Source organism: Parasteatoda tepidariorum, chromosome 8, assembly GCF_982258835.1.
Source record: "Parasteatoda tepidariorum strain Cologne lab strain chromosome 8, Ptep-v5.0, whole genome shotgun sequence".
Lineage (NCBI taxonomy): Eukaryota > Metazoa > Arthropoda > Arachnida > Araneae > Theridiidae > Parasteatoda > Parasteatoda tepidariorum.
In genome coordinates this window covers 7,634,122-7,706,210 of record NC_141762.1, presented here as the reverse complement: position 1 = coordinate 7,706,210, position 72,089 = coordinate 7,634,122, and the positions used below count along the sequence as shown (strand labels likewise).

Here is a 72,089-nt window from a genome sequence, read left to right as displayed (position 1 = left end):
GGTGGTTCTCTGACGGAACATCCTCTTTTATTTCATATTTCCTCTCTCTACTTCTTCAGATTCTAAACCAGTAAGACAAGCTATCTTCATTGAAGAATTTTTCCATTTTAAGACCTGACCGAGAGAAAAAAAAATGCTTTGCATTACACATCAATGTTAAATGATTTAACATACATTGAATGCAAGCAATATAAATGAAATTTATATTACCTGAAAGAAAAATTTGCGTTATACTCAGAATACTCTTCCTATTCCTTCCTTTCATGGTGGTTCTCTGACGGAGCATCCTCTTTTACTTCATATTTCCTCTCTCTACTTCTTCAGATTATAAACCAGTAAGACAAGCTATCTTCATTGAAGAATTTTTCCATTTTAAGACCTGACCGAGAGAAAAAAATGCTTTGCATTACACATGAATGTTAAATGATTTAACATACATTGAGTGCAAGCAATATAAATGAAATTTACATTACCTGAAAAAAAAATTTGTGTTATACTCAGAATACTCTTCCTATTCCTTCCTTTCATGGTGGTTCTCTGACGGAGCATCCTCTTTTATTTCATATTTCCTCACTCTACTTCTTCAGATTATAAACCAGTAAGACAATCTATCTTCATTGAAGAATTTTTCCATTTTAAGACCTGACAGAGAAAAAAATGATTTGCATTATACATCAATGTTAAATGATTTAACATACATTGAGTGCAAGCAATATAAATGAAATTTATACACCTGAAAAAAAAAATTGTGTTATACTCAGAATACTTTTCTTATTCCTTCCTTTCATGGTGGTTCTCTGACGGAGCATCCTCTTTTATTTCATATTTCCTCTCTCTACTTTTTCAGATTATAAACCAGTAAGACAAGCTATCTTCATTGAAAATTTTTTCCATTTTAAGACCTGACCGAGAGAAAAAGAAATGCTTTGCATTACACATCAATGCTAAATGGTTTAACATACATTGAATGCAAGCAATATAAAAGAAATTTATATTACCTGGAAAAAAAATTTTGCGTTATACTCAGAATACTCTTCCTATTCCTTCCTTTCATGGTGGTTCTCTGACGGAGCATCCTCTTTTATTTCATATTTCCTCTCTCTACTTCTTCAGATTATAAACCAGTAAGACAAGCTATCTTCATTGAAGAATTTTTCCATTTTTAGACCTGACCGAGAGAAAAAAAAATGCTTTGCATTACACATCAATGTTAAATGATTTAACATACATTGAATGCAAGCAATATAAATGAAATTTATATTACCTGAAAAAAAAATTTGCGTTATACTCAGAATACTCTTCCTATTCCTTCCTTTCATGGTGGTTCTCTGACGGAGCATCCTCTTTTATTTCATATATCCTCTCTATACTTCTTCAGATTCTAAACCAGTAAGACAAGCTATCTTCATTGAAAAATTTTTCCATCTTAAGACCTGACCGAGAGAAAAAAAAATGCTTTGCATTACACATCAATGTTAAATGATTTAACATACATTGAATGCAAGCAATATAAATGAAATTTATATTACCTGAAAAAAAAATTTGCGTTATACTCAGAATACTCTTCCTATTCCTTCCTTTCATGGTGGTTCTCTGACGGAGCATCCTCTTTTATTTCATATTTCCTCTCTCTACTTCTTCAGATTATAAACCAGTAAGACAAGCTATCTTCATTGAAGAATTTTTCCATTTTTAGACCTGACCGAGAGAAAAAAAAATGCTTTGCATTACACATCAATGTTAAATGATTTAACATACATTGAATGCAAGCAATATAAATGAAATTTATATTACCTGAAAAAAAAATTTGCGTTATACTCAGAATACTCTTCCTATTCCTTCCTTTCATGGTGGTTCTCTGACGGAGCATCCTCTTTTATTTCATATTTCCTCTCTCTACTTCTTCAGATTATAAACCAGTAAGACAAGCTATCTTCATTGAAGAATTTTTCCATTTTTAGACCTGACCGAGAGAAAAAAAAATGCTTTGCATTACACATCAATGTTAAATGATTTAACATACATTGAATGCAAGCAATATAAATGAAATTTATATTACCTGAAAAAAAAATTTGCGTTATACTCAGAATACTCTTCCTATTCCTTCCTTTCATGGTGGTTCTCTGACGGAGCATCCTCTTTTATTTCATATTTCCTCTCTCTACTTCTTCAGATTATAAACCAGTAAGACAAGCTATCTTCATTGAAGAATTTTTCCATTTTTAGACCTGACCGAGAGAAAAAAAAATGCTTTGCATTACACATCAATGTTAAATGATTTAACATACATTGAATGCAAGCAATATAAATGAAATTTATATTACCTGAAAAAAAAATTTGCGTTATACTCAGAATACTCTTCCTATTCCTTCCTTTCATGGTGGTTCTCTGACGGAGCATCCTCTTTTATTTCATATTTCCTCTCTCTACTTCTTCAGATTCTAAACCAGTAAGACAAGCTATCTTCATTGAAGAATTTTTCCATCTTAAGACCTGACCGAGAGAAAAAAAAATGCTTTGCATTACACATCAATGTTAAATGATTTAACATACATTGATTGCAAGCAATATAAATGAAATTTATATTACCTGAAAAAAAAATTTGCGTTATACTCAGAATACTCTTCCTATTCCTTCCTTTCATGGTGGTTCTCTGACGGAGCATCCTCTTTTATTTCATATTTCCTCTCTCTTATTCTTCAGATTCTAAACCAGTAAGACAAGCTATCTTCATTGAAGAATTTTTCCATCTTAAGACCTGACCGAGAGAAAAAAAATGCTTTGCATTACACATCAATGTTAAATGATTTAACATACATTGAATGCAAGCAATATAAATGAAATTTATATTACCTGGAAAAAAAAATTGCGTTATACTCAGAATACTCTTCCTATTACTTCCTTTCATGGTGGTTCTCTGACGGAGCATCCTCTTTTATTTCATATTTCCTCTCTCTACTTCTTCAGATTCTAAACCAGTAAGACAAGCTATCTTCATTTAAGAATTTTTCGATTTTAAGACCTGACCGAGAGAAAAAAAAATGCTTTGCACTACACATCAATGTTAAATGATTTAACATACATTGAATGCAAGCAATATAAATGAAATTTATATTACCTGAAAAAAAAATTTGCGTTATGCTCAGAATACTCTTCCTATTCCTTCCTTTCATGGTGGTTCTCTGACGGAGCATCCTCTTTTATTTCATATTTCCTCTCTCTTATTCTTCAGATTCTAAACCAGTAAGACAAGCTATCTTCATTGAAGAATTTTTCCATCTTAAGACCTGACCGAGAGAAAAAAAAATGCTTTGCACTACACATCAATGTTAAATGATTTAACATACATTGAATGCAAGCAATATAAATGAAATTTATATTACCTGAAAAAAAAATTTGCGTTATGCTCAGAATACTCTTCCTATTCCTTCCTTTCATGGTGGTTCTCTGACGGAGCATCCTCTTTTATTTCATATTTCCTCTCTCTACTTCTTCAGATTCTAAACCAGTAAGACAAGATATCTTCATTGAAGAATTTTTCCATCTTAAGACCTGACCGAGAGAAAAAAAATGCTTTGCATTACACATCAATGTTAAATGATTTAACATACATTGAATGCAAGCAATATAAATGAAATTTATATTACCTGGAAGAAAAATTTGCGTTATACTCAGAATACTCTTCCTATTACTTCCTTTCATGGTGGTTCTCTGACGGAGCATCCTCTTTTATTTCATATTTCCTCTCTCTACTTCTTCAGATTCTAAACCAGTAAGACAAGCTATCTTCATTGAAGAATTTTTCCATCTTAAGACCTGACCGAGAGAAAAAAAAATGCTTTGCACTACACATCAATGTTAAATGATTTAACATACATTGAATGCAAGCAATATAAATGAAATTTATATTACCTGAAAAAAAAATTTGCGTTATGCTCAGAATACTCTTCCTATTCCTTCCTTTCATGGTGGTTCTCTGACGGAGCATCCTCTTTTATTTCATATTTCCTCTCTCTACTTCTTCAGATTCTAAACCAGTAAGACAAGATATCTTCATTGAAGAATTTTTCCATCTTAAGACCTGACCGAGAGAAAAAAAATGCTTTGCATTACACATCAATGTTAAATGATTTAACATACATTGAATGCAAGCAATATAAATGAAATTTATATTACCTGGAAAAAAAATTTGCGTTATACTCAGAATACTCTTCCTATTACTTCCTTTCATGGTGGTTCTCTGACGGAGCATCCTCTTTTATTTCATATTTCCTCTCTCTACTTCTTCAGATTCTAAACCAGTAAGACAAGCTATCTTCATTGAAGAATTTTTCCATCTTAAGACCTGACCGAGAGAAAAAAAAATGCTTTGCACTACACATCAATGTTAAATGATTTAACATACATTGAATGCAAGCAATATAAATGAAATTTATATTACCTGAAAAAAAAATTTGCGTTATGCTCAGAATACTCTTCCTATTCCTTCCTTTCATGGTGGTTCTCTGACGGAGCATCCTCTTTTATTTCATATTTCCTCTCTCTACTTCTTCAGATTCTAAACCAGTAAGACAAGATATCTTCATTGAAGAATTTTTCCATCTTAAGACCTGACCGAGAGAAAAAAAATGCTTTGCATTTCACATCAATGTTAAATGATTTAACATACATTGAATGCAAGCAATATAAATGAAATTTATATTACCTGGAAAAAAAATTTGCGTTATACTCAGAATACTCTTCCTATTACTTCCTTTCATGGTGGTTCTCTGACGGAGCATCCTCTTTTATTTCATATTTCCTCTCTCTACTTCTTCAGATTCTAAACCAGTAAGACAAGCTATCTTCATTTAAGAATTTTTCGATTTTAAGACCTGACCGAGAGAAAAAAAAATGCTTTGCACTACACATCAATGTTAAATGATTTAACATACATTGAATGCAAGCAATATAAATGAAATTTATATTACCTGAAAAAAAAATTTGCGTTATACTTAGAATACTCTTCCTATTCCTTCCTTTCATGGTGGTTCTCTGACGGAGCATCCTCTTTTATTTCATATTTCCTCTCTCTACTTCTTCAGATTCTAAACCAGTAAGACAAGCTATCTTCATTGAAGAATTTTTCCATTTTAAGACCTGACCGAGAGAAAAAAAAATGCTTTGCACTACACATCAATGTTAAATGATTTAACATACATTGAATGCAAGCAATATAAATGAAATTTATATTACCTGAAAAAAAAATTTGCGTTATACTTAGAATACTCTTCCTATTCCTTCCTTTCATGGTGGTTCTCTGACGGAGCATCCTCTTTTATTTCATATTTCCTCTCTCTACTTCTTCAGATTCTAAACCAGTAAGACAATCTATCTTCATTGAAGAATTTTTCCATTTTAAGACCTGACCGAGAGAAAAAAAAATGCTTTGCATTACACATCAATGTTAAATGATTTAACATACATTGAATGCAAGCAATATAAATGAAATTTATATTACCTGAAAAAAAAATTTGCGTTATGCTCAGAATACTCTTCCTATTCCTTCCTTTCATGGTGGTTCTCTGACGGAGCATCCTCTTTTACTTCATATTTCCTCTCTGTACTTAATCAAAGTATTCTACTAAATATACGACTAAATTCACGTATATCTTTCTACTAAATATTCTACTAAATATACGTATATCTTTCTACTAAATATTCGACTAAATATACGCTTATTTTTAGAGACTAACTTTTAGAAAAACGATAAGCATAATGAATCATGATTTCCATAGATTTGCTATTTACCTCTGCACAATTAATACTTTATCAGAGTATTCTACTAAATATTTATTTTTGGAATCTAAGTTAACATATATACATAAACTAGGAATTCCAAATTAATATGCATAAAAATCTGTAAGAGTTGAAGCAAGGAAATTGTTTTTTATCCCCTAAATTTTAATTTGAGTTAATCTTTCGTTATAATTTATTTTTTATAAGGGTTCTAAAATATATGTTAATGATTTGTTCCAGAAATATATATTTCTATTTTGTATTTCATCATTACATGTTAGAGCATTTATATGATTAGCTGAAGTTTTTCTTTAGCTCTAAAATTATGTTCTAATGATAACTATAATTTTAAAATCCCGCATTTCCCGTTATCCGTTGCTTAAAATTCTATCAAATGAATATTTTAAATACCACTTAATTTTTTTTATTATCAGAATTATTTATTTTTTTAAAGATTAACATTATTATAGATTATGAAAATTTTACCAGAATATTTTTCTTTGTGTAGTTGCCGATTAAATATTTTTTCGACTGATGAAAATAAATAGTGACCCTATTTTTTAGTTGAATATCTAAAATTACACTGATATAAAACATTTAATATCCCGAAAACCTTTTTGCGTTTCAACTGATTGTTTCCTCCCGTAATCAAACATGTTTGCATTGTACATATAATTAGTTCATTGAATGTCGAGGCCATTTTATGGAAAATCTTGTGAATTTTCTTTGGCAAACTAAGAAATATAAATTTAAGATTTTGTTCCATTTTGTTCATAACAGGGGGGGATTTGTATCACGTCATTACCATTTTTAATTTTGAGGAACACATCTTTTGAATGAATATTTTTCCGTCTTGTGTATAAACAAACAGCAATAATAACACAAAATAACCGTAACAGATGATTAAGAACATTATACCGCCAAATTGAGACTGAAAATTTTTATAACGTTTAATTTTAATATTATGTTCTATATTAGGTTATGTTTAACAACAAAAAGAAAATGTAATCCATTGAAATTAAAATGTTCACCCATTTGAACAAAAAGAAAATTTTCAAATTTTTTACATGGCTATAAATACCTAAAGAATTATTGCATTTTTCTCCTATTTTGAAGACTGAAAGATTTAAAAGAAAGAGAAGTGAAATGAGGCAGTATACGGAAAAATGTGACGATGTGATTTTTTTCTTTATTGCTTGAACAATACAGAATGTCCAAATCCAAACGGTTCGGTAGTCGAAGCCGAATGTAAATATAAGTCCGTTTTGATTATGTCGATTACAGATAAAATAAATGTAAGCATTAATGGTAAGTACCAAGACAAAATAAAGTGGTAAAAGAGTATATGTGTATAACAACGATTCTCGTTGTAAGTATAAAACTGGTGATTTAGGTAAAATAAAATGGCTCTGGAATAACTGGTGAAATGTGTAAAGAAAATAATTTAAAATTTAAAAATAGTAAATTGAAAGAAAAGAGTTATTCAACCTATTTTAGAAAATAGTTAAATAGAAATTGAAAAATAATGGATGTAATGAGTCATAAAATCAGTAGCTACTGCAACTGCTGGCACTAATGCAGACTGGTACTAATAAAGATAATCGTTTAAGAAACATTAGTGAAGTCTAAATTGTCGACAATTTTATCAATTTTCTAAATAATGTGTTAGAGCTAAATTGCTACTGCAACTGCTGGCACTAATGCAGACTGGTACTAATAAAGATAATCGTTTAAGAAACATTAGTGAAGTCTAAATTGTCGACAATTTTATCAATTTTCTAAATAATGTGTTAGAGCTAAATTGCTACTGCAACTGCTGGCAATAATGCAGACTGGTACTAATGAAGATAATACTTTGAGAAACATTAGTGAAGTCTAAATTGTCGACAATTTTATCAATTTTCTAAATAATGTGTTAGAGCTAAATTGCTACTGCAACTGCTGGCAATAATGCAGACTGGTACTAATGAAGATAATACTTTGAGAAACATTAGTGAAGTCTTTTGTTTTTCTCTTATATTTAATGTAATAAATATTTAATGAAATACTTACAATTTTAAGTCACCTTTCGTATCTTCATCTTCGGACAACTGCTTCTTTTACTTCATCAGTTAGTCTTTAACAACTTTTACTCAACTTCAAAAAATTACCTTCACACACGAAGTCCAAGCTCAAAATGAACTCAATAATGATTTTTTATTATTCAAATTAGCTTTCAACAATGGATGCTTTTAAAGCAAACATTATTTTCTTCTTTCAACTTTAATTGTTTAACTACATCTATTAGCTCTGTTGAAAGCGTGGTTTACGCAAAAAGATAATTAAAAGAAATATCTTAATAGCCATTGTTAGAAAGTGAACTTATATAATTTTTAGAAAACATAAAGAATCATGATTTACACAGTTTTCCTATTTAATTCTGCGCAATTAGTTCTTTATCAGAAATTTTCACTAAATCCACCTTAGAAATATATTTTTAAAATCCTTGTCAAAACTTAAACAATTTACGGATTCTATATTAACATAAATAATGTTCTATAAAATGTGAAATAAGACAATCATTTTATTTTATCCTTTAAATGTTAATTTGAGTTATTTTTTTGTTTTACTTTAGGTATGGTTTTTTGAAATAAATATTTATACTATAATATGTATTCTCCTCAGTAATAAAAAAATTAGAAAAGTGAGTCAACGGATTGCCAAACTAAAGAAAACAGGGACAGAGGACAAGTGCTATCTGAGTAGGAGAAATCAAAATATTTCTACTACTAGTTTCTACTTGCCAATTTTCTTTTCAAATTAAAGGAAATAAATACAGCCATTGCAACTTCTTAGTTAAAGTTTTAAAATGAAAGGAATGTTAAAACATTTAAAATTTCCAAAAGTCTTATGTTTTTAATATTTGCCATTGACCAGACTCGATTTCCTTCAGCTATCAAATATGTTTGTTTAGCATGTATAGTAGTTGATTGCATATCGATAGCATTTTATGGAACATTTTGTATATTTTATTTATTAGCCAATGAAGGTAGTATAAAATTTACATCTGTCGTGAAGCTATTTTATTCATAACATAGGATAATTATGTCACATGGTTATCATTTTTCTTTTCACGGAACACATTTTTCTGAATCAATTTTATCAGTCTTACATCTCAGGATTACTGCGTCTATAATCCAAACTAACCGTACCAGATGATTAAGATCAGAGAAACCGAAACAAAACCATAATAACCATCATAAACCATAACAGATGATTAAAATTGTACATTATCTGCCTAATGGAAAACGAAAATTTCAAATAATTTGTAGTTATGATTAACTTTTTAAATTTCAACAAACAAATTCCGAAACTCTTGAAATGCGAAATTTTCTCCCACTGGAGCAATAGAAGAAAAATTCTGTTTTAAAGATGGTTTTAAATAATTAAAGAAATTCTTTTTCGCTAGTAATCATGTGTTTTTGTTGTTGTCTCCAATCCCAGCTGGGATTAGAAGCAACAAAAGTACATAGCGGAGCTATACGAGATCCATGAGGCCGTGAATCTTCAAAAAATCGAGGAAAAGGAGAGGTCTCTCAAGAACCTCTTCCATGGTGAAATCCAGGCAATCAAGTAGATAGTGAGGACTAGCCTCGCTGGAGTTGCACTTTTTGCAAGTTGGAAAAAGTTTAATTCGTAATCATGTATTTTATACATATTGTGAGATTAAAAAAATGGATGTGAAGTAAGTTAGTATAATTAAAAAAGTGATGGTGAAATAGTAATAATGGTTTGATTTTAATACAGAACTATTCATAACTCTGTCAGATATTTCAAAACGTTAAATTTGAAAATAAAAAACTGAGATGTTACGGATTTATTTAATGTTGCTTTTGATATTATTGTCTTAATTCTATTCTAAAAGAAACGGGTGCTGGCAGTGATTTATTTTGTAAGGATAAACTAACTTCAAACACGTTTACTGGTGAAAGGCCTTTGTTAAATCGCCATCTAAAATAAGTGCAAGTGGTTACCTCTTTACGAAAGTTGTAGCCGAATGTAAATATGAGCAGGTTTTGACTATATAAATTGCTAATTAAGTGAACAAAGATAAATGTCTGACAGTTAAGAAAAGTAAATCGTGAATGAAATGTGCCAGTGCAAGTCGAGAAGTAAAAGAATAAATGGTGCATGCTGTACAAAGACGATCGCAAAGAAGAAGTTTTCCCTGTTTAAATACAAAACTGGCGAATTAAATAAAAAATGGCACTGAAACAACGTGTGAATTATGAAAAGAAAAAAATTCTTTTATTTCGAAAAATAGTAAAAGAAATATTCGACCCAGATTAGAAAAATGTTACATGACTTTTAAAAAATATTATAGTTAATCATGAAATCCGAAGCATCTTGTACTAATAGGAGAATGGAATAATCACTTTAAAAACATTAATGAAGTCAAAATTGTCGAAGGCAGGAAACTACAGATTTTGAATAAAATCGATTGAAGAAAGTATTTGGGAAAGTAGTCTAAAATGAAAAGTGTTTTGATAGATAATTAATTCAGAACAAACATTTAAATGTGCTAACTTTACAAATGAAAAGAAGGAAACCAATATCATTGACTTTTTAGGTAAAGAATTTGAAGAAAAGACTCGCCAAATAGCCCGAAGTCTCAAAAGTACATAAAAAAATGAAAATACTGGAATTCAAAAGTTGATAGGCTTTGAAATTATATGCTAATAAAATCAAAATTTGAATATTATATTTAAATAAAAAAGTGTTTTTTTTTAAGTTGAAAGGTCTAACAGATGTAAATCACTGAAAAAAATGTTTTTTTTTTTGTTTTAAGAAAAATATTTTTAAAACATCATTGCTGATTTAATGGCCAAAGAAAAATACTATTTCCTTCATTCGATAAATCAGCTTTGTTAAGTAATTAAAAGAACAATAAAAAGATAGGTCATTATGTCATTTGATTAAAAAAATATTATGTTATGTAAAACATGTCATAAAAAATTATTATTGCTATGTAATTAAAATAGCATGAAAAGAATACCTTATAATTTATGAAATAACGTTAGGAATATCTGGCTATAAAAATTCACACATTAGGGTAATAATCCCATTTAATTAAAAATTATTTGTCATAGTTGGAGAACTCGTACTTTATTTAATTGTCAGAATTAAAAATGATGGAATTAAAAATATTAAAATTAAATAACTTACAGTTCTTCATCAAGATTCAACATTTTAGTATCTTGTGATTTATGTCAAACCTCTTCACGCAACAGCGACTTAAAGAATGGCTTTAACATTAGATTTAACCATTATTTAAAATAATTTACAACAATGAATACTTATATACAAACATAAAATTCTTATTTTTTTTTAAAGTTTTACAATAACTATTGTTGCTTTTTATCTGTTGCTGTCAGAGAAGTGAACGCAACAATACAATGTATGGAAACAAATAATTTCTTTATTTTTAAATACTTTAATGTGGTACTCATATCAGACGTCAACAGATTTTTGTTAATTAAATAATCTGCAGAGAAAAATCGACCGAACTAGAATAGCTTTGATATTTTTATGATAACTTGCAATGCATATACAATATGTAAAAAAATAAGAAAGCTCATGTAATATTTAAAAAAAATTACATTCAAAAACTTTTCAATGGTCTCAAAAATCATAAATAAAAATAGAAATAAGATATTTTAGTATATAAACTAAAATGTGAATTTATAAATCTTGAATGTAAATACTTTTTCAAAAGTTTTAAAAAAGGAAATTGAAATTCAGTTTTTTTTTTCTCTAGCATATGCTTTGAAATTTTATCATAAATGTATTCGAACCATTTTTAAGTTTATCAAAGACAATTTAAACAAAAATATCTACTACACTGCTTAACAATTGTTAGGAACAATTGATCTATGAAAATAGCGTTGATTTACGCAAAAAGCGTTCGCTAAAATATTAAGTCAAAATTCAGTTCTTTTTTCTTTCTAGCGTATACTTCGAAATTTTATCATAAATGTATTAGAAACATTTTTAAGTTTGTTGAAGACAATTTAAACAAAAATATCTACTGCATTGCTTAACAGTTGCTAAGAGACACCTGATTTATGCAGATATCGTTCCTGAAAGCCGACCAATATCAGTAAAATCAAGTGCAAAGAGTGTAGTAGAGCAGTTAAAAGACAGGGCCCACAAGCTCTTCATTTGTTCAAAAATATTTGCTGTTAAGTGCTTGACCAAAATAGTTGGGTATGTTGGGCAATTCAGTGTAATGTTGCAATAATTGAGTACAAAATGTCAAAAAGACATCATTTGAGGGCTTACAGTCACGGACGACTATAGTTCGTTCGCCAGGAGTTGACACTTGACTCCACCTCCTTGGACGAAGAGTTTATTTCAGCGAGGGAGTAAGCGGAGAAACGTCTCCGTGCTTGAAATTAAGACAGCCTTTAATGCGAGCCAAACGCAAACAGTGAATTCTTTTTCAGTCATTTACTTCGCTTTATCACCTGTTATTATACCTTTCCTTACTCTAGCTAATTAAATATATTTTAAATTTAAAAACTACTGTTTTCCCAGCAAAATGTCTCGAAAAGGATAAACTATTCACTCAAAAGAGACAAATTTATGAAATATTTAATGTTAAAAAAATGCACATAAAGATAGTGAAATAAAATTTTTTGTCATACTATCCCCAAACAGCAAGATCATTCAGGATTGTTCACATCCTTCTCCCAAAAAGAGCGGAATAGTATCGTCGGATACGATGTGCTGAAGGCGGAGCCAAGTGCCAACTGTTGGTGAACGAACTATAGTTAGACGACTGGAAACAGGTCAAAGTGTAACCATTGTGGTCACTGTGATGGTTGTGTCAAAAAGTGTCACCTCACGATTAAAAAAGGTCGCTGAAGGTAGAATTGCTATGGAAAAGCATAACAGTAGTAATGGTAGGAATATTACACCTCAAGGTAATCGATATGTATCCCAAGTGGCGAAAAGAAACAAAAATGTCCCTTTTAGGCTGATAGCTGCAGACCTTGCAACTATCAGCCTAATTGGTACACATGTTTCTGTCATAGCCTTCTGAAGAGGATTAAATCAAGTAGGTTCGTATGCAAGGAAGCCTGAACGACACCATCGTCGAGAAAGTTACAGTTAGGAACATATTGCTTGGTGTCACCATCTGTGTCCCTGTGTGATGCTCTTCGATGTGACAAGGGATTCTGGCCACTAGTTATAGTGGAGAGAGAGGGGGAGGGAACACGCTATATGCAACTGTATGTTTAGGAAAGTGATCAGTATGGCCCAGGCTTGCGGACGTGGACAGGGACCATACAGAATAGCGGAAAACCGCTCCACATCTTAGAGCGATGTGGCATTACATCGCAAAGGTATTTCAGGGAGATTATTCTGCATACTCTGTGATATGTGTCCCTGTGTTCACCTTTTTAGATCATGTTCACCTTTTTAGGGGTGAGGTAGCACCAGAATTTTCGCTCATGGACGACAATGCGCAGCCACACAGAAGAGCTCAGGTATCGGAGATACTAAAAGGTGATGATATTGTCCGTATGCAATGACCTGCGTATTCCCCGGATTTAAATTGACCCTTTAAGGGTCTGGTTCATTTCCTCGACAATCACTTCATCGACAGGCCATTTCATCGACACCACTTCATCGACAGGCCGTTTCATCGACTAGGTCATTTCGTCGACAGGCCGTTTCCTCGACAGGGTTGTTTCGTCGACAGGCCATTTCGTCGACAGGGTCATTTCGTCGACAAGTCATTTCGTCGACAGGCTCATTTCGTCGACAAGTCATTTCGTCGACAAGTCATTTCGTCGACAGGGTCATTTCGTCGACAGGGTCATTTCGTCGACAGGGTCATTTCGTCGACAAGTCATTTCGTCGACAAGTCATTTCGTCGACAAGTCATTTCGTCGACAGGGTCATTTCGTCGACAAGTCGTTTCGTTGACAAGTCGTTTCGTAGACATGGTCTTTTCATTGACAGGATCATTTCGTCGACAGCATCTTTTCATTGACAGGATCATTTCGTCGACAGGGTCATTTCGTCGACAGGGTCATTTCGTCGACAAGTCATTTCGTCGACAGGGTCTTTTCATTGACAGGGTCGTTTCGTCGACAAGGTCATTTCGTCGACAGGGTCATTTCGTCGACAGGGTCATTTCGTTGACAGGGTCTTTTCATTGACAGGGTCATTTCGTCGACAGGGTCATTTCGTTGATAGTGTCATGCGTAATTCTGAAACTATTTTAGAGATTTAATCTAAATATTTCTATTATTGATTAGAAAATTTTACTAAACTTATTTAATTTTATACTAAAGTAAAATTCTTTATGGCGGTTTATTGTTCCAATTGCACTAAAAGAAGTTCGCTTTTTAAATTAATTAATAAGTAGTTGAGAAGCGTTTAAACGGTTGATGTATCGAAATCTACTTTTCTATATCTAAATCGTAATAGCTCGACACTTATTTTTAGGATAGGTAAGGATTGTCTTCAGAACATTACCAAGCAAATATCCGGACCGTGGTTACAGTTAATATAGTGTGACGTTAACAATCAAATTGTTTTTAATATCAAATCAAATTAATAAAATATATTTTTAGAATTAAAAGTAATAAAAATATATTACAATGAAAATTTAGACACTATTTCAAGGAGAGGAAAGCTAAATTTATTGCTCTAAAAATTTTCAACATTTTTACATAAATTTTAACAAAAACATAGACATCAGTCGAATTCTCACAGAAATGAAAATAATCATAGACCTAATTATTATATCTGCGTAAGTAGAAAAAAAATTCTAGGTTTTTTATGATGGAAAAGTAATTTCTTAATGTTCACTTTAATTGCAATTTAAACTTTTTGTTCAGCATCTTTAACATTAGGACAGGAATATGCGTATTCGAACAATCGAATTGAGTCTTAGTTTCGTTACTACTATCAGAGATTTCGAAGAACAATAGGAGCACAAACTTGATGTTTAGGTATTTACCGAGGCGGTTGTAGATTCCCACAATATTTAAAGTGCTACTCACCTTACCAAAATTGTTTAGAAGCACGGGCGTAACGTTGCAAGCCTGTTAGTGTTTGGTCTTCACAAAATATGTTTTTCTATGAATAGTGAACTTAATAATAGTATTAATTATTCAATTCTAATCTAATACTATCAAATTATACTATTTTTGAATTATACTATTATTATAATTAAATAATAATAGTATAATTTAATAAGAGTAATAATAGTAGTAAGTAAATGATGAATTAATTCATTTTTTATTTGCAGGATTTAAATTAGAACATTTTGCTTAAAAGAAAATTAACAAAAAGTCAAGCTTGGAATTTAAACGTAAGAATAAATAACTCCTACTCTACAAAAAAGAAAAAAAATCTTGCAATTAAAATTTGACCAATTTTTTACTAGTATAATTGCTGAAATTTTTAACTGATTTTCTACACAGGATGAAAACACAATTTTCAAACGCTTACTGACCATTATTAGCACGACTTATCGCCAATCAAAATTTTGATTATTTTCTGCCTGAACAAGCCAGGAGACTGAAAACTAAAATGCAGAAAAAATGAAAATAAAAAATGCATATGTATTTAAAATATCAAGTTTGTTCAATAGACTACAAATGAGAAAAACAATTTATAAAAATTTTCACGCATAGCAAAAACCACAAGGGCAAAATTTCACAAAATATTCTATCAACATTCAAAATTCCACTCTTTTCGTTTTGGTAACAAAAATTCACATTTCTTTGTCAGGACACATATCAAACATGATATTTAAAAACATTTCCATTTACACTTTTTAAAGGACTTATTGCTCGCCTTTAAAATATATACTCTCACTGCAAATTTTATTAATTTAAATAAATTTTTATTCTCTTGCAAATCGAAAAGAAAAACATTTTAATATTTGAGTAAAAAAACAAGTTTGCTATACTTATTTTAATAAAACATTAATGAGAATAAAATCAGATGAAATCAGATAGATAACTCTCCTCAATTATAAACTCAAAAGTAAATTTATTTGTTATATCGTAGTAAATTGCGTTTTTTCCCCAAATGTTTTAAATCATAAAAACCAATTAGACAGGTTTCCTCCCCTCCTCTGATTTAGAAGCATTTTTTATATCATTTCGATTGCATCGCATACCGGGGATGTGGAATCATTGTGAGTTTTTTTTTTTTTTTTTTTACATTAACGAAGTTTATTTTATAAGGTAAAAAAACTTATAAATGTTTAGGGAACATATAGGATAAAATACATATTAAACTATTAAACGCCAAAACGTTATAAATAATTAATTAAATAAGAAATAAAATAAACTGGAAATGCGAGAACAAGATTTTTGTTTCAAATAATATTTCATTTAAATTTCACAAGAATTGTCAGAAACTTCCCTCTTCAGCAGAATAGCTGACAAAGACATGAGGAAGAGGATTAGAACAAAAATTTTTATCAACATTATTTCCCAATATGTTTTCTTAGTTGGATTTTCATTTTATTTTTCCCCTCATGCATTTTTTTCCCAAGATTTTTATAATTCTAGGAAGTTCAGCACGTTGCTCACTTCGCTCGCCAACCTTCGTAATAGCCACTCATACAACTTAGTTTGTTTTTTTCCTATATCGATCTTTCTTTTAAAGAGAAAATATATAAATATTGAAATTTCATGTAAGAAAATTTTATTAATATGTCAATAGTAACAAAATTAACGATTACTTGCATGTGAAAAAAAAATCAACTGAGCTTGAAAAAAATAAATATCTAAACACAGGGAATATATAAATTTTTGATAAAACAATAAGTAATCTTACTAGCTAACTATCTAAAAGGTTTGTGTTTTTCGGATTAAATTCTTTGCAAACGTCACCATTGTTATCATTGCAAAAGTTAGTTCCTTTTCCCCTGTCGACAAAATGACCCTGTCGACAAAACTACCCTGTCGACGAAATGACTTGTCAAAGAAATGACCCTGTCGACAAAATAACCCTGTCGACGAAATTATTTGTCGATGAAATGACCCTGTCGAGGAATAGATCATGTCGACGAAATGACCCTGTCGGCGAAATGACTTGTCAACGAAATGACCCTGTCGACAAAATAACCCAGTCGACGAAATGATTTGTCGATAAAATGACCCTGTCGATGAAACGATCACGTCGACGAAATGACCCTGTCGACGAAATGACTTGTCGACGAAATGACCCTGTCTACGAAATAATCCTGTCAATGAAAAGACCCTGTCGACGAAACGACTTGTCGACGAAATGACCCTGTCGACGAAATGACCCTGTCGACGATTTGACTTGTCGACGAAATGGCCCTGTCGACGAAATGACTTGTCGACGAAATGACCCTGTCGACGAAATGACCCTGTCGACGATATGACTTGTCGACGAAATGACCCTGTCGACGAAATGACCCTGTCGACGAAATGACTTGTCGACGAAATGACCCTGTCGGCGAAATGGCCTGTCGACGAAATGACCCTGTCGGGGAAACGGCCAGTCGACGAAATGACCTAGTTGATGAAACGGCCTGTCGATGAAGTGTCGATGAAATGGTGTGTCGATGAAGTGATTGTCGATGAAATGAATGCGACCCTTTAAATTCTATAGGGCATGCCTAAGATGTTCACAAGGAACACGCCTTCCTAAAACCAGGCAAGAACTGAAAACTGCCTTAAGAAAAAGTGGGGCAATATCCCCCAAAGGACTCCTAGATAGTTTTGTAGACAGGGTGAATGACAGATGCAAAACGCGCTTTAATGACCGAGGGTAATCATGCATCTTGCTGAATTACTCATAACTGTTTCATTCTGGCAAAAAGATCCATTTTTCGTGACTGCTCAGAAATTGTTCTAAAGCATTTTGTTTTTCTTAATTTTTTAATTTTCTCATTTTTTAATTTTCTTATTTTTTTGATTGCGTGATATCTAAACTATTTTGCATTCACACATTGCACTAATTCGTTTCTACTATTCAAATTTCCTATTTCAAATTATATAATAACTCTCCCATTTCAATCTTTGGCTAAAAACACTAGGCTTCCAGTAGAAATCTTGTTAAAATATAAAATAATTCTCCTACTTCAATCTTTGGCAAAAAATGCTAGGTATTCAGTATAACTCTTGATAAAGTATACAATAATTTTCCTATTTCATGATATGCATTCCGCAGACTGATGGTAAAACATATAATAGTTTTTCTATTTCAATCTTTGCCAAGTCACTTCCCCGACTTAATAAACCTATTAATTTTTTTTATTTCAATCTTAATAGAGTATATAATAAATCTTCTATTTCATACATTACCTAAAAATCCTAAACATTCGGTCTTGCTAAAGTGAAGAATAATTCTCCTTTTTCAATATTTGCCGTTTTTACTATTCAAATTTCCTATTTCAGATTATATAATAACTCTCCGATTTCAATCTTTGGCTGAAAACACATCCAGTAGAAATCTTGTTAAAATAACTCTCCTACTTCAATCTTAGCCAAAAAAATTCTATTCATTCAATAGAAGTTTTAGTAAAATATTGGCTAAGCTAAGTATATAACAATTATCCTATTTCAATCTAAGTATTCTTCATATTCAATAAAAAGCTAGCGTTTCATACATGGACTATGCCAGATTCTCTATATATTTTGGCAACTGTAAAAATCTAATTATTTTTTTATTACTGAGATAAGTTCATTTTGGTGTTTTTTTGAAGCAGAATGAAGTAGATATTTCTTAAACAAAATAAACTGAAAAAAAATTCAGGATTTTAAAATCCCGATTCCCTTTATTAACTTATTTAGTGCAATAATGAAAAAATAAGAATTTAAGCAATTTATTATTTTTGCCCTCTTTAAGCAGGATTTTCTAAGTCTGTAAGCTGGTAATGATTCTGGCTACTATACTATGAGGCTACTATACTAATTCAGGGGCTCTAGTAATGACATTTTTATACTTTACCGCATTATCAAAAGGCTAACGTTCAAATAAAATTAAAAGAGCTGAAATTTATGCTCAGAAATTTGCTTAAAATATAGACAATATACTTTAGAGCTGACATCTATGGTTTTTTATTTACTTATAGCAAATTCATTTCATTAAAAAGAAAATAAATGTTGTTACAATGGGAAATTATAATTTTAAGTGACAAAGTTTGAAAGAAATTGGTTCAGTAGTTCTTAAGTTTTTAAATTTCAAAATTTTCGCATTATAATTTTAATTTCTCGAGAAACGTTGGACCTTTTTGATCAAGTTACTGAAAGAATTTTACGTTAAAATTAAATGAACAAAATAAAGCACTCGAAATCATTTAAATTCAAAAATGAAATATATAAATAAAAATAATAATTTTTCGTTTGAATGATAAAATATTTTTTGTTTTCAATTTCTCTAAGTTTATTCAAATATACATAAAAAAAACTCAATCTTAATTATTCAGCATTTTCGAAGCACTGACTAAAATATTGAAATCACATTTTCCAAATTATTGCTACTCACATTTTTTTCGAAATAAAAACTATACCAACAGAAAAAAAGATATTTTATTAAGATGTTCATGGTGGTTTTTTTGAACTAAAATTTTCATACTCGAACTATTAAACAATCTAATCTATTACCGATTATTTGTTTACTTAGACTTAAAAACCTTTTCTAATTGGCTGAGAGAGGATATGAAATATAATAAACGTCATAAAATTTCTGGTGAACGTCATTTATTATATTACATTCGGATACTACGACGATCATTCATTTTATAATGGTTTTCTCAAATCATATCATTCTTTACTCATATAGTGATTTTTGGTCTAGAGTTCTTAATATCCTTTAATGTAACCTCTGTTTCTATCTTGTTTTATTTTCCAAATGATATCTTATAATGATCCTTGATATACAATGAATGAATGAACATGAATGAATGAATGAATGAATGAATGCCTCGAATAGGGAAGGAAGGGTGTGAATCATTCTGAGCCAGTGAAGTGGGCACACGGTACTTGGATAATCAGTGAAAGAGTGAATCAGTAAATCAGTGAATGCTTGAATAAAATCTGAAGTAAATAAAGAATCTTTTAAATCCACAATTTTTAGTGAGCCAATCAATAATTTCTTTTTGTACTTTTTGATATACTCGCTCCCAAATGTGAACGGATAAAGTATATATTATGATACCATACATGAACTTAATGCGGAAAAACTTAAAATGTAACGAATTTAACATTAACATTTTACAAATTTATCAATAATATTTTTAAAAAATGTAGTTTGAAATTTAATAAAAAAACATTTGATGATTTTAAAAATTTTATAAACAGCGAGTAGTTGCGCAAGACTTAGCAGTCAAAACTAGGCAAACTGTTAGGCGATTGTGGGAGTTTAATGGAAAGTTTCCAAATGAGACTTTCGCCATTTAACAAAGGCTCATTTAAGAGAGTTTTTAACAAGCTTAACTCTAAAATTATGTTTTAAAAACAGTACAACGAGGGAGAATTTTGGAAGTAGAATGGGGATCTACGTCTGCAGTACCCGAAACTGAGTAAAAATATTGAAATTGTTACTACATAAAAAAATATTACAGTAAAGTAAAATCCTTATGATGAAAATTTTGAAATCTGAAAGTTGGCAAGTTAGAAAAAATGGGTTAACTGTAACTGCAGATATTATTTTGATTATGCTGACAAAGTTTTTATTGGAAATAATTCGTGGACTTAACTATTAATTTCCGTGGTAAACATATCCGAAAATGTATAGTTGTATTAAATGAATTACGGTGACAAACCCACTTTAAAAGTTAAGATCCTTAATTCTGTGTAAATTAATTGATTATAAATATATATATCAGTGGCGTAGCGAGGGGGGGCATCACGCCCCGGGCGCTACTCACAAAGGGGCGCCAAATGGTCAACAAAACAAAATTGTTGGATAATTTTTATTTTTATTATAATTTATTTCTGGAAAATAAATTTTAAATTTAGTGGCAGTGAAATATAATAAATGTTAATTCGTAAATAAAAAGGAACACTAATCAAACTGTAATAATATATTAATAATAGAAATGACACGCCCTTTCTAATGGCAGGGCTGACTCGACCTGTGTCTGTCAGCACTTCCTTATGGCATCTACGCTGTGTGGTTACATATATTATCTCCAAATATTTGCAGGGTGCTCCAATTCTGTTTCAAAGTATGCTAACTTTTAGTTTCATAACTTTATTTCATTTCTGATATGAAATCTTAAGGAGGAATGATCGTGTGCAGCTCAGATTACAAGATTCTAGAATGACTTTTAGAGAAGCGTTCCATGATCTTGAATCATTAGCAACTGAACTAGCCGAAATTCGAGGCAAGCTCTGTGAAGAGGCAATAGAAAAAGCGAAGCCTCTTTGTGAAAAATGAGATATTGATGCAACAATACGTGTAAGAAGACGCCGCAAAATGCCCGGAGAATTGGCTAGAGATGTCAGTCTTTCCACAGAAAGTGAAATTTCTCGCGTTATGAAAAGTGTTCTTGATCGTCTCCAACAAGAAATATATAATATATACACGATTTACGCGATTAAGTGACCTTAATTTCAAATTTGGATTTCTACTAGACGTTGAAAATTTATTAGGATAATGTTGATAACGACCTTGAAATTTCTTTTTAAAAATTTGGGGGAATTTTATAATACAGATTTCAATGGAATAGAACTCTTTATCGAAGTATGTGACTGCAAAATGTTACTCCGCAGTAGAAAAGAAATTGAACTTAAAACTCCATTAGAATCTCTTACTTTTTTATAATCCCGTATGGAGAAGATGTTTTTCCATACCTGAGAGTGGCACTTCAAATATTCCTGACTATCTCAGTATGAATTGCTGGCTGCGAATGGTCATTTAGCAAATTAAAATTAATTTTGACATATCTACGATCAATGATGGGACAAGATCGCCTAAGTGACCTAGAATTTTTAAGTGTGGAAAGAGAAAAATTTGAAATGATCAACTTTGATGATAGTATTATTGATAAATTTGCTTCATCAAAAGCGGAAAATTTATACATAGTAATTAGTTATATTAATGTATAGTCATATTATTAAATATATGTATCTCCTAAGAGATAATAAATATTTACTTTTTTATTGTTTTAAAACTGCGTGTTTTTAAAATATTTCTTCATAAATATGTAAAATAAATAATGGGTATCTTTTGAACTAATTCTAGATGATCATATACATTTCAAAATCTAGTCTTGTTTTCTCAACTACATTTTTTGTCTCAAATTTAATGCCTAGCTTGAGCCTATGACTTTATTTATTTTACTTAATTTATTTATTACTTTGCGAGTATATTTTACTTATAATATTAGATGGTTTTCGAGTGAGGGGGGAGGGCGCTAAAAAGGTATTGTGCCCCGTGCGCATTATATATATATATATATATATATATATATATATATATATATATATATATATATATATATATATATATATATATATAATTTTTAAGTTCAAGATGAAGAATAAAACAAAGAAAAATTAAAGACATATGAAAAAAGGGGGAAATAATAAGTAAAAAAATAACAAACAACAGTTTGAAAAAATAATAAGCAACATTTTAAAAAAAAACCGGAACCGATCTTTTTCCGGTTTTTTAAATAAAATTTAATCTTTTTTTTATTTTTAAACTGTTGTTTATTATTTTTTTATACAGTTGTTTGTTATCTTTTTACTTATTATTTCCCCCTTTTTTCATACGTCTTTAATTTTTCTTTGTTTTATTCTTCATCTTGAACTTATCTAATGGGTTCTGTTTACTTGCAGCTTAAGCGCAATAAATGAAACTTATTGTTTTTCTTAACTTTCTTCGTGTTTTCTTGTATTTATTTATGTACACATTCTTGTATTTAGTTATATATTATCGTGTCATTTCCAATAAATAAACAAAGAAATTAAAATCTTTTGCACATAAAATTTAGGAATGCTTAACTTTTCCCAGCTGTAACATTTGCCATTAAAACACTGGCATATCATAAAACAACCATAAAGCAATATTTAAATATTTAGATAATTTTATCATTTAGAGAAGTCGAAATCAAATATGTGAGAAACAAAAAGAGCCTATCAATATGTTATTTTTAATAAATAAATAATTCATTAAATATGATTTAATTAAAAAATAAAAAAAAATTAAGAAAATGTACCAACAATTTTGAAATAGTTTAGTGTTTACTCTCTAAAACATTTGCCAACACAACGCTATGCAGTGGAAAATAAAACTACATTAAATAATACTAAATTATAGAGAAAAGCGTGATTTATTGTAAAATTCCTTCTCTGGTCAGGGGATGATAAAAATTAAAACACGCACTGCAAATAAAAATGTATGGGCAAGTTGATTCTTTTAAGTGCATAACTCGCTCATCTACCGATGCGGTTACCATAACAACCACTCACCTCCAATCGATTCCTGCAAATGGCTACTCTCAGGCCAGGGCAACATCAAACTATACGCTGGGAAGACATCGGAAAGGAAATTCTTTTGCTGACTAAATTGTTATCATACGAAAATCTATCTTTTGATTCACTTGGGAAATTTATCTCAAAATCGGAATAAAGAGAATTTTTTTTTAATATATGCTTCAAAATGTTCGCTCTATAGGGAAAGATGAACTATTTTATTATGTAAACGGAGTTGAACAGCTGACACATATTTGGGTTTACTATTAATGTTTAACTCCGTGACCTTGTGCATTGGAACCCTACACAGAAAATAACGGATCATCTGGAACAAGCAAGATTTCATAAAGGAATTTTTAATGAAACCAACCCTCATTTGCTTTACTTGGAGAGGAAAGCCACGAAAACCTTTAACAATTACCCTGATGGTATGAAAATTAGAACCTGCGATCCATCTATCAATGAGGATATTTCACGTAACGTTTAAACAGTCACCACATAACTTGCTAAGGAACAGGAAAGTTTTTCGGAATAATTAATAATAGACGTTGATTGATTACTTAAAACTCAAATTAAGTATATATTTAGTCCAGGCGATGTGCATTTATTATTATGCAAAATAATTCAGGTATCGACATATTGAAAAATAATAAAATAAAAAATAAAAAAGGTTTCTCATTGGATGATTTCCAAATAGCCATGAAAAATGGGTATTATTCCCAGAAACAGAAATGAGTAATTTAGTAAGATGCGTGATTACCTAGAACGCTAATGTACATTTTGCATTTGTTATTCATGCTGTCCACTGAAATATCAAAAAGTCATTGAAGTATATTGTCCCACTCTTCTCTTAAGGTGGTTTTCAGCTCTATCACGGTTTTGAAAAGGGCGTGTACTTTGTAAAACACACCTGCCAAGGGCATCCTATATTGGCCATTGCATACGGTCAATATCTTCACTTTCTAGTGTGTCCGATATCGCAGTGCTCCGGAACGACCGCTCTTTGTCGTCCATAAACAGGAAGTCTGGATCTATTACATCCCTAAAAAGACAAGCATGATCCAGAGTAATCTCGCTGCAATGAAACGTTTCTTCGCTTAAAGATGTAAAACGGTGTTCAGCCATTGTGCATGATGCCTGCTCATACCAGCACGCCTAGGCCATATTGATTATGGTCATGAACCTATTGTTGTGCACAACGTGTTACCCTCGCTTTCCGCAATAACTGGTAGCCAGAATCACTTGTCATAGTGGATAGGGATTCGTCGGAGAACATCACTCTGGACCCGCACTGCCGGTTATCCCAACCAATACGTTCCTTTTACCAACATAATCTTCCTCGACGATGGTGTGATTAAAGTACGAGGCATCGAACAGGCTTTCGTGAATGCAAACCACATCGCCGTGAGATGCTTCTGGCAAAAACGTGGGTACCGGTAGTGGTTGCAAGGTCTGCAACTATCTGCCTGGGAGTGGCGGTTCTATTCCTTTTCGCTACTGGGGATACATATCATTCCTCTTGAGGTGAGTTGTTCCTCCAACGATCACCGGCATGTTATTACACGGCGTTTCACTCTTTAGCGGTCTTCTTTAATAGCGAGATGATGATTTTTGATACTCTCATTACTGCGGCCACAGTAGTAACATTTTGACCAGCTTCCAATCGTCTAACTGCTTGAACTCAACTAATAGAATAAAAGAACTCAACTGATATCTTGCTAACATTTTGCCCTTAATTACTGCAATATATATAATTAATATTGCACCACACTGAATTTCTCAGAAATAAATCAACAACCTATGGTGCCATTTTGGTCAAATACCTAACATTAAAAATTTTTGAATGACTGAAGAGATATTGTGCACTGCCTTTTATACAGATAATGAGTATTGCTCTACCACGCTTTTTAGTCAGTGTCATTTTCTTGGTGTGGAAATGCCTCTTCTGTTGGCGGATCGATGAATAAATTTTAGCTTCTATAAAAATGATCCTTACTAATCATGTGCTCAAACAAATTTATCAATTATGAATGATAAAGCTATTTTAAATAAATAAAAAATTAAAATTTTTTTATTCAAAATTGCATTTAATTTTATATCATGAAAATTAATTAGCTTTAAAAGCTGATAAGAATTTTGTTTGTTTAAGATGTTTGTTTCTACCAAAAATACTTTTTTTCGAATTAAATTTTCAACTCTAAAAGTGAATCATTGATGACATCGTCTTTAAAACACTCTGGCTGTAACATGAGGTTGTATCGTCAAAAAACTCTCTAAATAAAAGTCTCATACAAATATTTTCGATGCATTTTAATCTACTTATTTATTTTGATTTGATATTTTCCTGTGTTTCCTTATTTTGCCTTTTCCCCATTTTGTGCAGATGTTTACCCGGTCGCTGGGAAAGGTTATATATATATATATATATATATATATATATATATATATATATATATATATATATATATATATATATATATATATATATATATATATATATATATATATATATATATATATATATATATATATATATATATATATATATATATATATATATATATAATACACAATGAACAATGAATACAATTGTATCCTCTGTTTAGCGTTGAACGAATTTGTTTGAAAATCTTAATAAGTATGCTGTGGAAACTTTGTTCCATACATTTCGTTCAATTTACTGATCTTATTGAAAAGCGTTCTAATTGTATTCTAATTACCCTTCGAATTGATACAGTATTTCCTTCAATTATAAATTTCAGTATTTCTCGTCATAAAAGTCCTCTATTCTATCATGAATTCATTACATGTGTAAAATGGAAAAAAAGAGCTGGACAATGAGAAAAATAAATAAATAAATGTACAGTAAAGTAGAAGGCAGCATTCCAGAGTTGAAAGAAACATGTAGATTGAACCGATGATCATTGTATTTCCGGTCAATCTCTGTTAATTCAATTTGTTTTTCTTCAATTTTACTAAAATGCCTCTGTCTTCTGCAAATGTTACTGAGCATCACTAAAGCATAAAAAAATAATAAATTTTGCAATAAATTAATAAGTATAATAAAAACAAAAGTATAAAGCATTTTATTTATAATGTTAATTCACTTTTAATGTTTCCTTTCGGCTCTGGAATCCTAGGATATCCTTGAAGAATAGTAGGGTTTCCGAGAATTAGGACTTTCTATTGAAAAGGAATTGATTTTTGAAACTTACAATTATACTTAGATCTAATTAATAATACCTTATACCTTATTTGTTTAAGATTTAGTTTGTTTTTATGAAAAGATTTGAAGTAAAATGACGCAAAAAAAGAAAGCAATTTTTTGTTAAATACATGCAATTTTTCAATAATAATATCTTGAATAAATTAAGAAAAGGAAATGTATTTAGAACATAAAATTACAATGGTATTTCCCACCGCGCTTTTCAAACCAAATTAAGAAACCAAATTCGTATATAAAGAAATATACTTTCTTTGGAACCATTTTCCACGTTTCAGCTTTCATTTCAACGAAAAATGTCAGCCAGCTAATTTGTTTCAGCTCATGTATTTGCATCAAAAATGAATTCATAAATAGACTAAATATAGTTCGAAGAGAGCAAATTCTACTGTAGGAATGGAATATAATGTATACAAATAAAAATAACTTGATTTGAGATTATAGATGATAAAAATTTCCTTCCTCTTATTTAATTTTATGCGGCGTTGAAAAGTCATTTTTTAGTTTAAGACTATCAACGTTCAACTCTGTAGCTTTGTTATTTTAAACCCATTCCGGAAGACAAGTGAACTTCTTGCTCAAGCATTGAGGCAAACTAACCCTCAGGGGTACTAGTTGATTGAACTAATTCTAATATACGTTACATGGTGTAGAAAACCACGAAAACCTCCCACGGTTCGACGAGAGGATTTCTATTGTTCATCTGCCACAGAAGATATTTTATGTCAATGCTGTGATGAGCTCTAGCTCTCTAATTCGCTCATTCTCCTTATTATATTTTTTTTCTGAATAAAGTAGTCTTTTAATGGGTTATACAGTCACAATTCTCGTTATTAACTTTGTTTATAAAATTGGATTTCCGCCGAAAGAAGTCAGATCATTTAAAGTTTCCTAGCTCTAAAAAATGCAAACTACAACCATAAAACAAAATTAATAAATTTTTTTTATTATTTTATTTTATTTTTATGGATAAAATTTTATGTTGTTATTATTTTGAAAGGAAACATGTGTTAGCAAGAATTTCAACATAAACCTCTTGTTTACAAATGGTTCAAAATCAAAATATCCATTTGCAGATTCCGGAAACTCCCGCAGCGAAGAAAAAGAAGAAGAAAAAAAGAAGAAAGTTAAATGAAGGAATGAGGATAAAACGTAACTACTATCGATCACGAGAGAAGAAAAGGGGGATAACTACATTCATCGTCCGTATGGAATTTTCCAGTAAATCTCAAGCCGTATTTGGTAAAAAAAAAAAAAAAAAGAAAAAAAAAGAAGGAAATATTGGAATGCGCAGGATGAGGAAGGGGGGTTGCGACTGCAGCGCCCGTGTTTGTATGACGTCATCAGATGAGGGAAATTCTGCAGCATCCAACACATCATCCGCATCTTCTGGATAAGGGAAATAATAAGAATGGGAGGGCGACTGTCCACTCCGGGATGATACGAAAGAAACGGACGAAAGCGGAATGGACGGCGGATGAGGACCGGATAGGTCCGCAACATCATACCTTACCACCTACATTACTATAGGCAAACGGTGAGTCCACCCCCAATTCAAAAGATTCTTCCTACAATAGTGTGCTCCTGGATAACTTCGATGAAATCTTTGAGAAACAACCTTTGTTTCTCTAAAAAGAATCTTTGCTCCAATATATTTCTTCGTAACATCACTTAAAATGCTACAAATTGTCTTGCAACGGATAGTTTATGTTTCTATCGAAGTAAAAGTTTCATTTCTTCCACGGTTTGTTATTATTATTTTTTTATTCCCAAATCTATTTCTTATTTACTTTAAGAAAGTAACGTGAAAATTGCTTTTGAGCAGTTCTCATAAGGTCTGAGCATAACATAGATTTAAACGTAAGCTTAAATTTGATAAAATTAATCCACAGTCATATTTCAGAGTAAGTTTAAAATTTGATCTAGTTGACAATAATTAGTATAAATAATTTCTAAAATACTCTATAAACGCCGATTTTTTATAACTCTAAAGGGCAAATTTCGGACATTCATACTGTTAGCTGAGCCAATTGTAACACCATACTAAAAAAATAAGTAATTTTTGAACGTTTTAAAATACTAATTTAAATATCAATCGAACGAATAATATCTTTAATATTATATTCGTTATACGTGAAATTTTTTTAGCAAAAGTAATCATAGTATTTTGAACGATCGAAACAACTATTGTTTCAACAGAAAAATACTTTAAAACTTAGTTATCCATCCTTAAATTTTTTAAAAAATATTTTAAAGGCAGTATCGAATCTTTTAAAACCAAAACATAAATGGCGGCAAACGATTTTTATCCGCAATGTTCTCTGGAGCAGCGGTTCGCAATATTTTTCCCTGACGAAACCCTAAACAATCGAGTTTCTTATGGCGGAATTCCAATTTTATAGATAAAGTTCAGTAGCAGTTAGGAATGTATTAATCAGAGAAAGACTACTAATTATTTTAAAATATAAAATGTAAAGACTGAATTTCATTGTTTTATCATTCAAATTAGGTCATGCCTAGTTAAAACAGTCATGTTTTATGTCAGACTATAGTATTCTACGCGTAGCTACCTGTATAAGCTAAACATAAATGAACTAAACTGAATAATGGTTTTCGAAAAATATTTGTTTTAAACGTTGAGAATGGATGGATATCAAAGAATGATAATTTTATATTTTTCAATTTGGTTATTTTATTTTGAATTTAGAACTTTAATGAGAAATGCTGATAGATTTTTTTTAATTAATGCAGATTCTTTTCATAATTTATATACTATATCTTATTATAGATTTTCTTTTTATGTTTCTACTTCTTTTTTTATTGACAATTTACACAATTTCATATAAATAAGCAAAATAATAAATAAAAGTCCTTACTGGTTAAAAAAAAGTATTGACTATCGGCAATGATCACAACTTTCATAGTTTTCTCTATAAATTTATTGAAATCTGATGATTTCGACACTGAAGGTTACTATAGTGATAATTTATTGAAATAGTAAAGTATTTTTCAGAAATAGTAAATATTTAGGGCACATAACTAATATATGTTTAAAATTCAAAGTTAGATTCGTTTAACATTTTTTTTCTCCTTTTAAGAAGTGTTCTTTCTCTTTAAAGTAGTAAATTCCTTTGCCGCTGTTTTGGGTGTCCATCTTTGTTGCATTTTATTTTTGGCTTAAAATATTGAAATTACGAAGATGTGAAGATAAAATTTATGATTGTGCAAAAAGAAAATTAACATTCACTTATCAATCGAGAAACTGTTAAAATAAGAAATACGAAGTGGAACAGTCTGCAGAAGTGCAAATGAAATTACGTGCTTTTGAAAAGGTAAATTTCATTCATAAAATCAACGCGAGTTTTTTTTTTTTTAAATTCTAATGTTTTCAAAACTTATTGTAATTTTAATGAGATTCGTACTCGCCTGGAAAAAAATAATAACTGGTATTTTGTTGCTGAAAATGTCTTAATATTAGCTTCTATTATCGAATTAAAATTTAATATATCCACTAATTTCGGATCTATATATATTTACTTAGAGAAAATAAAATATTCTGGTAACTACAAGCATAATAATATAATTAATTTATACTAATATTATGAATTTTTTTTTTAATTTTTCCGAGTGCGCATGAACTACTGTTGAAGTGCGTTTTTAGCAATTTTTTTCTCTCTCGTTTTTTTGCTTTAAATAATGACTATTTATCCACTTTTGTAGAAAAACTTATTCTTCTCAAGATATTCATTTTATGGGCTTAAGCTTGAATTGATGTTAAAATTAACAATAAAAAATAAGAGAGTGAATGATTAGATGTTGACAGATATAAATCTTAATATTTGTAGAGAAATTTTTAAAAATGTAATAGGCTCAAGAGATAAAAACTGTATCCAATTTGAACTGTTATTTGATGTAAGATTATCGTTAAATACCGTTAACAAGTGAAATTACTTCTAATTTATTGCTTCTTATGCGTCACGTATTCTGTACTTGTAATTTTTTTTTTAATGCAGTTGATTATTTTTCAAATCAGGTATCCGTTAATTTCGTTTCCAGTAACATACGAATAAAAAAAACAAGATGAAATTATAGGGAACGGTAAATGATATGAATGATATTTTTATGATGATATTTTGGAAAATGATGTTTTTTTTAATCGATTTTTAAAAGGGAAAAAACCATAGTGAATGATGGAAAGCTACGGGTATTTTAAAATTTTAAATTTTAAGCTTTAGCTAACACTTAGATAAGACGTTCCCAATTACTAATACTTTGATTCGTTCTATTAATAGTAATCCTATAATTGGAGAATGGGTTATTGTATATATATATATATACAATAACCCATATATATATATATATATATATATATATATATATATATATATATATATATATATATATATATATATATATATATATATATATATATAGATACAAATGGAAAAAACATAAATAAAAGACATGAAGGAAATTAAGATAATTAGTATATATATATGCATTGAAATTTTATTTTTTAAGATATTAGTTGGGCTAGTATGATGTAGTATGACTAACTTTTTGATGACTTTATGATCGAATTATGTTTACAGTAATAATAATTTAAAATCAAAGTGAGGTTTTCCTAGGGGTTCAATGTTTTTAGCTTTTTGGAGGTAGAAAGTGAGTAACGCTAGTATTTTCTATATAATAACTGTCGATTGATATCAAAACATGCCGTTTTAATGAGACTTGAAAAGTGTATTAAAAGTATATTTCAACTTTTTAAAAAAATGTTGACTGGAATTTTTGTACCCAGTATGTATATATTATGTAAAAAAAACATCTTAATATTAAATTGATCATTTAAGTAATGGCATTGAACTAAAAATTACGATATCTGATTTAAGGGGGGGGGGGGTATAATTTGTTGATTTATATGCAAATGAACATCTTAATTTTTCACAGGATATTTAAATGCGTTTCAAATTTGATTGTTTACGTCATTTTCTTAAAGTTATGTATAATCATTAATAAGTCTGAAAAATATTTTGAAATAGTAATAGCTTTGGCTGAAATCAGTGGCAATCATGGCAAATCTTAGTCATCTTGAAATGTAATCCCTACTGTTAATAGAAATCATATGTATTATAAATACGATATTTCCATGCAAATAAATTGATTAAATGATCATCAAATACCGTACATCTAACTTAAAAATGACGAGAAAAAAATTCATGAACAACAATTATTCAAATATTTTCGTTATTTTCCTTTTTCCTTGTTGCTTGGCAGTCGGTTCTAACTCATGCTAATTTAACAGGTTAATAAAATGCGATGTCAAATTCTTTTTTAAAAAAATGATCGACATTTTTAAACTAGTTACAAATAAAAGTAACAGAAATCTCTTGGGATCTTAATATTTTGTAAACATGCTTTTGGAATTTCGGCCTCCCCACCTACTTTGTTCGAAAAATGAGAAAATCATAAACACCCTTCCAAGCTTACACAAAAAAGAAGTCTTCCAGTTTCTACTTTTGTGCTATAACTTCGACTTTTAATATAATTTTTGGTAATAAATTTGAATAAATGATGTAATTTTGCAACAATTAAACTCATTTCGTGAATTTGTAAATAACTCTTAGAAACCTTTTGTGTTTTCTTCTGTGATTACAATTCTTGACCTCAGTAGCTCACAGACAAAAGTTTATTTATGAAGATTTTCTGTTCCCAAACATAACTTTTATTTCAAATTTTAAATTTTTCTGTAATTTTTTACCCAAATTTTTTGTTATATATTTTTTTTAATTTTCAAAATTTTTTGAAAATAATGTGATTTTAATATCTTACGTAGGCATTGCTCATACTCCTCCCCGCTGGCAGGAATAACAAACAAATCACAACCCCTCTCACCGTTTGATGCTTGCGCTATATAGAGTTCTTTGGACCGAAAAGCATCTTATTGGACATGTTTAATTATTCTTTCAGATGAATTATAATATATTTGGAATAAGTGGTCCAAAACTCAGTAAAAAGGATTACTAAAAACACTTTTATCTTGTGCATTTGAAATTAAACTTTAATTTAGTTATTTATTTATTTATTCCTTACGCACCTTTCCAGATTCTAATGGCCATTTTTCAAGAGGTGGAACAATAACATATTAACGACAGCTAGTTTTAAATGGACTCATGAACAAAGATTAATGAGGAGCATTTACCGGGGTTAGTGAGCGGAACAAGCAGGCGTCGTAGATTCCTAATCAATTTTTAAAAAAAGCAAAAATAAAGTAAATATAATTTTTAAAACAAGCCTCATGTGCCGTTTATTCAATGGGATACCTACAAGTGACGTAGTGTGGGTGTCTCGAGCCTGATTGATTGTTAAAACGTGGCTTTGTTTACGTTAGTAGCTGTTCTTTCCATATTTTTCTTCGTGTTAAGTTCCAGGGGTCCCCAACCCTATGCCCGCGGGCACCATGGCGCCCGTCGATCGATCTAGGTGCGCCCGCTGCTCAACTATAAAATATTTCAGTTTTCCATTTTCCCAATAAATGCTATGCAAATACATACTGAAGTACGCTGGCTCAGTAAAGGTAAAGTACTTGAATAGATTTCTACATAAAATTGGAGAAATAAAATATTATCTTGCCACCAAAAGTCATACATTTTTAGAACTAAGAGATCCTCTTTGGCTAGCAGATTTGTCTTTCATAACGGACGTAAGGAAAAAACTAAATTATTTAAACTTGGAGCTGCAGGGAAAGGACAAACATAAAGCAAAAATGATAGAGGCTGTTAACTCGTTCAGAGCTAAGCTAGTTTTGTGGATATCACATTTGAAAATGAAAGTCTCTTGTGCATTTTCCAAACATGAAAAAATTGATAGGTGACAGTGAAATTGACATTTGTCATCAACCTCCAATTGCTTAAAGATCAATTTAATAGCGTCAATTTAATATCATCGAGCCTTTGATAACTTTTTTGTTAATCCTCTTACCAACCAAATAAACGTAACCGTAATAGCAACATACATTCCAGAATTTCTTCAAGTAAAGCGAGAAGTATTGGATATAGAAATTTTGGATCTCCATTGGATGACATTATCCTCAAAACTATTATATCACATGAGAAATTCTGGAATATATTTGAAGGACTAAATTCCATTCCTAAAAAGAGCATCATATTCTCCCAATTATGTAGCGCTGGTCAGCGAAATGCCATGCCAAACATCACATGCCAGTGTATTTCATAAATAATTTTTATACTTCGTATGTTTTGAAAGCAATTTAGTAATCATTTATTTTACACAAAAATATTAATTGCATTCATATGTTAAATTAATTTTCAAAATTTAATTTTTTGTGCACTATATGTAGTGTGTATTATTACCTATGTCTTTTACCCCGTCAAGTATCAATTCTCTTAAGTGATACATTCTATAATCCCTTACAAATATTCTTTCACAATGATTTCAATTCTTTCACCATATATTTCTTACTGAGCACAAAGACAAGCACGAAGCCACGTGGAGCATAAACAAACAAATTATGCATCGAAGTTGTCAGGTACACAAAATCAAAACATGTCACGTGTTACAATAAAATACATAAACAGATAATAAATCTGAGAAATAATTATATTTCAGCAAATTCAATGTTCGATACGGCTCTGTATTTAATAAACTTAATGTAAATTATCCATCTAACTCATGTGGAAAAACTTAACTCAAGTTTGACACGTCATTTTTGTTTATTGACGGCTAGCTGGCTCTGACGTCATAGGTCACGTGTGTGAGCATGTTTGATCTTCTTCTTCTTCTGAAAGTGCAAATACCCAAATGAAAAAAAAAAGTTTTGTAACGTTTCAGAGAACTTCTGAAGCGTCTCCTGAGTAATAATATTTTGAAATCTTAAAAATTAATGTAATAATTAAAAAAAAGCAATTTAATGGAGGAAGCTTTAGACCGTCCATGAACAGGCAAATACCGTCATAGCAGACAAGACAGAGAGCTCGAAAGGTAAAATCTATTTCTGCCCCATGGAATTCCAGATTTCTTTGGTGGCATCAGCATATGAAACCATAAAGGGGTTGTCTGCTTCTAAATTATTTATTTCCTTTTATTTGCTGGCATTTCTCGTTCAGTTAAATTTCGATTATTATTTAATATTTCCCCGAACTATAAATATTTCCCCGAACTATATTACTGAAGGACAATCCACTCTGACGTCATCGCGACGTATTTTATGAAGTTTTTCCAGGCCTAACTGCCTACAACACCCTTTGGCAACACTTAACAGGAATGGTTAGTTGATTCAGTAGATAAGAATCGTTGACACTCTAAGGCAGTGTTCCTTAACCTTTTTGATATAATGGACCCCTTTTAAAAATTTTTAAGAAGTCACGGACCACACCCCTGTGAAAAAAATAATTGTAAAAAGCATCAATTATTAGAAAACATTTAATTTTATTATTTTAATAGTATACAAAATTTTTAAAATTAAAATTTTTAATGTGAAGGTTGCTGCTGCTTTTCCTTAATTAATAAATTGCATTGGGGGATGGTTTTCGACAAAGCAACGTGCATATCATGTTCAGCATTCAATCGATTTCGATGTTATGTTTTTATTGTCACAATTGTGGAAAATCCCGCTTTGCAAAGATACACTGTAGCGAACGGAATTATAGCTGACATAGCTCGCTTTACAAGCAATGGGTAGGCTTTCAAACGTTTTAAAAATTAGTAGTCAGCGGACCCCCAAATTATAACTCATGGACCCCTTAGGGGTTCATGAACCACAGGTTAAGAAACCCTGCTCTAAGGTATATAACATTACCGTTTCTGTCATATTTTTATTCCATTTTGTACGATTATACTTGTGCACGAATAAATGATTAGTAATTCCTAGTGATTTATTGTTTTAAAGTTGAGTTTTATGCTTCATTTCAATAAAAATTATTGCATTAAGATTGCAATACGTGGAGTTATGAAATTTTTTACAGATTTGAAATTTTTAAACATTGTGCATTAATGTATGGTCATAAAATAAAATTTTTAAAATTAAATCCTTATTTTTTATGTGCGATTTTAGAACTATTACTGAAATCAAATCTGAAATTAATTTTGATCCTAAGGCTACAATTTTTTTAAAAAATTTTATTTTTAGTTTATTTTTTGAGGAAATGTACAAGTTTAAAATTGTTACACGTAACAGGGAGTTGCAGAAATGTTGCGACAATTTTCTAGTGGAGTTGGAGCACATTATCAAGATTAAAATTGCATAAGAAACCATGACTGGAAATATCGTGGAAGGCGGCTAAGGGGTGTTTCCTATTACGGTATGTTCCGATAAAGAAAAATTTCATAATAGGGAAGTGCATTTATATGTAGATTAGTATGATGACATTTTCAGTCCTGGGTTCCAATACAATTTTAATCCTGATGATGTGCCGATTTGTAGCAATATTAAAGCGACCCCCAGTTATTTATAACGTTTCTAAACTTGTACATTTCGACAAAAAATAGATTAGAAATATCATTTTTTTAAAAAGATCTGTAGTTTAGAGAGAGAAACTAATTGAAGATTTGAAATCAGCGATACGATTATAAAAAATCATCAATTCAATTAAAAATAATAAAGGAAAACGATTAACTCATCAGTCTAACTAATAGTTAAGCGTTTTGCAGTAGTGTGGCATTAAAATCGTTTGGGCTAGACTGTTGCCATTTCGGCACGTATCAAGAAAAAACATGTCGCCTTTTTATATGCTCTAGCATAAAAGTAGAATATCTTTATTAACTAAAGGCTTCAAAGCAAAAGTGTCGTTCATTTATTACATTAAAACCTAATCACATTGATTCAACTTACAAAGTAACATTTTATGATATTATAAATGCATGATATATTAGTTTCTGTTTTACATTGCTACCTCTAATCATGTGATATTTATTTTATGTAATGTATATTTTATATATGTGTAACACCATAAAACAGAAACTGTGGATGCAAGTGGGGGAGGGGGATATAAAGATAGCTTATGCAATTGATACTTAAAATCCTCTAAAAAAGGATTTGTCAGTAATAACTATAGGTTAGTAGTTCTAATTAATATCGTATAAGTTTACATGTCTATGTATTAGTAAGATAAAATATAATCAAGAGAAATCCATATATTATAAGATGAAATATCAGAAATCTATGTATTCTAAGATGAATTATAAGTATTATAGGATTAAATATACTTTAGAAAAGTCTAAGCATTTTAAGACGAAATAAAATTAAGCGTGAAATACATAAATTTCCATCCACATTCGAGAGAATTTTGAATTCATTTGGTGCAATGGGGAAACTCATATTATTTTCACTGTTATCTCGGGATATAAGCGACTCGAGTTAATTAAAAATTTCTTTTATACAAAGATAATTACGTGGAAAGATTATTTACTAATAATTATTTATTAAATTGCAGTGAAATCTCTCAGAAGCGACCACTCTCTGTTCCACAGTAAAATGGTCGTTAGTGGAGGTGGGTGGTCCCTTAGGGGTTGCCTCCATTGACTCTAAAATGTTATCGAGGGTACAAAATTTTTCGCAAACGATTTTAACTTTAGTCAGTGTTGTTTTCTTGTTGTGGAAATGCCACATGTGTTCTAGTCAGGAAAATGGAATGGATGAATAAAACTTAAGTTCATGCGGATGTTGCTTCTGCCCTTTGTAGTCCTTGGAAGATTTTTACTCTTTAAATTTACTTTTAAAATACGCGATGCCATGGGGTTCAGAGAAATGGTACCAATGGCAGCAGGGGGAGCCAGGATGGGGTGAGTTCATGATGTTAAAGATCAATTTGGAACACCGAAACGGAGAGCTCATGAACGTGAAAGTCAAGAAATATCTTATGAATAATCAATGTAAAATAAAAATCTTTAAATAATAGAACTTTTTGAATATCAAACCTGTTTACGCTTTGATTGTAAACGTTAATTTCGCACGACGAAAAAGATGCCACTTAAAGGGGCGTATGCAAATTAATTAGTACTCACTATTAATTTAGTTTGTTAATCAGGGAAGAAAAATCGCGCTTTTTCTGAAAAAAAAACCACTTCTTTTTTCACAATCAAAACATGATTGAAAAATAGTATAGTTTAAAGATCGGTCATAAGTTCTTCAATGTTAATTTCTCTTTTTATGTACTTTGCTATTTTTCGAGAAGCTTTTAAACGAAATTGAAAATTTTTGCGCTCAATAATAAAATCCATTTATTCAAATATAGTTTTATGTAAGGAAAAAATAGAGTTTAATATAACTTCTCATTTCTTATTACTTTATTTAATGAGCTTTGAAACATTTTTGAATTGTAAGGAATGCAAATTTTTGCTTTAACACTCTAGGTGACGAAATGCAAAATCGCCTGAATAGTTCTTGAAAGGAAGGCTTAAAAATATTGTTCTCTTAAAATGGTGAGAAAAAAAAATTATGTGTTGCTAAATTTTGATTTTTTCGACGCTAATGAAATAAAGTAATAGAAATTAACAAATAACTATCAATAATTTTTTACACGAAACTATTTTTGGATTAACGAATTGTGTATAAATTTTTGTTGTTGATTTTCTTCATAAACAAGCGAGTTCTCGAGATATAGCGAAATATGCAGAAAGGTGAAAGTAACACAAAAGGGTACAAATTTTCTACTGTTCTCGTGTTTTAACTAGTGGCCCTTATTTTCCAAGCTTCGGCTACTCCCTATATCTTGGGGGGTTTTATGGCCAGTAAGAACACACAATTCTGTAAAATATCTTTTATAAAAGATATTGCACACTATGCTTGACTACACAAGACAGCGTATTGTATTGAATGTCAACTTAGAAACCATTCTTGCAAATATAACTTTACTCTTTCTGTAAGAGGCTACCTCCACCCCCCCCTGCTCGCTTTGCTCGTCAATCACAGCAATTTTTTATTTCCTAACGATAAAAAGTTTCTCCCACCAAAAATTAAAAACAATTTCAATTAAAACTTTTTTGACTCACTTTCCAAAAAAACTTATTTGAACTACTCCTTAAAAAACAATTCTTTTTAAATGTTTATTAAAAATTGTAAACGAAAAGCATTTTTTACGTTCTAAATGTTCGATGTAGTACACTTTTAAGTAAAAGCAATTGTGCTTAGATTCTAAATTATGCAATTGGAACACAAAACAGAATTTATTCGTAACTATCTAAACACTTGTAAATGTACAATAATAGTAGACAATAACTTTATATCAATAATACTAAAATCAGTCATAAATTTGCACTTAAATTTTAAAAGTATTTTTATGTTTTCAAACAATGTTACTGCGAAATAAAAATATTTGTTGTCAATTAAAAATGTTATTACTGTTTAACATTTGACAGAAAAGTAACTAAATATGAATTAAACACATTAAATGTTTTTCGGTAGTAAAGTAGCTATAGGACTTTAGGTTATTACAGTTTCCCTTAAACGCATTTCTGGTAGGGACAGTAATTACAAAACGATAGTTTTTTCTCAAATAGAGAATTTTATAAAAGTAAGCTATTACATTTTGTTCAAATCAAAAATTTTCTTCCTTGCTTAGATGAATATTAGGGGAAATTATATTCAATAAAGTCAGACGCAGATTTCTTAAGGTAAAATTAAGTTATTTGATCTTAAAGACATATTGTTGGTGTTTCTGGAAGACATATTTCATTCATCTTGAGCTATATATAGTGCTTTTTAGCACTTTTAGTACATTTGACAGTAATTACACAAAAGTGAGGGACACATAGAAAGTGATAAGTAGAACAAAATATATAAGGAATATTGATCATAAATATTCAATTAGACAGTAATACTATATTAGAATTTGCATGAATTTATTTCTGTAGCGCTTTCATAACATTAACTTAAAAAGCTATATTAGTTAAAAGTAAATTATTTAAAATTACTGAAAAATAATTTAACGTAAATTACTTAACTTATTGAACTTAAATGACTTTAATAGCTCAGAAATATGTATTGAAGACGCAGGTATAATATTGTACCGATAATTTACTTTTTGAAAATATAATTTGAACGCAAAATGTGTTTCTACGTATTTTTTAGGAGTATTTTAGGCAAAAAATACTATTGAAATAGAAAAATAAATATTTTAATGGAAAATATTGTTTTAGGACATAAAAGTTAACGAATTGAGAAAATAACCCATATAAATATCAAATAATGGTGTCGCAGGGTCCAAAGTAATCGGTGATAGTACGAAATTCTTCCGTTTTGAATGCATCAACCTGTTAATTAAAAATGGGAACGAAATCAGAAATTATTGCTATCTCAATGAATAGTTTTAAATACGAGCTATAAATCTCTATAAAACATAAAAATCGAATGGCCTAACATAGTATTCCATGATTGTTGGTGCATTTTTATTAGTTGTAAAATCGCATGGCAGAATCCAGTTTTCCAACATTAATTAATATATTTATGGTTATCATCAGAATAAAATTATTAAAAGTCATAAATGTATCGTTTTCCTATAAAATATGTTTGCATTTTAAAGGTAATATTTATTTTTCTTATTCCTGTAATATTTATTATTCTTATTCAGCTCAGCTATTATCATGTGTTTGGTTTTAATTGTTTTCTAAATTAAAAGTTAAAAAACTAAAAGAGTTGTTACTTTGTTATAATGCAATTCTGTGATATTACCTTGCTATGCTGAATTTTAAGATAAACTTATTTAAATTTAATAACAATAATAATCGTGTTTAAATTTAATAACTGCGTTACAATAACTGCGTTATTACCTTACTATGCTAAATTTTAAGGTTAATTTATTTAAACCAGTTTCTAAATTTCTTGACTTTTGGGCTACATTAATATAGCATTATAAATAACAGTTAAAGAGATTCTTTAAATAATTAAAAAATTCGATCAGCTTCATACAAATTGTGATGTATGCACAAATTGTGTTTAATATATTCTGTTTTGGTAAACGAAAATATTAAAATATGGTTGTGCACTTGCCAATTTTCTAATAACAATATACCTTAAATTCTAAATGTTATTTTTAAAAAGGATTGCTAAGCAAAATTATTTATGTTTACTAAGCGATCTTAATAGAATCACCCGAGAAATGTTTGGATGTTGGGACAGAAACATAAGCAAACAGAATTCCCTTCAGTACTTATACAATAAGTATAAAAATTTCAACTTCCGTAGAAAAAAATGTTTTATGCAAAGAAACGGCAACTTTTGCGAAGCAATCATCGGGTGGCAGAGAAAAAGATATTTATTCACCCTAGTAATCGCTAATAAATTATAACCAGCTTAGTTTAATTATCATAAGGCTTAGCTAGATCAAGTAAGAAGAGCCAAAAATGTGATTTATTGAAAGATTGGTTTTATCAGGTTTTTCGCACTAAATAAAGACCCTCTAAGTTTTGGCCACAGAACAAATGCATATCTTCTAAAATCACCTATTAAAAAATATCAACACATCATTTGATTCACACATTGCATGTAAAACCCTTTTCTGTAAAAGTGTCTTTCTTACAAGAAGATCATGTATGTGGGGAAAAAACTAAGTGACTTCGCCAAACAGAAATCCTTTCCACAGGCTTTGTTAAATAATTTTTCCCCCAAATCACTAATTTTATACATTTTATAATTATCAAGGGTAAGATGTTGATAATCAAAAGCAATTTTGGTAGTTTTTTTCCTTTTATAAAATATTATTCATGTTTTTTTTCCAGTATTTTTTTCTTCTTTTTTGCAATTATTTCTTATAAATTTTGAATAATATGTAAGATTTAGGCAATTAAAGAGAATTTTGCTTGTAAATTAGTTTTTTTTGTTTATAAACTCGTGTAAATTCTGCACTAGAATATTTTTGAAATTAAAAGTAATACCAAGCCAGAGTAAAATTAATGAAATTGTTTCTATAAAATATTGTAGTAACGGCAAACCCAATACAACACATACCGTAAACCGGGGCGAGTCTACCCATCCAGGGGCGAGTCTACCCATTTTAGTTTTATTTAATTTTCACTATTTTAAATTGCAAATAAATTTTTTTTACCAATGGAGGACTTAGTTCAGACTCTAAGGAAGATGGCGCTGTGGCGCTGTAGTAGTTTGATCCGTTTTTATTTATTTGGTGTCTTTTTAACCGACCTGTTCAAACGTCTTTTGAGAGATTTGTATTGAAAATCAGCAAACTTTCAGTTGGTGCTCCGTAAGTATATTATTATTATTACTATTTTCACTTTGGTTAAGTGATAAACTTATCTAAGATTAAGATTACATTAATTTTATATGAAAAAAACAACAAAAAGAATGTAAGTTTTGCTGTTGTAAACAAAAAGCCAGAATTCGCGGGGCGAGTCTACCCATTCGTATTTAGTTTTAATAAAGCATAATAATATAATTTAGAACTTTGTTTACATTAAAATTAAGTCATTTTAAATGAATTTGAGTATATTATTTTAATTCTGCATTGATAAATTTATCATTAATAAGAAAATTTATAGGTTAAATATAAATGTAAATATAAAATATGCTTATTTTACCTATTTTTTCAATTTTTATATTACAAAATTAAATTTTTTTTATTTAATGCAAGTTAAATAAATTATTATTTATTATTACTGATGGTTCGAAATTATATTCGCAAAACAAATGGATTTAAATGTTAATATTTTGTGATTATAAAGCGATTCGACGAAGTTCTTTCACCAGGTCAGATAATTGACATGAATCCTGAAGGTGTAATAGTTTCTTTTATGGAACGTACACTGAAAGCTTGGCGATGGCCAACTGTCGAAGATCGAGAGCTCATTCAACGAGAAAACATTGTAAGAAAAATCACACCTCCCAAAAGAATGGGAAAAGGATTTTTCATGATTCCCAATGTTTGAATTTCGATTTTGTTAATAATCTTTAATTATTATTATTTATTAATTATTTACTAATTGTAAATTTGTATTAATTTTAATTTATTTTTATCAACAATAATCAGAAAAAAATGCTATTTTATAATGTTAATGATTATAAAAACAAAGCTGTGATCAAAATGTGATAATCGATCAAATACTCAATTTGTGTTATTTTATGAATAAAAAAATGGAATATATAATAGAGTTATGAATTTTACTTCATAAATATTCTATATAGTAACTAAAATAACAATTTAATAGTAAAATTTGATTATTTACAATGTTAACATTCATTTTAGTAGAATGGGTAGACTCGCCCCATACGAGAGATTTGTCAGCAGTTCTATAAAAATATACAGTAACAGCGTAACTGTTAATATTTTCTAAAATCGATTTCACAGCTTTAAAGAGGGATAAATAGCAATTCCGAAACACCTATCAAAAGCCTTTTTTCTTTCATATTTACAAAATTTTGACCACTTGAAGGTTGACAAACTGAAAAGATGGGTATACTCGCCCCGGTTTACGGTAGCAAAACTATATTATGTGAGTCAATTAATTTAAATGATTTTAAAAATAAACTGACTAACTTTAAGAATAAAACTGGCTAAATTTGCACGTAAATAGAAAAAAAATGAAATACATATTAATCGCCTGCTTTACAATGCTCCTAAACTAGAAAAGCGAAAGGTGGTTAAATTTGAATTGAGTAATTATACAAAAATAAAACGCCAGACAACATACGCGGTGCCCATTTTCCCCCCAGACCTTGTAAGTTTTGTGAAAAATTTAGCATACGTAAAGCATATCACGCGACCAATCCTGTAGTAATAATCTGGCTTTGTCTAAAAATAAAGTGGGAACAACAAAAGATCACAAGTGTCAAATACTTGTGTCAGAATACAAAGAAAAACAACAATTTGCATATCATAAAAATAAAATAAGAAAGGAAGATAAGTAGAGTTAGATGTAAACTTAGATGCAGGATCAACAATAAATTTTATTCCATGGCACATTGTATCGAAATTAAATGTCCTCGTTAAAAGTTATGAAGGGATAAATGTGACCCAAACAAAAGGAAAATTAACACTTGCAAAAAAGTGTACCTCTCAATTTTATTGTACTAAAGAACAATGCCATACTGGAGGTTCAATCTTTAGGTGATTTTCATATCGGTATTAATTGTATAAAGTAAATTGTTTTCCATGGAAACCGAAAAATTATCTTTTTTCACCTCTGGAAAATCATGATTTGACTGTACAAATTATAACTGAAAATTCAATGCATGATAGCAAAAGTAAACAAAGAAATAATAAGACAGAAAAAGGGAACATTACGCAATGATGCGACAAAGAAAATAAACAGAAATAAATGTTGTAAGGAAAAGAGAAAAGAAAACGTTTAAAAAAATCTAAATATTTCGAATGTTTCTGAGATAAGTTCTGGTAACGGAAATACAATTTATCAGAATGACATCTGCAAAACAACGGAATTAATAGAAAATGTCAAAAATTCTGATTTACTCGAAATTTTAAAAGAGTATAAGAACATTTTTGCTAAACATAAATTTGTTGTTGGAGAAATAAGAATAGAACTACTATATTTATAGAAATAGAATTATATTTTTGAGGTCATGTAAGACATCGCCAAAACAACGAGAATTGATCGAAAGCAAAATCCGGAATTTATTTAAAATAATACTTTAAAAGCAAATTCTTCGCCATTCTCTGCTCCAGTAACAATTGTGTTTTGAAAAATATTTAACAAAAAGTAGGTTATGTGCAGATTTTCAGAAATTGAATCAGGTGACAAAGTCGGATGCTGAACCATGTACCCCTAATCGCAACATTAATTGATAAATTAGCCAAGAGTTCTTTTTTTCAGTAAAGTCAATTTAAATGCAGTTTATTGTATGTTAAAAATAATCCAACTAGATGACACAGACACATTAGCATTCGCTACACATAATGGGTTTTCTGAACGGTTATGTTTACCCTTAGGTTGGAGGAACGCCCCAAGCGGTTTTTTAAAAAACTACTCGTAGAATTTGAAATAAAGGTTAAAAAAATTTTGCTCCGAACTATTTTGATGACATAACAGTTTTTTTAATAGTTATTCGGAATATTTAGATCATATTAAACAAATTTTTCACATATGTAGGTAAGAAACTATAAAATTAAAACTCGTTTTGCGAGTAAAATGATTTTCTGGGTCATAAAATACCTAATGGGAATGTAACACTAAATAATACAAATATTGAAGTTAACAAAAAATTGAAATCTCCTACAAATATGAAATCAATATAATGGTTCTTAGGATCCATTAATGTTTATAATAAATTTATAGATATATATACAAAAATTCGAGATCCAGTAAATAATATGTTAAAAAGTGAATATAAGCAGCTGAATGTCAAAAATTTTTTGAATTGCTAAAATGAGCTTCGATTAGTAAACCAATTTTGAAAATTCTCATGATTGTCATATTTTTGTTAACGCAAGTACCAATTGTATTGATGCTATTTTGAAGCAATGTGATAAATCTGGTCTTTTGTATCCCGTAGCATTCTACTCTCGCTCAATGAAAGATTAGGAAAAGAATTATTGTATCATTGAGCTGTAATGTTTCGCAATTGTGGATAGCTTAAAAACATTTTCTCAAAGAGAGATTATTTCACTGCTCATTACATTTGAGAATGTATGATTACGTAGTAAAATATACAAAAGATAGTACAAATATTAAAGCGAATATGCTTTCGATAGAACCACCAGATTCAAAATTAAATGCAAACAATGATGGAAGTCAGGTATGACAGTTTTCGCAATGAAATTATTGAGGTTGACGAGGTTATTAAGGTTCAAAAATGTGACAATTAAACTAGAAAACTTTCTGAAATTTAGAAATTAATTATGACTCCATAATGAAGGATTTGCTAATATTGTACTGTGTCTTTTTCATTACGATTAAAATTGCTCAAAATTGTGTCTGAAAAATTTGAACATTCTGGTATTTAGTAACACCTTTATATTATTGGCAAAACATTACTTCTGATGTAACTAAATTTACGTGACGTTGTCACACATGTCAACTCAATAAGAAGCCCCACAAAAAAGATTTGGGTTTTTACAATCAATGCCTCCAGTTGATAAACCATTTGACTTTCTAGGAATTGAAAATGTTGGTGGTCTAAACCAGTGTTCCCCAATCTTTTTATCACCGCCGACCTGTTAACGTTTGATAATTTTACCGCATGCTGGGGGGTGGGGACGGGACGTTGATTATTTATATTTCAGATAATTTTGATTTATTAATTTTAATTTAATTGCATTTAAACATGCCTTTAAAATAAAATACAGTTACACCAAAAATAAATATAAAGTGATTTAACATTTTAACTTTCTGGAACGTTAAATCAATAAGAATCCTGAACTTGTTTCTTTGCAATGAGACGGTTCCATCTGGGGATAATTGGAGATAATGATACATTACAAACATTAAAAAATTTATGTCCCTATCTTCGGGGGCCCCTTTTTTTTTAAATAAATAAAATTTTAATGGAACACAAATATTTTTAATTTGGGGTATAAATCTAGGAATTTAAATTTAGTTTCAATGAAATGAGTGGTCCGGTACCATTTGATCCACGGACCGAGGGTTGGGGAACACTGGTCTAAACTATTATAATTCAACTGAGAAGTATTTGAACTTAATTATTGGTCACCTTACACGATATATATATATGGGTTTCCGCTTCAAAATTAATTACAGCAGAAACTTACAAAACTTTTCTTCATCAAATTTTTCAAAGTCAAAGATATACAAATTTCTTAAGTGATACAAATGCAACTTTCACATCTTCTAATTTTCAAAAATTTCCTTAATATCAAGAAGTTTATCAGCTTTTAACTACAGCTCATAGGCCTGAAATTAATGGTACAGTACAGAGACTAGGCCAAAGAATAACAACGCGCTTAAAGTGTAAAATTAATGAAAATTCTTCCTGGATACCGTGGCCTAAATTATTGAAAGAATTTGTTCCTAAATATAATTCGATTCCTCACTCAGTTACGTAATTTCTTCCGTCTTTTTTTTTTAATAGGATAAATCGATATGAAAATTCTTTATAATAGGATATACTTCAATAGGATACCTGCAAGTGATGTGGGTATCGAGTGATGTGGGTATCTCGATCCTGATTGGTTGTTGAAACGTGGCATTTGTTTACGTTAGAAACTGTTCTTTTCATTCTATTTCGAGTAAGCCAAGCCCATTACGTGTTAATTCTCTTAAATGACGCATTCCAAATTGTTTCGCAAAGATTTCAATTTTTTCACTATATATTTATTTACACAGAGACTTAACACAAAGACAGGCGTGAAACCATGTGAAACATAAACATATAAACAAACTAATTATGCATTGAAGTTGCTAGGTACACAAAACAAAACTATACCACATATGTATTATAATAAAATACATAAACAAATGAAAAATATAAGTTGTGTAAAAGATGCAGACGAGAAAGAATCATATTTCAATTAATTCGATGTGTGATACGGTTCTAACTTATCGTCAATTAACATTCTAACTTATAAAGAAAAACTTAGCTCAACTTTAATACGCCACTTTGCTGATAAAGATTAGCTGGCGCTGACGTCATAGGTCACATGGTCACATAGGTCACATGGGTATGGAAGGTCTTCTTCTTCTTCTTAAAGTACGAATACCCAATTGAAGAAGCTAGAAAAATAGCAGCTGAAAAGACAAAATCAGACCACAAAAATAAAGTTTAATACGATTCTAGGTTTGTGAATATAAACTCTTCACCAGATGAAGCAGTCATGTATGAAGAGTTAATATATCCTAATACTAGAAAGTTCTCACAAACTTTAATTGGTCTTTATAAAAACATTCAAAGGATGTCAGATGTGAATTATAATCTATGTTACATATAAAATTTAAAATAAAATTTCAAATTTTGCATTTGAAATTTTAAATAATGTATGAATATAATAATTAAAATAAATATATTTAAAAAAATAATAAATATAAATAAGAATATACTAATTTTTCGTTCTTCAAGAATATCAAAATAGTATTGCTGTATCAAATGATTTTTGATATTCTGTAGTGCTGCCACAGTTTGCCTGATACAACCTGTTCTTTTATTCAAATTTTGCAACTATTTTTTCCCCAACTGCACTGCTGTTACCAAAACCAATTTGTGTAGTTTCTTTTTTTTTTATGAGTCTTCCTCTTTCTGCCTAGGCTATCTGTTTGAGATGGCCTCTTTATGGAAAAAATAAACACTTGTCTACCAAAATAAGTACTAGTCTGCCAATTTTTAGTTAGGAGATTTAGCCAATGAGAAGGCAGTGGAGAGTTTTAGTGGTAGTTTGGAAGCAGGATCATACAGAGAGAAAAGAGAAAGTGGGCCCACAAATGAAGATAAGACTTAGTTTTTTTTATTTCTTTTTATTTATTCTTTCTAGCAGTGCAGCAAATGTTTATAGTTGTAACCTTTAGTGATCTCTCTAAAATTATTTAATTTATTATTTGTATTGCTTTGCTTAACTTGATATTAATGTTCTACCACATGTTCGCACTCATGTAATGGTAGTGCTTAATAAGTAATAAATAAATTTATCAGCACTAAAATTGTATAAAATAAATTAACTTCTTTTGATTAGACAAACTTTATATTTCTACTGGATGTGCATTCGTTGGTGTTGATTTAGGATTAGCTATAGTTGTTGAATATGTTAAGATTCAATTGTAGCCACTTTTAACCTTTGATAAACACACAACGTATTTCTCAGTTTAATATTCCACCATAAATCACCCAAATCGTCACCACAAATCTTAAAATTTGAGCTCTGTTCAGCATCGACACTTGCGTTGGAAGGATATATTTATTAAGATTCATACTGCTTCACCTAAATACATCTTCATCTGAGGTTTAAAGAAACATGGTTCCATTTGAATAAATGTTTCAAATTACCTTAGTTTTTATCGTACAATAGTTCTGATCACGTGACGTGTTTCTATTAGTTTCTAGAAAAGTTAAACTGACCCTCTCCGCCCCTGGAGATATTTCTTTGTTATATTGAACTGCAAGACTTCTCATAGAGAGCAAATAATGGACGAAATTTTAAAAAAAGAAAAGTTAAACTTTTAAGCATTTCTTTATGCAGATGCATCAAATTAGAAATATGATAAATTAGTTCGTTGTGTACTCTTAAACAAGTCTGTAAGAAAAAGTAAAAAAAAAAAAATTATGAAATTTACGCAAAAAAAAGAACCTAAAAATATGACTTAGGTTATTTTCGCTCAAAGAAATAGAGGGAAATTCGTCTGTTTAACAGTCCGTATCAACATTGCACTACATGTTAGATATTGCAATCTTATTTACTTTGCCGTGGTTGCAAACTTATTTTGAATTATAAATTAAAGCTATGTTTAGATGAATATTTTAATCTTATCATTAGGTAAATAAAATATTTGAAATTAAATTTATGAAGCATGTTGAAATAAAACTAAATTATCTAAGAATGAAATATTTTTAAATGCAAGAGAGAATTATAAATGGATTGCATTGCATAATTTATTCTTATTTGGTTGAAATTATCTAAAACAATTTATATTGAAGAATGAATAAGTGAAATAGATTGATAAAAATGAAGCAGCTAAAATGAATATTTAATTATTTTTACAAAGTTTATCTGAAAGTTAATGGTTAACTGTTTCTAATTTCTCCTAAGTTTGAAAGAAATAACGACAATTTTACTTCACCATTCATTCTTTTTAATTGGAATATTTAGACAAAATTTTCTCTTAATGATATGGGGCAGAGTAATAAAAGTTTCTCTACTCAACTAAAATTTATGTTATAAATTAAATGCGTTAGAGATCTTATAAAAAATAAAAATAAAAGCAAATAAAGCGCTAAAATCTAAATTATGTAAAAATAATATTTTAAAATATATTAGATTATATATTATAAATAATTTATTATTAATTATGTCATATATCATAATAACATAATTAATAATATTAAATGATTACACAGTTTGATTTAAACAAAGTTTATAAATTATTTAATCTTTGAAAAAGACGCTATTAAGATTATTAGCATATTTGTTTCGTTTTTTTAAATAATAAATACTATCAATAATATGTTTATGTACTATCATTTATATGTATATATATGTTTTAATGTTTTAATAACAAATTCACCAAGAAACCATACAAAAGCTTTTATTTTCAAACGAATTATCTAATTGTAATTTTAAAATATAAGAGTATACATAATTTAGTCAACTTTATTTGAATCAAGACAGAAAAATAATTTATATTTTTAATAAATGTAAAATTTAAAAAGTAAGAATATAATTTATTAAGCGTACATTAAATATTTATAAATGTGGAAAATAAATATTTTGGTATATCTCGTTTAATAAATAATTAAATAATTAAAATAGATGAACGGATAAAATAATATGAAATATTTAAGTATAAAGAAGAAAATGATATTTGAATATTTTTTTCTCAATACTTTAAAAATATTAAAGATAATGATATAAAATTTAAAAACATATACCATGTCAATAATGTATTTTAAAATATTCAAGTATAAATATCACAAATATGACTTTTCTTATAAAAAAACATTACATATAACATTCTATATCAATTAATTTACGTGCAAATTTCAAAATATGCAGTTACATACATTTGGAAATATAGTAGTTATTGACATATGTTTAATGTAGAACATTTTGCTTTGCACAAATTTTGTTAGCCAGAACATTTTATTTTTAAAAATGAAAGAAATTCAATAAATTTTTAAAAAAATTTTCAATTTAAATGTTTAAGGTTACAATGCCTAACCGAAGGATTCGTTTTCCTTTGTTTAGCCTCATAAATGGAATTTTATGAATTTTGATAAATTATAAAATGGCATTTTTGTAGCTAACAAATAATAAAAGTAATTAAAAACTTTCAAAAAATTTATTTAAAATTATTTATATAACTGTTTTATTATTTATTATTTTCATAACTGATGTATTTTCCTTTACAATAACTTAACTATAAAGTGTTTAATGTTTTATTTTTTTTAATTATTTTAAAATGCTCCGAACATATTGTTTTGATTGTCTCATTTCCTTTTTCAAAAGAAAAATGAGAATACTTGCAAGGTAACTAAACTACATATCAATGACATTTAAGATCATTATACCAAATAAAATGTCAATTTAATTTAAATTACATTCTAAATAACTAAATTCCTTTAGGTATCTTATACGTTAAAGAAATCTAAATGAAACATGTGCTGAAAAAGTATCAATAAATTCATTTATAGAAAAAATTTATTCCGTGTTACGAATTTAATAATTAGTAAGTGGTTAATAATTGCTGATAATTGTTTTTCGCTAAAAAATTCTAATAATAAAATATTTTAATCACTCATTTACTAATTAATAGATTGCAGTTGTTTATTCTATTTTTCATGATAGTGGAAACAGCAATTAATAAGTTTTAGCAAAATCAATTATTAAAAACATTTATTCTGTGACGTCGTTTTTCTTATAAAGTAATTATTTGCGACCATTTAGAAAGAAATGTTTGAATTCCAGATATTCAGATAGTGGTTGTAATTTTGATTGATGATAAGTGACTCGTGGCGATAAGATAATTTTTATAATTTTATAGCCGTCGTTGAACAACTGTCTCAAATTTGGGTTTACGACTCCTAATGTTCAACTCCGTAGCTTTGTAATTTTGATCGTAATCGAGAAGACTCTTGGATCAAGTATTATTTTATTTTATAACCGTCGTTGAACAGCCGACCCAATTTCATGGGTTTACGACTATTAACGTTCAACTCCGTAGCCTTGTAATTTTGATCCAATCCAGAAGACAAGGAAACTCCTGGATCAGTACCCCCAGAGGTATTTTATTTTATTTTATAACCGTCGTTGAACAGCCGACCCAATTTCATGGGTTTACGACTACTAACATTCAACTCCGTAGCCTTGTAATTTTGAACCAATCCAGAAGACAGGGAAACTCCTGGATCAGTACCCCCAGAGGTATTGATTTGTTGTGGGAACATGGAGGACTTTGAGACTCGACAGATTTAACGTGCATCAGTCACCATTTACTACACGGGGAGTCTTCGGCCGGCGAGGATCGAACCCACGACCTCTTGGAAATGGGCCCAGCGTCCTACCGACCAGGCTATCGGGAACATGGAGGACTTTGAGACTCGACAGATTTAACGTGCATCAGTCACCATTTTACTACACGGGGAGTCTTCGGCCGGCGAGGATCGAACCCACGATCTCTTGGATATGGGCCCAGCCCCCTACCGACCAGGCTATCCCGGCCCTGGATCAAGTATTACGAGAAATTAGCTTTCGTGGAGGACTTTTTTGATGGAACTAACCCACATTTGCGCTACATGGAGGGAAAAATCATGAAGTCCTCGCACGGCAACCCATGATCCGGTTACCACTGAGGATATTTTTACGTCAGCACTGTGGTCGGTGCTAGCCGGGATCGGAATATGTATCGACCAGCCATTGCTGGAATTAGAACCTGGTTCACCTCATTGGATGCTCTATCCTCTGAACCACCTCTGCTCCGTGGCGATAATAAGAAAAATTCTGTTTGTAGTATCAGGAAAAGATTAAAATTTTGTGATCACACACAACTCTAGCATAGATTCCAACCTATTCCATTTAGTAAAGTATTTAGTCTAGTGGAAACGAAATTTATTATTATTTTTTTCTTCTTTTTGTCTGGAAATTTTTATTTCAAGTCATTTTTCAACCTCTACATATCAAAATTTTACGGTCTCATATGAAATACAACTTTATTACAGTTATCTCATTGTGATGTTTTTAAGGAGTGAGAGTATAATCATCCTTATTCTACAAGTGTTGCAATTTAATAAGCTACTTATTAGCTTATTAAAACTTTTTATAGAAAGCGGAGCAGGCTCTAGATGAGAATTAAGAACTCTAATTACTCGAACATTTTTTCTAACGATATTATGACAACACATTCTGTTTATAGTTGTCAAAAAGCAATTATAACTTGTAATGTAAGGCGCGAGACTCTAGATGAGATTTAAAAACTCGGGAATTATTCGTAACGAAGTCCGAAATTTGATTGCTGACAAGTTTTTTAAAGCCATGACAAAATAAGTTCTGTTTGTAGCCATCAGAGAACAATTACAACTTGTATTGTAATCCGGTACATGACTCTATATGAGATCTAAAAACTAATTATTTGGAAGGCTGTCAGGAATTTTGATTGACGACAAATTCCCTCTGACGATAATATGACGATAAATTCTGTTTGTAGAGGTCAAGAAGAAATTATATAACTTGTATTGCTGTCAGTCACAGAAATCCGATTGAAATTCGATCACTCTTGCTAGTCGGATAGTTGTCAAAATTTCGATAGATGATAATTTTTATTTGGAGATAATATTACAATAAATTCAGATTGTTTAATCTAATTTATCATCATTTCAAGTAATGATTAAACCTAACCTAATTGGAATTTCGTTTGATGATAAAATTCCAATTGCTAATATTTTTTTTAATGGCAGGCGATGATGAATTAATTACACAAATTATTATTATTGCTGTTATTAAGACTCATATATCTGAGCTATTCTACTTTTATAGATAACTCAATGTTGAATTATTGATTTATGCAAGCATTTAAAAAAAGTGAATAAATATTTTTTAACTTAAAAAAAAGGAACTAGATGGCTCGGGGAAAAGTATTTTTTGGTGATCAGCAAAAGTAAAAGCTATTCCTAATAGACAAAATTTTTTAATTTTATTTTCTTAATGATTTTGTTGATCCCTTAGTGAAAAAGTTTATATTTTTACTTCAAAAATATACTAAAAATGTATAAATCATGTCTTTTTTAGAACTGCACTGTCGGAATAACTCATGGTAATTGTTCAAAGTAATAGTTACTGCACTGATATTAACTACTGTTTCTAATAGTTACTGCACTGAGTAAACTATTAGAAAAAATATATTTTTATTGTCTAATTACGTAGCAAATAATTTTCCAAGATTTTTATTCAAATCTGTAGAATTTGATTGTAATTGGAAAATACTAGTCCATTTAAAATGTTTTAAACTTTCGAATAAGTAGCAAGCCACTTTTTCCATTGATAAAACATAAATAAATTTCGCCCATTTGTACTTGGTCTTTGTATTGTAAGGTGGTCAAATAGACAGGCGAGCATTTATGGTTTCGTTTTAGCCAACTGATAATCTATACAAAATAGTAGGGAAATGTTAAAATGGCGTTCATTTTATGACTTGACATTTTCAATGACGAACGTAAAGTCTTCAAACACTGGAATAATACTTATTAGTTCTTAAAAATATTTAAATATTTGAAGTGAATATTTTTTTTCAGCATTAAGTCTAAAGCAAATTCATCTCGATAATTTTTAAGATTATAGTTGTTTTTATTTCATTAAGCAAATTAAAAATTTGGAGAAGCTGAAAATTTTAAGTTTCTTCTTGACACTGGACCTGAACTTACACTTTGACCTGGACTATGCATGAGAAAACTCCATTCTTAAAATATTATAACTTCTTTTATTATAAAAGACTCATATATCTGAACTATTCTATTTTTATAGATAACTCAATGTTGAATTATTGATTTATGCAAGTATTATTGCATTTAAAAAAAAGTGAATAAATATTTTTCAACTTAAAAAAAGGAACTAGATGGCTCGGGGGAAAGTATTTTTTGGTGATCAGCAAAAGCAAAAACTCTTTTGGCAGAATGATCAAAAGATCTGGTCCTCCTGGCGAGCTTTATTTAGAGTTCAAGGTCGTGCTTCTCTGTGGTTTCTCGTTGACAATTTTTAAAAAAGAGAACCGTCAGAAAGTTCTCCCAGAAAGAAGAAATATGCTTTCGAAACTCGGACAAAGAACTGTAGACACCCCCACCACGACCACCAGGTCATGGGAGCGAAAGTTCGAAACTCAGAAACGAGTTCGATACACAGAGTTGATAACATTTTTCCTGAAGCAATGAAGATGAGATCGAGTGACATTTGAAACTATTTTCTCATCTGTCAGTTATGGACATATATTACCTGAGCGGAGGATGAGTAGGGGGGCAGTAGTAGAGGATGATTTGGTCTCCGCTAAAAATCTCTTGAAATACATACTCTTCGATATTAATTTTTTTAAACCACGAACAGAAGGTTTTTCTGTTCTATCAGAACATTCTAATTGAAACAAAGTGGATCAAACAGGTGGGGTGATAGTTCTTAGTTTCTAGAAAATTGCCGATCGATATGCTCTGACATTCAACCTTTTAACACCCCATCGTGGTCAGGTGTAAGAAAAGAAAGAGACTGTTTTTCTTAGAGAAGGGTAACCGATGTGAAAAGGGTGAGCAATGAAAAAAAAATTACAAATCATTCATTTATAATTTCTCTCCTAAGAAATAAAAAATCAAAACAACAAAAATAAATATTTTAAAGGAAATTGTTTTTAAAATATTCCTAAAAAAGTAAAAATTTTTACGGCATTCTCATTACAAATACTCTCGTTATAAAAAGTAGCGAGAAAACAAGTGAAAGTACTAAATTTAAAAAGTAATGTGGTACAAGTATAAATACGTACAGTGGCCCCCATCCCCCCAAGCTCTTGTGTGCATTCTTGGGCAAATTCTAAATTCCCCCAAACTATTCGTTTTATTTAGTGTAAAAATTCCCCCCAAGCTTTAAGTGGGCGCATCATGCACCCACCTTCCCCCCTGGTGGGGGCCCCTGAGTACGTATTTTTTTACTTTTACTTTCGTTACAAGTAACGAAAGTAAAAGTATTTCCATGCATGATCATGACATGATCCAACATAATTTTCTGGTTACCATTATAATTTTTCATCACAAACCATCATGTTTTCTGTTTGGATCATCAACAAAATTCGTAACAACAATTTCAATATCGGGGTGCTCAACAACCCGATATTGAAATTGATCCAGATATGTTGGATCAATCACAATATCTTAGCTTGTTTTTTTTTATAGGGCGGGCTTATTTCTCTTTAAATAGTGGATCTTTCCTCTACAAAGTGAGTTACCAAGCAATGGACGCTTTATCCACTTACTGCAGCATTAATCTTCTGACTGACTAATACAGTGCTAACGGAGTACCTAACACAGACTTATCTTCTCCTTCATATACATTTAAATAATCATAAAGATAGGGGGGAGGATTGATCGCGAAGTCTAAATCTAAAGTTGGGGGATAGTTTATTTCGTAAAAAACGAAGTCTAGGATATAAATGAGATAGCAAGTGATAATAAGCAATAAAATATATTAAATATTTACAAAAAAGAAAAGAAAAACTATATACAATATTTGCAAATATTTACAATTTAAAAGTAGAACTCCCTGTACTCTCCCTTGCCCCCCCATCCACAAGCCGGGCTTCGCAGTGCTGAGTGTACAGCTTCAGTGGCATAGTCTTAATGTATTGTTCGAGGGTTGTTAGAGAGGGATATCGGTTATCTCCTTCGAATATATATATATATATATATATATATATATATGTATATATATATATATATATATGTATATATATATATATATATATATATATATATATATATATATATATATATATATATATATATATATATATATATATATATATATATATATATATATATATATATATATATATATATATATATATATATATATATATATATATATATATATATATATATATATATATATTTTAAATATTTAATTTTAATAAATTTTCTTCCTCATTAATTTTTATTATTTGCCATGCATATTTTAATTTTATATATGTATTCTAAACATTTAAATTATAATTATTTTATATAGAATTAAAAACTGATTAATGAAAACTTTTTTTATATCTACATCCTACTTACCGTACAATGGTTCATTATTCAAGTACTTGTTTATAATTTCGGAGGGAGTTTTGTTCCCCAAACTCTCCTCACAACTTATCCACTTTACAGTTTGTCTGAATTTTGAAGAACTAGCCAAAATTGGAGTTATAGTGCTTAGAAAGCACCCCGTCACTGAGGAAGAAAGTTCCATCTAGGCTAAATTTAGCATTAGAGTCGATTTGTTCAAAATCTAAAACTTTATTAAAATCGTTGAAAAAATTGTTGCAGCAGTCTTTGAAAGAAAAAGCATTCAATTTTGGAAGGTTAATTTCTTCTACTTCGAGGTCATTATAAAGGGTCTTATTTCTGACACACCAGGGTGCACCTGTGATATGTCTTATAATTTTGTGTTCTGAAGCTTTAATCTCTTACGTAGGTCTTGCTTAAGGTGCCCCCAGGCTGAGGAAGCTTAGCAAAGCATCGGTCGGATACACATCATATAAATGTATTAAGGGCAATTCCTGAATCACTATCATGAAGGGATCTTGGGGCTTGGTATGCCGCTTCTGCATTCTTAAGAGCAGGGGTCCCCAACCATTTCGTACCTAAGAGCAAATACCAGAATATCGGTCGAATGGCGGGCACCATTTATTCGGCACAAAATTACTTTATTTTATATGCTGTTCTTTTTAAGAGTGGAAAGTTATTTCTGTGAACTATATTCCATAATTTCACATCTGCTATAATAGTTTTGAAGATTATGTTTTCCTGAAGGTCCAAAATTTCTATGTTCACTTCTTCTCGCCTAACTTGAAGACATTCTGAAATGTATGTTGCTATCTCGGTTACGTTTATTTGATAGTGAAAGGATTTACAAAAAAAGTGACCATAGGCTCGATGATATTAAATTGTTGAAAGCGCTTTTCAAATTGATCTTGAAGCAATTGGAAGTTGATGACAAATGTTAATAAGACAATTTCACTGTCACCTATCATTTTTTCATGTTTGGAAAATGCACAAGAGACTTCATTTTCAAATGTGATATCCACAAAACTAACTTAGTTCTGAGCCAGTTTATAGCCCTTATCATTCTTGCTATAAGTTTGTCTTTTCCCTGCAGCTCCAAGTTTAAATTATTTAGTTTTTCAATTATGTCTGTTACGAAAGATAAATCTCCTAGCCAAAGAGGATCTCTTTATTCTAAAAATATTTGGTTTTTGGCTACAGGATAATTTTTTATTTCTTCAATTAAATGTATAAATCTGTCAAATACTTTGCCTTTACTGAACCAGCGTACTTCAGTGTGTAAAATGAGGTCAGCATCATCAGGATTTTGTAACAGGGCCTTGAAAAGTCGAAGTTGCAAAGGAGTTGCTAGAATTAAGTTTCAGTAATAATTTTCATTACGTCGTAGCAGCGGGCTCACCTAGACCGATCGACGGGCGCCATGGTGCCCGCGGGCATAGGGTTGGGGATCCTTGCTTAAGAGTATCTGAGATATTAATTTTCCAATTTAAGGAATGGCTGACTGTTATGCCTAGATATTTGTTCTTGAAAGTTTTCGTAAATCTTCGGGAAGTGGAACAGTATTATATTTGTTGTTTAGATTTAATTTACTTTCATTGTGCATTCGAATTATGAAGAGATTTGATTTTGTTGTGTTGATTCCATTCTAGTAACTTCCACGTACTACACCAACTTCTTATGTCACAGACAGTGGTTGGAAAAACTATATTATTTTTGTAGTTTACTACAACTACTTTGTTATAAATGCAGTTAACTACAACTATTGAATAGTATTATACAGCTTTTTAGATTTGATTTCTTTTCATAATGTTTTCTAATTATGAGGAGATTTGATTTCGTAGTGTTGATTTTGACCTCCCATCTACTACATCAACAACGGAAGAAAGTAGTGACTACAGTTGTTTCACTACTTGTAGTGCTTTACTTCCGACCACTGGTATCGGAAGTAAATCACTACAAGTCACAGATGTTGTCTCGTAATTTTTCTTTCGCTCTATTTAGGCACTTGAACCTGCTTAAAATAGTCGTATCATCGACGAAGAAGGCAATGAGTTGATTTTGGTCTGATCTATTAACAGAGAAATCTGTACGATAAATTAAAAAGAGGACGGATCCTAAGATGGAGTCTTGAGGAACACCAACTTTAATTTGTCTAGTTGATGAGAAGTAGTCGTTATGGTAAATGTTCTATTGTCTAAATAGCTACTGATAAAGTGGGTGATATAGTTACGAATATTATTCTATATCATCTTATGTATTAAGTCGACGCACTAGGCGCTTTTAAACGCCTTGGCAACGATTAGCATTAACAGGGCATTGGCTTCTTTTTTTATAGAAACCTTCACTTATGCATTTGAGAATCCTAATAAATTGTTATGTTGTGGAAATATATTTCCTAAAGCTTAATTGCTCTTTCGGTAGTCCAAAAAAGGTGATTTTCTGTTTAAATTGATCTTTTTCATAACTTCAGATAGAGAGGACAGACGAATGGTGGAACGATAATTTTCTGGTTGTCGATGATTTTTATCAGGTTTTGGGAACACTACAGTAGCGTACTTTCACGATTTTGGGAAGTAGCAAAAATTGATGCAGGCATTTATGATATTAACTAATTGCTTGATTCTATAGCATTGAAGATTTTTGATCATTAAATTTTAAATTTGATCAAAACTTGCTGCTTTTTTCTTATTTAGTTTTTTTAAAAGATACTGATGATTTCATACAACAAAACGGTTATATCCATGGTATTGAGATAGTTATTGTCTGGTAATAAAGCCATTGTAGTTTTCAATATTTTGCTTGTCTGAGTCAGGGTTCGGCGGAAAGATGTTTGGAGTAAACTACTCTTCTATTGAATTAGCAAAGATTTCAGTCTTCTGAGTACACTTTGCCATGGGTGCTATTAAGTGGCATGTTAGTGATTCAGTGGTTTTTGAGAGACTTGCACATTTTCCAGATCGAATTATCTTGTGTGTTTAGACTAAGAACCTTTTCGTTCCAGATTTCTTGCCTGTAGTTCTTTAATTGTTTGTGAATAATTTTTGAAATCTGTTAACCTCGGCTTTTATTACAGGATCTTGAATTTTTTGGAGCTGTTTTCGTAGGCTGATTTTAATTTCAATATGTTCTCTAATGTGGGATAATAATAGAATTATAAAATAGAGTTAGAATGTTCCCAACAAGGAACCAGTTCATTTTCTTCCTTGTATATGTCCTTTTGTCTCTAGCGCCAGCAACTCGGTCAAATGCTTTGCAGTAACAGGTGAGCAGTTGATTTTTTTAAAAAATTATTCTGACAATTAATTCTTCTACTCTTTTTCTATTGGTAAAAAAATAATCGACTTTCACTGGTAGTTTCAGTTAAATGAATTTTTAATTTATTTAACCGACGATTGGTTAAAAGAGCAAATTGATATTTGTAAAATATAGTTGTTATGTAAACATTACTTTTTGTTAAAAAATGTAAACACAAAATATTGTCAGCATGTGATGAAAAATACATCATTACTCAATGTGAAATGGTTTATAATAACTTATTCTATCATGAAATAAAGGATGAAGCACCATTATTAACACCAAATATTACTTGATAGGTTACTAGTCTAGTGATGGTAAATTAATGCGTCCCATCATCAAATATTGGGTGTTGTTTGTTCACCAATACCAAGCATCCTTTGATGGTTGACCATCGTAGTACTAAAGCAATATTTTCCATCATGAGATATGATGGAATATGTCGTTCAAAGAATTTCTAACATACCGCGTTGGATGACCATCATATAGTAAAATATCATCTTCCAACATGAAATGATGGAAGTTTGCTGGCCCCATCCAAATCCATGACCACATGATGGGAATGATTGCCTAACTGTTACCATCCCATTGTGTTGAATCTTCAAGAAACCAACATAAACCTTAAAAACATCCAGATGGTCCCATCAAGGATTTTGTCTTGAATAATGGGGTAATTATATTATTAAAAAAATTGCATTTATTAAACAAATAGCAATTACAAATATCTTCCATTATCATTAAATATCAGGGATGATGGGATCTATATCTAATACCTTTTATACGTAATCTCCTGAAATACAAACTATTCAGATGGTATTAAAGCTGCAGAATTTGAGTATAAGAAAAATCGAAATTGATAGCACAAGCGGTTGGTAAATAAAACTAATAAAATGAGTGTACAGAATAGAAATATAAAATATTTTAAATAATATTGCATACGCGCACAAATAATATTGCGATTAAATATACCGTAACGGTTTTTAATTAAATCGCATTATCTGTTTTCTGCAAATAAATTCAATCAGTTGAAAAAAAGCATTAATTAACTCTTCGTATAGCTCTGCATTCTACATAATATTATTAAAAGAGAATTAAAAAAATAATAAATACAACTTTACAATCTGCTCAATTTTGTTGGACAATTGCCACCTTTGGCGAACAGTGCGCAAAATTAAGAACTAACCACCATGAGTAACTTTTGATCTAATGAACGGGTCTTCACATTCTAGGACTCAATCTTAATGGTTAGAGGAGATGACCTCAAATTTGCTAATTAATTAGTGCAAACGACATTTAAAGTTATGACATCAGACTCAAAAAAGCACTATCCTTGAATAAACATGCCTTTTATTCAACGAATTCGGATTTCTGAGCCTCAAAATATGGTCCTCATAGTTTGGTCAGGAGAGAGGTCATAAGTTTGAACCTCTTAATGTTAATTTTAATTTTTGCGTATTTCGCCATATTTCGAGAACTGCTTAAGCGAATTGAAAACGTTTTGCAGACAACTATAAAATTCGTTCAAACGTGATTCCATGAAAAATATATTTTTTATTAAATATTTATTATTTTTCATTACTTTATTTAATAATAATCGAAAAAATTTTGAGCTGTATGGCATAAAATATTTTGCCTCATTTTAATGAATGTAATTTTACATGGCATAATACAAAATTTAAGCGAAATCGGGTGAATAGTTCCTGAGATATCGAATTTTAAAGAAGCCGTATTTTCAAAAATTCATTTCTCAGGAACTATTCGACCGATCGTTATCGTTATTTTGATTTCAAATTTACGGATTTATTGGGGGGGGGCTAAGACCCCTGTTCCTGGATGCTCACCAACCCCATTAATTGCTTCGCAATAATTGCTGTTTGTCAGCTGTTTGTCTAGAACAGTTAACAAGAACCGATGCAGCTCACCCTCTGTTCCTTCGCAAGGTGAATTATAGTGGTTACTTACCAGCTCACTGACCTCTACCAGTGATGCTTGGCTTCGGTGATCTACTGGGAACATTTAATGCAAAGAATGAAATTTCATCTCTGTTTCATTAATAACTATCTTGAAATTAGATTTTTTATTAAGCAGTTGAATTCGTTGGTTTGTATTATAAGTCTAGGTTAGATGATTATAGACACGAGATGACCAGCTTCAATATCTTCGACATTTGTTAATATGTTGAAGATTGAAGCAAATGCAGTTTTACGAGGAAGCATTTTGACTTGCTTATCAGTTTAAACAAGTAATGCTATAAAAAATAAATAAATAAAGATAAGATTTTTCAGTGTTTATTTTATTTAGATAGTCAAATATTTTTTTGTAAAATAGGTATTTTGTTGTTTTTTAATATGTTGATCATATTTGTTCAACTATATGGACCTTTACAGCTCATATATAGTCCAATCTTTGCTTCTGAGTAAAAAGCAAAGAGGTATAATGAGGCTATAAATTCGGTGGTCATCTCATCTTCATTTTCAGGAGAAATGGCCTCATAAAATCAAGGAGTGATGGCAACTAGTAATTAATGAGTATAAATATATATGGGATCGTAGGGTTCTTAGAGAGTTTAAGTGATAGAAAAAGTGAGAAAATAAGATGCATTTTTTTAAAATTCATATTTATCACTACGTTTAATATTTCTCACTAAATAAATCTAATTACGAAATCTTTGGTATCATAATTTCGTTGATTTTGTTTATTTTACTTTCATAATTTTATGAAAGCTAATAAAAAGAAGCCCTCAGCTTTTTAATCATAATATATTGAAACCACTTTATAAATTTTTTTAAGGATCTTAAAAAATTCGACATACAATATTCCAATTCTATAGACTTTTTCTATAACCTCCTCGATAGAATCTCACAGATTATTCGATACCGTAGGCTAAGAATTTGTCGATAAGTATCAGCGTATTTGCTGGGTAGAAAAATACAATAACTGAAAAAAATTACGACCGGTTAAGATGTGTAAGGTGCATGCAGCAGTTCTTTGAAATGTACAAACTTTGTAAACCTTTGCCAAAAATGTGATCAATTTATTTCAGAAATCAAAAGGATTAAATCGCTACATTCGATTTCGCTTATTAGATTATTTTTACTTATTTTCCATGATTAAATTCATTCTTTACGACTTATCGTAAGTTTTTTTATGGTTAACTGTATGAAATATGTTATTTTCCTTATTTTAACTCCATTTTTTTGCCACTGTATTGAGTGGCCATCTCACCTCGACATTAAGAAGAGATGGTCTCTTGTAAATTTTCTCTCTCTCCAAATTTATATTACTCAGTAATACATTATTTTTTGCTCAAAATATGTTGAGTGCGTGGAAAAGAATTTAAAATATTTATAAACGTTTGCAGTATCTCTGTTCTTAGTGCTCTTATTTCGATTTGAACAACTATGACCATCAACCTTATGTACAATGAGCAAAATAAAAAAAGGTCCGCCCTAAATATCTTTTGATCTAATGAATGGATCTTCATGTTCTAGTATTTAATTTTAATGGCTCTGGGAATGCCTAATCAATAAGTGCAGACGATATTTTAAGTTACGAAATCAGACACAAAAATTTACTTTCTCTAAATAAAAATTTTTTTAAAACGGATTTGGATATCTGACCTCCAAAATATAGGGAGCAGTTGTAATCTGAGACATATGGTCCCATAGTTCGGTCAGGAGAGTACTTTAAAATTTGGACTCCTATGTTAATTCAACTCCATATCCTGAAAAAGCTTCAAGTGAACTGACACATTTTTTGTACACATTCGTAAAATTAGTTCAGCCAAAGATAATTCCATGCAAAAAAATAAATCTTAGTAAGTATTTATTATTTTATTTAATAAAGTCGAAAAAAATTTAAACTTTTAAGTATAAAATTTTTTTAATATTAAAGTATTTAATTTTACATGGCGAAATACAAAATTTGAGGGAAATCCGTCGAATAGTTTCTGAGAAATCAAATTTTAAAAATACAACTGTTTCAAAATTTGATTTCTCAGAAACTATTCGACCGATTTCACTTGAATTTAGTATTTCATCATGTAAAATTATATTCGTTAAAATGATGCAAAAAAAATTGTACTCCCGTCAAAATTTTTTCGACCAATTTAAAAGAAATATTAAGTATTTACTAAAAGTTTTTTTCTTTCTTTTTGCATGGAGAATTATCTTTGGTTAAGGGAATTTTATAATTGTGCCCAAGAATTTTTCAATTCGTTTAAAAAGTTCTACAGATATAGCGAAAAAAGTAAAATTAACATTAAGGGGTCTATACTTTGAAGCGCTCTCCTGACCAAATTATTCGGACCATGTTTTCTAGATTACGGCGACCCCCTATCTTTCGGGGGATAGAAATCTGAATCCGTCAAAAAAAGGGTATGTTTATTCAGGGAAAGTTACGTTTTTGTGTCTGATTTCGTCACTTAAAATATCGTCTGCACTTAATTAGCATATTTGAAGTTACCCCCTCCAACCATTCAGATTGAGTCCTAGAACGTGAAGATCCGATCATTAGATCAAAAGTTATTTAGAATGGTTTGTTTTTCATTTTGCGCACTGTACAAGTTAGCCTATATATATATTACTCTATATATAAGTTGAATTGAATAATTTATGTTGAAGTATGGAAAAAGAAGTGTTTAAAATTGTCAGAATGGTTATTAATTCTTTAGAATTAATTAATTTTTTAGGGAGAGAATTAATTCTTTATTCTTAAGTTTATTTTATTTTAAATTTCAAAGCTCGATGAGAAATACTTAGGCAATGTGCAATGCATGAATAGGATGAGAAAAACATAATTTTGCTATTTTTTTCCATTAAGTAATTTCCTAAAAATAACCAACATACTAAATAAATAGTAGAATACTAGTAATATACAAGCCGGTTGCATGTTTCAAAAATCATTTTTGATGTAAGAAAAAAGTTCTAATTCACAGTACTTTTAACTACTTTTTACAGAACCCTAGGGTTCCACGGAACACCTTTTGCGAAACGTTGCTGAGGAGCATGTGACAAAAAAAAATAATAATAACATCTGACAATCGTCCATGTTTAATCTACCACTGGAAATCTGAACGTCTAATGCAGTGTTTCCCAAAGTGCGGTACGCGTACCCCCAGGGGTACGGGAACAGTTTAGCGGGGGTACGTGTTCTTATGTGAAATATCTTGCAACAAACGAAAATTTCACAAACTTTTATTTAAGAACAAAGCTAGCCATGAGAATTTAAGATTACGTATTTTTCGATTGGCTATTTTTTGCAGAGTTAACACATTTTGTATTAATGGTACACAGCGTTACGAAAAATTTAGAAAGGGTACACAAAAGTCATAAGTTTGGGAAACACTGGTCTAATGGACAGACCATGCTGTATGAACTGCTTTACCAGTTCATCAACCATCCATTGCCTGATAAACGACAAACTTACTCGCTAATTGAAGTATTTTATTTTTTTCTCTGAAGATATCTCTAATTCTTCACAAATTCGTTATAATAAACTATTTAATTTATTCAATAGAAATTTCAAAAAACAAACTAATAATAGTTTGAAACCAGTAATACTAGTTTTAAAATTTACTTTACATAATTTTATCTATAAATCTATTGACACGTATTGAAGTTTAGTTATTAAAATTATTACGATATTTTAAAATTAATGAAATGCATTTTTTTTTAGCCAACCAGACTTTATAGTGGTCAGGGAGCTGACCCTACATCAGTGTTCGAATCCCGGACAAGGTATTATCTGTATTATCCGTCCTTACTGTGGAAATAATGTGATTCCACCTAATATGATGCCCCTGAAAGAGTAGTCAACAAATCTGTCTCGGGTGGGCAGTGGGAAATAAAACATTTTCTTACGGGATACTATTAATTTTTTAGCATAGGGTGACATTCGTTGGATACTTTAAATTTTTGATGGTTAACATTCACTGCATGTCTAATTCACGTTATATATACTAGACTCGCGTATGCAAGTCTGTTACTCAAACAACATGAGTCATTCAGAATTAAGCTACCAAATAAAATTTGACAGTTGCTTATGTATCATCTACCATGGAACTTTGCTGTAAAAATCTGAACGTCTAATGGATGGCCCATGCTGTAAAGGCTGCTGTACCAGGTCACCAGCAGTCCCTTGCCTGATAAACGATAAATGACAAACATTTACATGTTTATTAAAGCACTTTATTTTATTTTCTAAAAGATATCTCTAATTCTTCACAAATTCATTATAATAAACTATTTAATTTATTCAATAGAAATTTCTAAGTGTCGTTCAGTGGTACCAATTATTGCTCGAGAATCGTCTAATAAGCCATTGGATACTTGCAAGTGACGTCACGGGTGGGTAAATCGTGGCTTTCATTAATGCCACGATTCAATAGCCGATCGGGTTCGACACACACAGGTGACGTAGATTGCAGGTATTGAATTATATCTGATCCGAAAATTAATTAGTGTGACAATAAATAAAGTCTAATAGCTGTAACATTAACGCGCCATGCACAACTACTTGAATGGCATTTTTCTTCTAGAGATTCAAGCACCCAATAGAACTCAATTTAATTTCAGATCTTCTGTAGCATTTCTTGAAAGTACCTTATTATTGTCATTAGCACATCCAGTTCTAGTCGCCTAAGCAGAGCCGGGCACCTACATGTTGATTTGAAGCTAAACTTTATTCACAATGATGCTCCCACTAATCATAATCTTCATCTTGTTTCATGGATTTATAGTTTTGGATAATTATGATATACTATTAAGAAAATTTAAGTTTACTAATTAATTTATTAAATTTAATTCTTATAATTATTAAATTTCTATTACATTGGAAATGCGTTATTTGCAAAATTGAAGTAACTCCTATATCCGGGCCTTAAAAACCTTATGACTAAATAACCATTGTGCATAAATTAGGTTGCACTAGATCGGTTGACCCTCTGTAGCTAAATCAATAGTTTTCCCCGTTGATGCTTGCTGCTATAAACAACCATGGAGGCATGGAAGATTTGTAATAAGAGTGATTTTTCCAAATGAACCTATAAATGGTTCAGGATGGTAAAATGATCGTAAAAATGGCTTTGGCTGAAGTGGTTAAAATGGTTGAGACAAAGAACGTAAAAAGAAGAATCTGCTCTTCGAATACGTAACTAAAGTTGGGGACTGCTCGGTGTGGTACACTATACCATTAAAACAACTTATAAGGTGAGCAGTATACTCAGATTTAGCGAGCAATCATGTGTACTAAGATCCAGCGCATGCGCATAAGAAGTAAAGTGGCAGTCAGGAGGTAGGTCACCAGCGAACGGGTTGTTGGACAACTGAACATGTATGGTTGGGTACGCTGCCTCCCAATATAAACCACCGTTTTATTCTTTCTTTCTATGTCAAAATTTGTTATCAGATTTAATTGACATAGATTGTATAAATGACATAGATGGTATTGACATAGATGGTGTATTCCGAAAGAAATATCTAAATTAATAGTGTAAAAATACAGAACAAACTAACAAAAAACAAAAATCTTTGCACCCCAGCCTCAGTAGGGATTGGGGGAGGAGAGGCAAACTCGTTTCAAGAGCCTCTGCTGTTCCCCTAACTGTTATTTATGTACAAGGACCACACCTAGGGGGACTGGTTTACTATGGAAGTGCTAGACGTCTTGCCCTTAGTATATTATTCTTTGGTTGAGACCTACCTAAGGATGACCTTCTTTATTTTTCAGAAACTGTGGAGATCATGATAAGCGCCATGCCAGCTGTGGCTGTCCGGCGGGAGCGGAAGAAACAGCGGGCCAAGGCAGCTAGTCGCCAAGGCAGCCTATCCTCCCTCCCTTCGCCTTCCACTCGATCATCTAGCCTCCTCTCCTCTCCCACCTCCGCGCCGGGCAGCTATTACAACTATTTCAACAATCAAAACAGTCAACGTCGGCGAGCGTCGGCACCTGCTACACCACAGACGACGACGACAACAATCCAGCCACCTTCGAGACGACCGAGTGCCAGCGGTGTCTCCACCATCTCGAGCGCAGCCAGCAATTATGTGAGCGCACTTCACAAAGTGCGTGAAAGGCAGCTCGAGACGCAGCGTGAGAGGGCGCGATTTCTCGTGTACACTGGCTCCGTTCTTCTGGCCAGCGGCGCCGTCCTCATCATCATCGGACTGGTTGCTCAGGCTTCCTATGCTCAGACTGTTGGTCTTCTGTTCCTTTGCCTGGGCACTGCCTTCTGTCTGGCGCGTGTATTTTGCCTTGTGCAGCGAGAGGAGCTGCCTCTGGTCAAGCGTGCCAGAACAGTCTCCGGCCAGTCCATTTACCTGCCATCGTCTGCACACCAGAGTGCGGCCTCAACACCGGACGATTCCTCCACCACTTCTTCCTACTACTTCTCGGCACTGCACAGACAACAACCTCTTTCGCCGGATGCTGCCCCTCCGCCGCTGCAACCACCCCCGCCTGTGGTGGTGCCTGGGGTGCATGGGGCGAGCCACAGAAGCAACCCTTCCAGTTTACTGACGCCGATGAGTCTTAACAGCATTCCAGAAATGCAGGTTTTGATCACCGATGACAGTCAAAGGTACTAAAAATTCTCTTTTTTGCGCGCAGATGGGCTGCTCAATCAATCATTCACGGTGACCGTCTCAGCGCATAATCGAAACAAAGGGCCGAAGAAGTGACGTCATTAGTTTAATTCTGCGCTTAAGCAGATGCGCTGAGACCTTGCCGTTAGTGACCACTGTGAACTTACCCTAAGGCAAATCAAGTAAGTTGAATTATGCTTGCGAATCAAGTAAAATTGCCGACCGTCTGAATCACTTGGTTTATGGAGATTTTCAGTCATTATCTCATACATAATACATAATTCGGAGGTATAATGAAATAAGAAAAGGGTAATACGAAATTTTGGTACTAACATCTCGGAAAGTACTGAATTTGGTGCTGCATTTGTCAGAGCAGTAGGCTAATATTGTGATATATTGTTTCGATAGCATAATTCAAGCGTTTTTTTCTTACATTGAATATAGCTCATCACGTGATAATGTGCGTGAGTTACGTGAAAATACACGTGAAAACATGCATGCACATGTGAGATCTCTTCATTTTTGGAAAGAATAACATCACTCTGGTTCAACATAGAATAACGTAAATACAGATTAATTAACGTAATTTCAATGTATAATATAAGAATCTCGAATTAATCCAACAATATTCGGAAGATTTAAAAAAATTATTTTATAGTGCTTCGTAGTCTCTGAGAGTGCAGCTCATCTGCCCCTCCCCCTCCCCAACGATATTTCATGAGAAGAAGTGACAAAAGAAGAGATGCTTTCAGTATTAATAATACTATTATTTTGTACCAACGGAGGTACCGAGTTTATTTAAGGGTCTTTCTTGGTTTGATAAGACTTTTTTTTGGTTAGGATCTTTAACCAATACACCCACAAAGCTAAATCAAAAAGCCTCAATTATTTCAAGTCTAAATCCTTTTCAATCAACAATGTTTATTCTATCTAAAGAAAATATATGTATATATTTTTTGCAATTTAGAATCGTTTGACATACATTTAAAGATAGAGATCCAATTTTTAAGGATATCAAGAGCAATTAATATATTTATTTCAGATATCATTACTCAAAATTAAGATTAAAATCGAATTTTTAAAAAAATATTATTTGAAACTTTAGTTATAAAAAATTAATTAAATTTTTGTACTTCAGAACACTTTGTAGTGCTGTTCACACAGCAATGTTTCTTTTCGATATGAAATAATAATAATAATAATATAAAAGTAAACTAAGAACCCCAAATCGTATTTAATCAGAGCGATTTGAATGAAGTGAAGCCGGCTATGAAAAGAATCGTTCACTACATAGACACTCTAATTTTTATTTAATGATTATGTTACCGTGAAGAACTGAACTCAAGAGAATGTCGACTTTCACCGGTGAATGTCAACAATCACATAGTCGCTTTGGTGTATGTCCGAAATATTTGTTATATCTGATTTGATATTAATTTATTCGTTGATATTATAACACTTATGCGATATTTTAATATCTGTTGAGGATAGAGTTGGAGAAACATCAGTGTTCAGAGTACCAGGCAAATGCATACTGGACAGTGGTACTAAACCTTAAAATTAAAAAAAAAATAAAAAAACATCAGTGTAGGGTAAACCGAACAGTGGCACTTAAGTATATATTTTGGACATTTAATATTCACCGGTGGAAGTCAACAACCACCCATTTCTGTCCTTCACAGTAACAATTATAAAAGTCACAGAAAGCTGTCCACATATTTATATTGTTACCATTTTTTTTTATCTCACTAATAATCTTTTAGGGATCTCATCAAACTACTTTCAATAAGTTATTTTTTATCTTCTCGATAATACCGTCATTCATAATTTAGCACATTTCAATGCACTTTATTAATCTAATTAAAAATTTCAGTTATGATAAATCCCAGATAAAGTTAATTGTAAATTTATGCTACGTTATTTTAAAAAAAAACTCTATAAACGGAGAGATTCCCGGTAAAACTGAAAAAGTCTAAATATCGTTGGACACAACCACGAATATCTAAAGCTTAATATACATTAGGATTCGAAAGAAACTAGTCAGCGAATTGTCAGATATGACTAGGGCAGTGGCTCGTATTTAAAATGAAATACTGCAGAGAGAAAAAATGTCGGGTATAATGGCCTTTAACCTTAAAACGACGTTGTAGAGAATACCGGACAATGGCTCTTAACCTTAAATAACAGCGCATGGAATACTGGGCAATAGCCATTAACTTTGGAAAATAACACCATTGTAGGGTAAACCGAGGTACTATGTCCGAGAAATGGCTCTTATCCTTGAAAAAGAAGTTCAGTGTAGAGGATACCGGGCAATGTCACACGCTTGAAGGTTTATCCAATATGAACAAGATGTTTTCTCCCTATATTACTTAAATTTATCCTATTCCTTTCAAACGGCAGTAATTGCCATTAACAATTGCTTCCGAAGGACGCAGCGCACTGCAACCATATTGTAGACACGCAAACAAGTGTACATTAAGAGCTTCTTTTTTAATTTTATGAAATATGTCAAGGAAATGGAGTAGGAGAAATAGCTATACTTTTTTTATATATGTATTAGCGTATCTGAAGAACGTTTGTGGAAAAAATTGGTATCGAAATTAAGTCTCTTTCGATCATCGATCCCAAACCTTTTAAAGCAAAAACGATGTAATTTACATGCATGAACAGACTTCTCGGCTTTTGAGTACCAAAGCAAATAAAATCTAATAAAAATTTTCCAACATTCTAACGATTATTTACTGCAAAAAATAAAGTGTACGTTTCCCTGCTTTTAAGGTGAAGCCCCTCGATGGACTTTTGCCCAATTCAAAGTGCCTGAAGCATGTATACAAAGTAAATAAAGTTTAGTGGGAAGCAAAATATAATTGACTTAATATTAAAAAAAATAAATAAACAAAAAAAGAAAATGAATATTGTTCTTTCGTTAAATGAAAGGTACAAACAGTAATTTTTCATTAAATGTGGATGTGATTCCGCTTTACAGGAGTTGAGGATATATTGAGGGGAATACCGCTGTTAGCATTGCTTCTTCAAAATAATATCTCTCTTCTTTTAATAAGTTCTATTTTCGTAGAAAAATACACATTCTATTTATTTTTAGCACATTTGTCTGTCACGTATGATCAAATCAATCTTCGTGGATGATGACACTATTTATTGTTTGCTACAACAAAAATAATCAATGTTATTTGTGTTATGTGATTGAACTATGTCTTATTATTCGTCTTTTGCAGATGACTCATATGTGATTGCACTTGTTTGAAATGTTCTATTTGAAAAAGTAATTGGAGACATCTCAACGCTATTTTGATTTTGAGTCGGATTGCATAGTTGGGGATGGTTCTTACTGCCTACGATTTGTTCGCCTCGAATGCGAATAAGAACATGATTGGAAAGTTTTTAGCGATAAAAATATTTCACCAATCTTCGAATGCGATTTTTACGCATCTAGTGAGAACGGCGAGTAAATAAAATGGGCGAGTTCTGTAGCACCAGAAAGAGTGGAATGCGTTTCGAATTTTATCAACTTTCAAGTTGTGAGCATTTACTCGACTTCAGAAGTTTTGAGACAATCCAGATCCTAGTTTTCTAGTGACATCATCATTTTTTCGTTGGTAAAATATTGTTTTCTTTTCTTTAAATTTTAAAATAACTCTGCAAAAAAACTGTTACAATTTGCATTAAAATTTTTAAATAATAATACTCAAATCCTAATTTTCAGAAACTTAAGAGCATTTCCGCAACACTGGTTAAACCAATCAAACTTACTTGCACCAATCAGTAGCCGATCTCACTGCATCCGATTTCTCTTGAAGAGCGCACTAATGTTTAGATTTATTCAAGAGGAACTGCGCTAATCAGATGCA

The 72,089-nt window shown here is 30.6% G+C and overlaps 1 protein-coding gene across 1 annotated transcript; it reads left to right on the top strand.

Moving 5' to 3' along the window:
• Window positions 1-27,758: 27,758 nt before the first annotated feature.
• LOC107451458 (uncharacterized) lies at window positions 27,759-69,304 on the top strand. The gene is made up of 2 exons (XM_016067554.5): window positions 27,759-28,009; window positions 67,364-69,304. Exon 2 carries the CDS (start codon window positions 67,378-67,380, stop codon window positions 68,218-68,220), a length of 843 nt encoding a protein of 280 aa, XP_015923040.2. The 5' UTR covers window positions 27,759-28,009; window positions 67,364-67,377; the 3' UTR covers window positions 68,221-69,304.
• The last annotated feature ends 2,785 nt before the right edge of the window (window positions 69,305-72,089 follow it).

Bases quoted from the DNA above. Each gene is read 5' to 3' on its own strand.
- LOC107451458 (XM_016067554.5), top strand. From the start codon at position 67,378: ATGATAAGCGCCATGCCAGCTGTGGCTGTCCGGCGGGAGCGGAAGAAA.